This window comes from Ammospiza caudacuta, chromosome 12, assembly GCF_027887145.1.
Source record: "Ammospiza caudacuta isolate bAmmCau1 chromosome 12, bAmmCau1.pri, whole genome shotgun sequence".
NCBI lineage: Eukaryota > Metazoa > Chordata > Aves > Passeriformes > Passerellidae > Ammospiza > Ammospiza caudacuta.
In genome coordinates this window covers 3314902-3383929 of record NC_080604.1, presented here as the reverse complement: position 1 = coordinate 3383929, position 69028 = coordinate 3314902, and the positions used below count along the sequence as shown (strand labels likewise).

Genomic DNA, 69028 nt, shown 5'->3' with positions numbered 1-69028 from the left:
TCTTTTTCCCTTTCCTGCCCTTCAAACTCTGTGGCATTTCTGATGAATCTCTGTGAATAAAGCTCAGTTTAGAGCACAGTATTTCCAGAGCACAGGGCCAGTTCTCTGTGCTGCCTCCATTTCCAGCACTGTGCAGCTGAACAGAGCTTTTAGAAACCTCGGCTTCTGCTCAGTTTGCAGGTCTGGCACATGGGAAAAACACACCCAAATCCCATCAATTCTTCCTTAAGCTTGCTCTGAAATTCAACAGGATGAAAAAGAGTGTTCCACTGTGAATGGAGCTGTGCTGGAGGGTTTCACTGGCACAGGGATTATTTGAGGTGCTCATTTTGGGGATGTTTCTGCCACTAAACTGAGCACAGCTCTCTGAGCACGAGTGTGTTTGGCACTGCACTTTTGAGGTAGGTATAAATCTTGTGGTCTCTGGTATTTCACCCACCAGACTGCTGAAATAAATGCACAGAATATGAGCAGCAACAACATCATCTGTCTGAAAAGCAAACAAAATTAACTCTCCCCCACACTTTGATTTTGGCAATACCTCTGCCAAAAAAAAAAAAAAAAAAAACAAAAAACACCAACCTAAGTTTATCACCCATCTTTTCAGGCAAAATCTGTGACAAGGGCTCATTCCCTTTTGCTGTTTTAAACCATTGGTGCTGATGTTCCAAGCCTCAAGCAAGTTCCTTTCAACTCCTTAAATATCTCACATAATATTGGTTTCAGGCAAGAGGTGATTCTTCTTTATGTGTAAGCAGTAAGGTAAAAAACAAAGGAAATAAAGATATTTTATAATTTCCAGATCCTGGGGTAAAACTGGAGAAAGGAGGAGGAAAATTCGCCTGGAAGAGAATAATATCAAATTATTCTGACACAATAGCCCTGCAGTGCAGACAGTGGGTAAAGAAGGAAAACTGTTTGATCAGATTGTGCTAGCAGGGGAAATAGAAGTGTGTGCTTACTTCTGTCATCTAAAAATTCTCAGGGATCATTTAATGAATCTGTAATTTGTTATTTTTTTCATTGAAAACCAGATTATTTGGGTGAGAAATACAAGACCCTTTCCCATCACCTCTTTTTCCCCCATTACTTTCTTAGTGACCCAAGACTTTGACAATTTTGGTGTTTCTTAGTGCCTTACATTGTGCCTGGCTGAATTTACCTACTTGGCTTTTCCTTTTTGTTCAAGGTACTTAAGAACCACATTCCCAAAGAGCACCCACATTGTTGATGCTTTTTTCTAAAGCCATTTTCAGTAAAGTAGCAGAGAAAATGGGGGGTTTACTCCCTTTTGCTGCTTTGGAGCTGTAGAATATAAATTCTCAAATGTTTCAGCATAGGGATGCTTGTACTGGCATTGGCTGACATCTCTCTCAAAAATAATTCAGAACACTCTTTTCAAAAAGAAAAACTTTTGTGTCTAAAATGAGAAATTCCTACCAGCCCTAATTTGCAGAAAATTCTGCCTGACCCCCCTTTCAACTCAAGGTCAGCTTAAGCTCTCTCTGGGTGAAAATATATTATAAAAAAATATAATTATATATACAAGTATATGTAACTATATAACATTGATTTTGCTTCCTTTGGTTAGAAAGGCAAACTAAAGAGTTTGAATCTCTCATTAACCCTGTGGAAAGTTTCTTAGGTTGATTTTAAATTACAGCTTCTCTGCTACTTTTTTTTTTACTATATATATATATGTTAATATATAAGAATCTATCCAACTTTCTTTGGATCAGAACTGCTGGAGATTTGCATTTATTAAATGAGGTGAAGGTCAATGTTTTTACTGGGAGACTGTATTTAAAGCAAAAGGGAAATACTAAACATTAGGAATTTTTAAATGATTGTAGCATTTATTATAATTCTGTAGGTATGGAGTTCTTGATGAGAAGGAAAAACCTGTCTAAATAAATTGAATTTCTTTATGGATAGCTACTTTGAGGGATGTTTACTGTGCTTTAACCCTGAAGCACCCCATGTAAACCATAGGTAAAAGGAAATCTAAACCAGACTGGCAGTGATGAGTGACAGGTAGAAGTATCTAAAATATCAGAAACAATAGGAAGATAATTTTGACCATCTGATTATTTCAGATTTGAGTTGTTTGATCTGATATAGATCACTTATTCTTTATTCCAAAGCAGCTTTAAAGCTGAGGTGGCCCCATAGGTCAGGGTTTCACCCAGGATGTGGCAGCACTGGCTTTAATTCCATCCAATGCAGTTACTGATGCAGAGTGGAGCAGCTGCAGTGGGGAAGGCTGAAGGGAGCCAGGAGGTGAGCAGTGCAGGGCAGGGAATTTGGGATGGATGGGAGGCCAGAGTCCCTCCTCAGTGCTGCCCAATGTTCCCCTCTGTTGGGGAAGATGAAACAGGAAAGCCTTACAAATATGATTGTCTGGCAAAAGATTTTGAGAATATAGAAACTATAAGCGAGATTGAAATGAAAGCAAGCTTTGAGATACCTCAGTTACTGAACAACTGAAAAACAATGGTGTGGCTGCTGAAGGTAATCCCCTTCTGATGGAACAACACCCTCTGCCTGCAGACAGGCCCAAGGGTCAGAGCAGACCCTACAGCTTGGCATAAGGGGCCAAAGAGGAGTTTTAGGGTTTAAAATGTAACACGGTATGGTAATGTAATGATTCTTATAGGCTGTATGGAAATGCTGTAGGATTTGTATATCGTACTGGATTGGTTAGTGAGAATCAGAATATTCAACACAGAAGATGATTTATGGTACTGGAACGGGAACGTCACACTTCTTACCTCATCTCTTAGTTCTTGCCTTTTACGCTCTTACCCCTCATTTACTCTCTTATGCTTTTACTCTCTCACCCTCTCACCCTCTCTCCCCCTCTCTTCTCTGGGGCCTGCTCTGAGCTGTGGCTGCAGCTCCCAGCAGGGCCCTGCACCCAGGCCCTGTGCAATAAACCCCAAATCCCAGCAGGGCCCTGCACCCAGGCCCTGTGCAATAAACCCCAAATCCCAGCAGGGCCCTGCACCCAGGCCCTTGGCAATAAACCCCAAATCCCAGCAGGGCCCTGCACCCAGGCCCTTGGCAATAAACCCCAAATCCCAGCAGGGCCCTGCACCCAGGCCCTTGGCAATAAACCACAGATTCCATGACCTGGCTGCAGAGATCTCTGCTCTCTGTCCACGGACTGTCCTACCCCCCGACGCTCCTACACCCCTCCTGGGTGAGCCCCAGGCCCTGGGCTGCAGAGCTCCTGGAGCAATTTACAGCAACAAAACAAACTCCACTTTGATTAATTGCACTTTTTTGTGGCCAAAGGGTTTCACTGCAGGAAAATTCCTGTTCTGCTTGCCAAGTTTGTCCCTGCTCCAGCTGCGAGGGGGGATTGATGCATCTCTGCTCTCCTGTGCCCCCAGGACCTGCCCTGCCAGGTCCTTGGCACTGTCCAGAGCCACAGCCCAGGCTCTTACACACCCAGCACTGCTCTTCTACTGCTCTTCTTCTCTGTGCTGCTGCTGCTTTCCTTGGTCTCCATTTCTCCTCTCAAATCAACAAAAATAGCTTCAATAGCAAAAAAAAAAAAAAAAAAAAAAAAAAAAAAAAAAAAAAAAAAAAAATTATATTTATATTTATTTATTTACCTGTGTCAGTGGGTAAATAGCTACCTAAATAACTCTTGCTTTTATCCCTCAGAACCACGGCCAGGCTGCATTTTGGGGGTGCCAGGTGCAAGGGACAGTGTGGCTGGGCTGTCCTGCTCCCACCATGTCCCTGCTGCCTCCTGTGCCCCCTTGCTGTCCCCAGCCATCCCCTGTTTAAGGTCACTCTGCTGGGATCATTCCTTACCCCAGGTTGCACTGATTTCATTGATTTCTCACCTCTTCCAGACTCCCAATTTTCATCACGATGTGCTTAGCAATGGTTCCATGTGCAGGACTCATTTCACACTTTGGGAAGGGCACACTCTCCTGCCAGACTGGATTCCCGTTGGTGTCAGCTCTGTTGGAATGGTGACATCATTTTCTCCTCTATTGTCTGGCATCTTTGGTTTTTTTTCTCTTCTTGATTTGTTTCTTTTTTGTTTTCTTTAAACTTTCTGAACAGAAATAAAATTTTCCCTCCTTAATATTCAAGCCAGATTTTTTTTTTTTTAATTGCAAACAAATCATATTTTTCTTCACACAAGCTGAGGCAACTTTTAGTGTGCCTTGGCTTTCTGCTGGCCCTGGTTTGGGGTGCCCCCAAAGCCCCTGGCCATGTACACACTGTGCACTCACAACCTCCCTGCTCTGAGGTGGGCAGGGATTAATCCCTCTGCACTGAGGTAATTTCTCTTCTCATAATTGTGTAAAATACTTCCAAGCCTTTTTTTGGGGGTTTATTTGGCACCCTTGCACTGTAACATGGTCATAGAGGAGCCATAATGTGACTAATCAGCATTTCTGTGTCCAAACCTGCTGTAACTTGTGTGGAAATTTTTATTTGGCAGTGGCTGGATAAGGAGTGATGGGGAAGAAAGAAAGAAAAATGTGATTTATATTTGCTGTTTGCTTGTGTGACAATTTATGAGTCAGCCATAGCCTAAACTCCAATTCCACTGTCCTTCAGAGATCTCCAACTGTTTATTTTCAGCAGGAGTGAGGACCAGGTCTCCAAAATGTTATCATTCAACAGCAGATGCAGCTTTAAAACTATTCCTGGTGTTTATTCATCTGTGCAGGAATTAAGTGAATCTGCAGTGAGGAATTTCCAGAGATTTCATCCCCATTGCTGGAATTAGTTCTTTCCACTTTTAGTCCCAGTAGTTCCGGACCTGTGTGCTGATTTTTGTCATTAAGTCTGTTTCTGATTATAAGGCAATGTCAAATGTCCTGTAAGATTTGAAAAGCCTTCCTACTTTTTAGTTTTAAGTCCCCTTTTGCTTTAAAAATAGGAGCAGATTAGCAAGTTTGGAGTTGCTGTTTTCTTGCATGAGCAAAGGAATAAAGGAAACCAAGATTTAAAGGCCTCTGCATTATAAACCAGGTTAGATTCTCTTGACATTGGGGGTTTTTCCCACCACACAACAGGATTCAATGGAAGTGGAAGAGTTTAAGTGAACTGAAAGAGATGTTTTGTCAAAGGTGGAGTTTCTGGTGAGGCAGGGATGCAGATTTCTCCTTATTCAGGAGAGTTTTTCCTCTTACAGTTCTTTTCAGTAGAATCTCCTTTCCTGTAGACTCTGAATTGCCAAGTATGATTTATTTTAGTCTCAGCCCCGCTGTTTTCTTCTCTCCTGTCCTTTTCAATGGTTTGTGATCTTGGCCATGCTCAGCTCTCAGGAGATTGGGAATCACTTGTGCAGTTCATGAAAAAATGGCATCATAATGGTAATGGTCTCAATGAATGAGACTCACTCCTTAAATTACATTATTTCCCAAAATGTTTATATTCTTCTGAACTGTGACAATTTCAGACTCTGTCTGGAGAATTGCCGGCTCCTAGACTTGATCCCCCACCCATTTCCAGACTGTAGAACAAAAGAAGAGAAAGAAAAGGCTCAAAGGAATTCTAAAATTCCCAAACTGGCATTTTAGACCCAGTCACCAGCTGGACAGCAAATCCAATTCATGGCCATTTTTACTCCTGCCAATACAACTGTAGTTTTGTCTCATGAAACTCCCAAAACTCCAACAGCAGAGTGTCAGAATCAGGAGGAAAAGGTCTCCTTAAATTCCCACCTCTGCCAGCACAGAACACAGACAGCTGTTTAAGTTCAATAATAAAGAAATAATACGAAAATAGGAAATAAAGAATAGGAGTTGTTGCTGCAGTCCTCATGAAAACCCTTCCTCATGAAAAAACCCTCATGAAAACAGAGCTTTCCCTGCTCTGGCATGTGAAGATGACCAGGGATGGTTTCCATGGCAGTGGGATGTGCTCTGTGCTGCCCATGGCAGGGCAGAAGAAAATGATGCTGAAAACCTGAGCCCATCTGTGAGTGACTTCTTCAAATGCTCTACAAAGCTGGGTGTGGGAACCCAGGACATCCCTCTGGCTACCCTGGAGGACTTGAGACCGTGGCAGAGAGTCAAAAACAGAGAGTCTTAGCCCATGGAAACAATTACCAACTTTGTGTGAGGAGTTAAAAGCCACAGGAGTTTGAGTAGAATGATAGTGAATTTGTCACAGGGTGAAAATGTAGAATTGTAGGGATTTAGAATGGGGGTTCAAGAGGCAAGATGGAGGAATCTGGGCATGGCATGTATTCTCCTTCTCCTTCTCCTTCTCCTTCTCCTTCTCCTTCTCCTTCTCCTTCTCCTTCTCCTTCTCCTTCTTCTTCTCCTCCTTCTTCTTCTTCATCTTCTGCTGTGATGTTGGCACTTCTGGATTGGTTTAGAGTAGAGACAAACTGTCCAACAGAGGTGATAGGTATTGGAAAATTATTGTAAATAAAGTACACATAGTTTTTAGTATAAAAATATAGCACTGGACAGCAATGCCTCAACCCAACCTGCTGGACATACCTCAGCAGGTCAGAAAAAGAATGTAATGGATAAGGGAAAATGAACAACCTTGAGAACCAGAGCTGAGGAATCTCAACTTCTTCTTCAGTTGCTGGGCTAAGAAATTTTTTTTTTAATAATACAATTTTTTGTATTAATTTTTTTTTATTCTTTAATACCTCGGGAGCCATTTCAGCAACAACAAACCTGAGAGCTGGGGACGTTTTTGGGGCCCATCAGTCCCTGGGTGGATGAGTCCTGGTGTGTCTGAGCCCTGGGCACGACAAATGTTGGCTCAGAAGCAATCAGAGCCTGTTGTGGCTCCTGCTGTCCCCTGTGCTGCTGGAGCTGCAGAGCCTGACAGGGCAGCAGCTCCTGCTGCTGTGTGCTGGACTGGCACTGCCCAGGCAATGGATTTAACTCCCACAATCAGCCCAGAAACAAAAAAAAAAAATCCTCCCATGGGTATTGCAGGTTCTTTATTTCAAAATAACATTTTTTAATCTAAATGGTATTTTAAGTCAAATTGTATCAGCCTCCACATATTTTCTCTCTTTTTTTCTTGATCTGTTTTTGGCAACCTTAAGAGGTAGAAAATTCCTCACAAAAGTCTGGACCTTGCCTTTATTAGAGACCATTTTTCCATTTGCCATTGTGAAAAAAAAACACCAATGAGAAGCAATCAGCAAAACCAAGGCTATCAAACAATAAAACCTTGAAGTACAGCAATTATCTCAAACTCTACCACCCAAACCCTCAGCTCTCATGACCTTTCAGCTTTGCAGGGTGCACGTGGGTGAAACCACTTGAATACTGATAATTTTTCAATGTTATCCCACAGCCCTTGTTTACTCCCTGGCAGAGATAAGTTACCTCACAACTCTCTGAGGCAGAATCAGTAATTAAGAATGTAATTTGCTTTGTGCACCCCAGGGAACACAGGGAGCAACATGGGGTTTGACTCCTGCCCACTGTGAGCCAGGGGAAGCTGCCTGGAGGGAGGGACTTGGGCTGCCCATCCCTGCACTGAGGATGAGGAGGAGTTACAGCATGAGGAGGAAGAGTGAGGATGAGGAGGAGTTACACCCTGAGGAGGAGCAGGGAGGATGAGGAGAAGCAGTGAGGATGAGGAGGAGCAGGGAGGATGAGGAGGAGTCACACCCTGAGTAGGAAGAGTGAGGATGAGGTGCAGTTACACCCTGAGGAGGAGCAGCGAGGATGAGGTGGAGTTACACCCTGAGTAAAAGCAGTGAGGCTAAGGAGGAGCAGTGAGGATGAGGAGGAGTCACACCCCAAGTAGGAGCAGTGAGGCTGAGTAGGAGTAGGGAAGATGAGGAGGAGCAGTAAGGAGGATGAAGAGGAGTCACAACCTGAGGAGGAGCAGTGAGGGTGAGGAGTTGCAGTGCTCACAGGAGCAGTGAGGATGAGGAGGAGTCACACCCTGAGGAGGAGCAGTGAGGCTGAGGAGGAGCAGTGAGGATGAAGAGGAGTCACCCTGAGGAGGAGCAGAGCTCACAGGAGCAGTTCAGGACACTTTGTGGGACATTCATGGCATCCCAGGCTGGTTTGGGTTAAGGGCCCTCACAGCTCTCTTCATTCACTCCAGGCCCTGCCATGGCAGGAGCCCCTTCCACTAGGCCAGGCTGCTGCAAGCCTGGCCTGGAACACTCTCAGGGGAATCCACAGCCTGTCCCAGTGTCCCACCACCCTCAGAGTGAAGGATTTCCTCCCATGGTCCCATCCAACCCCACTCTCAGCTTAAAGCCACCCCCTTGCCTCTGAGCCCAAACCTTCATGGAAAGCCTCTCCAGCCTCCCTGTGAGGTCTCAGCTTTCCCCAGACCCTTCTCCTCATGCAGAGTTAATTCTGGTTTATTTCCTATTATTTATTTCCTATTTTCATATTATTTATTTATTATTGAACTTAAACCAAACAGCTGTTGTGCAATACCACACCGTTTGTGTTCTGTGCTGCAGGATTTGGCAGAGGTGGGAATTTTAAGGAGACCTTTTCCTCCTGATTCTGACCCTCTGCTGTTGGATGGAGTTTTGGGAGTTTCATGAGACAAAACTACAGTTGTATTGGCAGGAGTAAAAATGGCCATGAATTGGATTTGCTGTCCAGCTGGTGACTGGGTCTAAAATGCCAGTTTGGGAATTTTAGAATTCCTTTGAGCCTTTTCTTTCTCTTCTTTTGTTCTACAGTCTGGAAATGGGTGGGGGATCAAGTCTAGGAGCAGGCAATTCTCCAGACAGAGTCTGAAATTGTCACAGTTCAGAAGAATATAAACATTTTGGGAAATAATGTCATTTAAGGAGTGAGTCTCATTTCAGGGAAGTTTACTGTAATTCAGACTCCCCTTCTAAGTGAAGAAGTGAGTGAGCTGCATAAAACAAGGAGGTTTTGCTTTGCTAAGCTGAGTTCTTCTGTGGGTACCTCAGTCCAGGTTTGGGCTGTGATGATTTCAGCCTCGAGGTAATCTGAAAGAAGTTGGGGAGGCAAAATGCAGTTGAGCTATTTTGGTATGCTGAGGCAGAAAGAAGAGACAGAAAAGCAGAATGGAAACCCAAGACCTCTGAAAATCCCAGTCCTTTGAAAGTAAAGTGTAATTAAGGACATAAGAATGATTTTAATTTAATTTCACACTAGGAAACACACTCTATAGCTTTTGTATTTTGGGGAATTATACATAAAATTATTAAGAAAATAAGACAGTGTAAATACCAAAGTATTGTGTCTTTAACTCCATGAAATTATAAATCTGAGAGAGGCCCTGTGGCTGGTGATGCCACATGTCACATGCACCCTGTAAAGGTTTAGTGTCACTCTCACACTGAACAATTCCATTTTATTCCATTTTTATGTTAAAAGTGCTCCTTTCCTCCTAGTCCCAGCTCCTTCCATCCCCATGTACAGATTAAGGACAGCATCATGGAAGGGAGGAGTTTGAATTGCAGGGTTTTTTCCTCCCAAAGTGAGCACAGATGCACTGAACCCCTTGGAGCAGCTCTGGCTGGACAAGGCCACTCTGATCTGCTGCAGAAATTCTGTGACTCAGAGTAACATCTGGGATGAGTCCTCACTGCCAAATGAGAGTCCTCACTCCAGAGAGAGCATAAAAAATAAATAGGACAACTATTAAACAATTTTACAGATCAGGTGGGCTTTACTTTACTAATAGTTAATGCCTCCTATAAATAAAAAAATCATGGGAGGAGGAAACTCTTCTTGAAAAATGCCATTTGTGGTAGAAGTGTGAACCCCTCAGAGGTTACCCCAGGGAGAAATTTGCCAAATGGGAACTGAGGAGGGCGTTGGGAGGGGAAGGGACATTGAGGATGAAGTAAAATAATTTGTGGAAAAAACCCAAAAACTTCATGGTGGAGGTCAGGGGAGAAAATACCCAAGCTTCCTTTAAGGGCCAGTTTGCAGGTTTAATAGGAAATTAATAAACTAAAACAGAGTTTGTGGGGATCTAAGGAAATGCAAAGTCTGTGAGAAATAGACTGCCAGGTTTGGGGACGTGGGAACAGGAGAAAGGGTCCAGATGGTGACAAACCCAAATGCTGCAAGAACCCTGCAGTAAATGGGGACCCAGAGCCAGGTGTGTGCCTGCATTAGAATCCTGCTCCTGAACACACAGATCAGGTTCATTTCATCATTTCCTGGCATTTTCCCTCTTTACACCTCTGCCATGTTCCTGGGAAAGTCAGAGAGCTGCGCACAACAAAAGCTGATACTTGTTGGGATTTTTAGCAAATGAAGCCAAGCAGGGATCTGATTTCTGCTCATTTAAACTTTTGCCTGTGGCACAGCTAGAGGCTGTTTCTGTAGGATATAATCCTAGCATGTCCCTCAGTATATACTCACTAACAGTATATTATGCTCTGGTATTTTGTTAGCAATATATTTAGCATTAAGAGATAGTTTTCTTTCTTAGAGGGTGAATATTATTCTATGTATATATGTCCTGTCTAATGTATCTTTAAGAAAAATGTAACTTAACAATATATATCTATTCTTACAATCTTCCTCTGCTAAACCACAAAAAAAACCCAAAATACAAAAAACCCCCAATGAGGTAAAACACGATTGAACAGTTTGTTTCGTTGTTTGCATAACACCTTTTGTTCCCTCCTTTAAAATGAAATTAAAATAATACAAATTTTTGTTCCCAATGTGGCTCAAAGGTGCCACAATTTTCAGTGGAGGTGTGTGTGAGCCACACAATGTGGAAAGGAATGGAAATTTTATTCCCCAGCTTGCATTGTGAACCTTATTCCTGTATGAAAACCTTTTTCCTGGGAAAAATTAATACACATACAGTTGAATGATCTTATTTCATCTCAGGCAAATCACATTCTTCAAAGACCCACAGTGCATCTTTCCAGTAACATAAATTCAGCTGGCTCTTTTAGGAACTCTGCCCCTGTTTGGCAGGTAAATGACACAGCAAAACACCTTGGAAGAAATCTATTTTTTTTTTTTTACTTTTGCCCCGGGAATTATTTTATTGCTGATTAAAACATTCCATAGCACCATGATTAGACCCAGCTCTTTACATTAATTGACCTCCATGTGGGGCCTGATTTTGTGTCTCTGCAGCTGCACTGAGGGAAATTAAAATTTAGAGCTCACTTGTGCACTGCACGAGTTGTTTGCTAACACAGAATGACAGCAAAGTGAATTTTTCAGCCCTTCCTTTCCCTGAGAGCCTGGGAACAAGATTGCTTTGGACCTTTTTCAAGCACTTAAATTTAACTTCTTATGTAAAATCTGACTGTTGTCAGGAAAGGCTGCTGCATATTCCTAAGGCATCTCTATAATTGCAAATATAAAATTCATCAGAGAAATAAAAAAATCTAGCTTCAGAGTTAAATAAGGTGAATAATTGAGTGAGAAACACAGAGCCCTTAAAGCCTGCACTGCTGGCACACACTCCTGGGTGCATTTATCATTCAGTTTGTCACCTGTAGGGGAAGGGATAACAAATCCAGGGAAAATACAGTCTTGGCTTTGGAGTGGGGCTTCCACAAAGGCTGCAAACTGTGCCTAGCACCTGTATAGCCAGGGCTGTAAATCCATGTGGGTCAGGTGAGGGTGATGGGCACAGTCTGGTACCAGTCCAGTCCCATTTTTGCAGAGCTGTAAATCCCTGTGGGTCACATGAAGGTGGTGGGCACAGTCAGGTAACAGTCCAGTCCCAGTTTTCCAGCGCTGTAAATCCCTGTGGGTCAGGTGGTTGTGGCAGGCACAGTTTGGTTTGGTGCCAGTCCAGCCCCTGCATAGCCAGGGCTGTAAATCAGTGTGGGTCAGGTGAAGGTGATGGGCAGAGTTTGGTGCCAGCCCAGTCCCAGTGACCCTGTGGGTCAGGTGGGCACATTTGGGTGCCAGTCCAGTCCCATTTTTGCAGAGCTGTAAATCAGTGTGGGTCAGGTGAAGATGGTGGGAACAGTTTCGTGCCAGTCCAATCCCAGTTTTGCAGAGCTGTAAATCAGTGTGGGTCAGATGAAGGTGGTGGGGCACAGTTTGGTGCCAGTGCAGTTCCAGTTTTGCAGAGCTGTAAATCCCTGTGGGTCAGGTGAGTGTGGTGGGCACAGTTTGGTGCCAGCCCAGTCCCTGCACAGCCAGGGATGTAAATCCCTGTGGGTCAGGTAAGGGTGGTGGGCACATTTTGGTTTGGTGCCAGTCCAATCCCAATTTTGCAGAGCTGTTAATCCCTGTGGGTCAGGTGAGGGTGGTGGGCACAGTTTGGTGCCAGTCCAGTGCCACGGGCACCCCAGGGCTGGGCTCTGCAGCCCAGGTAAGGCAGGGCTGTGCCCAGCCAGGGCTGCTGCTCCTCCCTTGGGTCACTGCTCGCTCCTGGCCTGTGCAGGCGTGGCTGAGCTGGACAAATGTCCCTCATTCCTCCTTCCAGCTGGCCAAATGTCCCTCATTCCTCCTTCCACTGTCCTGGGGCTGCCTGGGCTCAGCAGGAGATCACCAGGGGGTTGGACAGGGACCGTGGGCTCTGTGCCTGCTCCAAGGGCTGCTTGTGCAAGAGTTCACAGGCTGCCAGCTCCTGCTGAAGAGTGTCCAGCACTTCCAACAGCTGGGCTTTGCCTTGGGAAAGCAAATGGCAAACATGAGCATTTGAACAAAGTCAGCAAGTTGCAGTTTCACAATTATAACAAGCTCTTTTCTTCATAGGTGCCCTTTCAAGTGGTTATCATTAAATGTCTAAATTTTGTGAACAAATTATGAATTCCTGTCCAAGAAAACTGAGTAAATCTGGGTTCAGCTGTCTTCTCTGGTTTCCTCTTGCTTCATCCCCTGCCCACTGAGGTCTCATGTACTTGTGTGAACAAAGACTATTTGATATCACCATTGCCAACCCAACCACCCACTTTGGCTTGTCAGAGAAAAAAGGTTTGATTACCAAGACCTGGGAAAGAAAAATGTTTGATTGCAAAGACTTGGAAAAGCTGCTGAAGCCTCCCCAGGTGCACAGGCAGACAGTGGGAAGCAGAGAAGGTGAGCTGTGCATGGCAGTGGTGATGCAGAATGCACAAAAAGCAGTACTTGGAGTTTAGGGGAGCTGAGCTGTGCTGCTCATACAAAGGGAGGAGCTTTGAGCAGCATTCCTTGGTATTATTGTCACTGCTAGTAATGAAGGGATGGGTCTTCTTTCAGGCTAAATTATTTATAGCTCAGACAAACATCAGTCTCAGGGGCTATGAGGTTTCAGAGGAGCAAGTATTTGGCCATAGCTCAAGAGCAGTCACAAGTTCTTTGTTACAAGGCAATACAGGACTTTCTAACCCAATGACAGCTGCCACAGGGTTTATTTTGCTTTTCTAACCCATCACCTTTACTCACTTCTGCTGCACTGTGGATACTTTTGTCCAATGGCTTCTGTCTCACATGCACACAAATGCTTCTGTTATAATTCTGAACTCTCAGCTCACTCCACACAACCCCAGCCCTACACTGCAAACCCTTCACCATCTCAGCAGTACAGCTGCTCACTAACTTAAGGCACATTCTTACAACTATAGAACCCTAAGTTTATGATTTTTCTGCTTAATATCTGTATATTGTATTTTTACATTAATCCAAGCTTTTTCCAAGGTTGCAACTCAAACCCTTCAGCATCTGTGGAAGTTTCAATTTTTCCAATTCCCACACCCTGGAGTCCCTGTTCCTGTGCTGGATAATTGACAGATAATTCTGGACACTGTGCTGTGGATCCAAAAAGTCTCTTCTTCTGTTCTCCCAGGAGAACATCACACCCATGGCTCAGCTGTGGTTTCTCTCTGTATTGGTGTTCTGGAGCCTACAAAAGTCTGTCTTTGCCCTCTTTTCTCTGCTTCCTCTGGAGCTGAAGAGCAGAGCTTGGCTCTGGGCTGCCTGTGCCCTGGATTGCTGGGCACAAGGGAAAACAGCCTTTGAAACTGCAAACCCCAAAGGGTTCCCATGCTGTTCTCCCTAAATCTCTGTAAATAATATTCTCCAAAACCCAGCCCCCAGGCCACATCTGGTCTTTTCTAATCTAGTCTTTGCTGCCTGCCTATTAAAGCCCCTCCAAGCCATATTCCTGGGACAGGATGTCCATTCCTTGGAGGGAAGTACAAATGCTCTGCTAATAGGAACAAAGTAATCAAAGCAAAGCCCGGGGGCTGTGATCCCTGCACAGCTCCTGCAAAGGCAGCTCCACACCACAGGCAAGGACAGGAGCTTGCAAGTTTAATTTTCACACCAGGATCATGAAGTGCTGTTATTAGAGGAGTGCAGGTTTGAGCTGGTTTCTGCACAGAACTGCTCTGGTGGGTCAATCATGAGTTGTAGAGAGGAACCCAACACACTGGGGTAGCAAACCTGAAAACAGCTGCATTACATACTTGGTCATTTCTCCACTTTCTCGTATCAATGAAACCCTAAAAATATTTGTAGGACACTGAATTATCCCCCTAAGGCCAAATTTTAATTAAATTTTCACTAAAAAAGCACCCTGACTGTGGTTTTGATGCATCACAGACTAGAAAGCATCACTCTCCATAGGTATTCGTCTTGCAAGCTACCTCCTTCTCCCCAGCCTGTACCCTAGGATTTGAAATATCCTTTTCCTACCCAGTGTTTGTCCCCAAAGGACTCTTTTCATGGTTCTTTAGATGTGATTTCTTTTCTTACCAGGCTGAGGGTCACAACAGGATTCCAAAGTGCTCAGCAGGATTTTCCCCAGGGCTCGCTTCGATATGTTCTGTAAAAAACAAAACAAAATTATAGCACCAATGTGTCCTTCAGCAGCTTACAGATATGCAACAGAACCTGTGTGCAGGGTATTTGCATATGGAAACTAAACCAAAATGCCACTGAATCCTGATTAACACAAGATTTGATATCTGCTTTATTTTCAAGCATTTGATCTAAGACCCTGCTCAGACAGTTTGTAGGGGGTTGTAATTCCTTAATATGGCTGTGGAAAGAGAAATAACAATTATTCAGCAGGAAATACAGAACTTTCTAGAGCTTGTGCTTGAACAACTGTAGGTGGCAAGGAGGGTAAGCAGAGCAAAAGCTCTTTGAGTCCTCTGCCAGGTCTGTGGGAAGGTGAGCTGGACCTGGTGGTGTTATTTTAGGAAGGGTCTTCTCAGACCCAGCTGAAGGACAGAACAAATGTCCTGTGGCAGGGCTGGATGTGAGATGTAATAAACATTAGCCAAAGTGAGAGCACTGTAAAAATTACTCAGGATCTGGATGGGCTCTCTCAGTGGTGGTTTTACATATGAAAACTGGTGGGACATTACATAATGAGCCTGGGAAAGCAAACTGTCCTCATTTGCTGTCAAGACACTGGTGTGCTTTCTGGGAGATGGTCTGGCAATCAGTTTAATTAGCACTTAGAGAGCCCTGAGTAGCTGCAGGCACAGGTTGTTCTTGCTTAAAACTTCAAGAAGTGCAAATGGAAGGGAGCAATTCTGGGAAGAAGATGCTGCTACCTCCAGGCACAGCTGTCCCTGCTCCCTGCCTGGAGCCCCCAGTGGGGACTGGGGCAGAGTGGGAAGCAGTGGGAGGATTTCACATGGCCTCAGCAGCACTGTGTGAGGTTTTATTAGCCCTGTCAGGATGTGTGTGTGCCTTTGGGCAGTCACTGTTTGGTGGCAGGTTCTGTTGGGAATGAGATTTCAGACATGAAGGTGAATGTGCTGGGGAAGTGACACCTAAACCCACAGGTTCTGATGGGTCTCTTTTGTTTTGGGTATATCCCATCAGGGATTATGGGGATTCTTGTAAACTCCCCTGGCAGTTTTATCTCTTTAATGCTGACTCAGAGTTACATTAGCATGCAATTAAACAAAGGTCCTGTCCTAGAAGGAAAAATACATATTCTGGAATCTTCCTGATTGCTCACTCCTCTGTTTTCCTTGTTTGCCCTCAATTTTGGTTTAGAGGGTAATGAGCTTGAAGATTCAGCTCCAAGGAGACCTTTAGGCTTTTGGAAAGCAAGCAAAGAGGTCTGAAAGCTTTCTGCAACCACCAGGCAGCTCCCAGGGCACACACCTCTAAAATCCTGTCCTGCTGTAAAGGATTTTTTACTTCCTAGAAGGGATGAACATATTCTCAGTTTGGAAGGGACTCCAAAGCCCAGTTTTCAGTCCCAGGACTGCTTTCTCACCATACCAAGCCTCGGAGCTGTTGGAGAAGCTGCAGAACATCCAGGAGCTTCTCTTCCACCAGGGACAGCCGAACCCTCTCTGTCTCCAGCATCTGCAGCTCCATCTTCAGCACTTCTGTCTCCTCCACCTTCTGCTGCAGCTCCCCGAGCCACGGGCCCTTCATCTGCACAAAACACAGCAAACTGAAGGCACTGGAGCTTTTCCCTTCTTGCCCAAGCATTGCAAAGCTGAGGTTTTCCCCTTTTGTGGTAAATGGGGCTCACTCCAGAAGATTCCCTTGAAGTGAAGTCCATTTCTTTAATGTGCTACATAAAGTGAGATATCAGGGGTTGTTAGGAAATCAGGGCTTTGCTCTTGTGCACAATGGGAGTTCATTCATCACTGGGTGCAAGCAGCTCATTCAGGAATTTTAAATATTACATTTATTAAATATTTTATACTTAAATACTAACATTGCTATGTCAGCCTTCTCTCCTTTTGCATTCCCATTGTCCTCTATAGAGCAAAACTAATTTGTGTGCCCTCAGCACAATCATTCTTTGTCATGCAGCTCCTTCCTAGCAACCATCTGTACACTCAGTGAGACAGGAAGATGTCTCTGTCCCTGGTGAAGTGGGGACCAGGTGAGGAACACCAAGAGTAATAACGTCTCCCCTGTTTCTCCTTGCTTTTCTCCGTATGTTGGGATGAACTTCTCCTTTGACCCTGCATGGCAGTTCATAAACTAATTGCCTTTTTAATTAAGCTGGCAGCTTGCATGTGAGCTCATATAGAAAATAATTGACATTTCTTTGTAACACTACACTTGGCAGCATAACTCTTTATTTTTAGACTTTAGAACTCATGTTCTCCTCATCTATCACCCCCAGGTCACCACCCTGTCTTCAGGAGGAGCTATTTATAAGTTTTTGCCTGTTGGAAAGTAGAACTTTCTAGACATGACAAATCTCAGAACTCTCTCAAGCTCTGGTTTTACAAGCCTCAGGTGGAGCAATTATTAATCACTATTTGAGAGTGCTGCCCTTCACTTGCCTGCTAAGGCTCTTGCTTGTTAGCCATATTGTTATTTTCTGATTTTCCACACTGAGCAGGTACAAACAGAAGCAAATACAGCCATGTGTAAGGCACTTTTGTCAGCCTCAGAGAAGGTGTTGGTGGTTTATTTATTATGCTAATATATTTATTTGCAAGATGCTTGCGAGAGAGCATTTCTCAGTCTTCCTATTTGCTTTCTGTTGATTGCAAGGAGAGTCACATTTTTCACAGGAATTTTTTATTACTTGTCTGTTTTGTAGCAGCAAATTTCTCCCCTATAACTGCTGGCTAACATAAAAGGGCTTAAGAATAAATTTCCTAACAGGCTCAACATGATTCATCCTACTGCAATTTAATTCATGTCACATTGAGCTGGCACTGTGTCTTCTTCACCTCCCTGCTTGCCTCTAAATCAAGAACAACAGATTCCATTTTTCTTCTAGAATTTTGTATTAATCTGTTGATAATGGTGCTTTTCCAGACAAGCTGCACAGAACTAATATCCATCAGCAGAGATGAAAAAGAGGGTGGTATGATGCTGCAGAAGAGGATGAGCATCTCAGAATGGGGAAGAAAGGAGAAGAAAACTGGCACTACCTGCAGGTACTTTTTTTTCCTGTGGACTGATGCTAAGCAGTAGAGAAGGAACTTTTGTGTTTCTCTAAAGAATATTGCAAGGATAAATTGTCACTGAATAATACAAATTGTGTAAGGCAGAAACAGGATTTTATTCTGGTTTTATTTTTTTTCCTTAACAAGTAAACTCTTTCATTTAAGTTAGTCAAGGGAGAAAATTATATGAAACACTGTTAAAACACAAAGGATGGCAACATGTATAGAAGCTGAATACTTTACCCTCACTTTAAATATTTCACTGATTCACATAATCCTTTCAGAACTACTGGAAGCTTTCTGCTTTGTTAAGGATGGGGTATAAAATACTGAACAAGCACAGGAGAAAGCAGACCAGGGCAATGCACTATTTTTGTTCCACAGACAGATTGCTGGCACTTCTGTGCCCATCAGGGGCTGAAGTCTGCAGAATTTAAATAGTGAGATCACACATGACCGCTCTGCTCAAGGGGAGCTGGACATGCTGCAGAACTAACTTTATTCATATTTTATTCTATTAGATTTATATATTATATGTATGACATAAATATGCCAGTCTAAGCCAAATAAAAAGAGTAAATAGGATAATTTACTCCAAAACAAGGAGTCACAGCCAGCCTGAGGGATTTATTGAAAAGTTATCCTGCTCCCAGAGGCGTTGGATGCCTGAGCATATGGGGAGTGCATCATCCACAGCTGGAGAACATCAGTAAATCAAGGACAGTATTTGAAGGGCCTGGGGTACCTCTCATCCTCTAAAGGCTCTAAAGGCAGTTTTAGGTAGGAACCAGAGTAGAAATGCAGGTGTTGTAAGAGAGCAGGAGATGTCTGAGCTGACAAACTATAGCACAATGAGAAACATCAGCAACACAGAGCAGAATGGCCAGAATAAAACACAAACACACACAGATGCAGCTCCCCAAAGATGCAAAAACAGCTCTTTCACACTGCTTGGCACCTGTTACCTCTTCCGTGCTTGTTTCCAGTTTTTGCTCTTGGTGGCCCTTGAGTTCTGGCTGCTCTGTGAGGGGGGAGATTGTCCCCAGGAGCTCTACAGGGTCCTTCCCCTCAGTGCTGCTGGTCTCCAGGTAGGACAGCAGCTTTCTCCACGTCTTTTCATCACATCTACATGCATCATTAAGAGAAAAGAGTTAGTGAGACCTCACAATAGAGGTCTGTGTTTGTTAAAACCAGTTTTCCTGTGGCATTCTTGGCAGCACAGGTCACAAATGAGTGTCTGACACTGGCCGAATACCATCTGTTTAGGAGATAATGTTTGGGTTTTTGATGGAGAGGCATAGCATATGATGTGGACTATCCTACATTTCATGGACTGTCTGATGGGGCAGAGAGTGTGATGCATTACTATATACACCCTAAAAGCACGAAGAAAACATGCTGGGGGCGGGAAGGGTAGAGTTAGGTGTTCCTGTAGTTAAATTTCATAACAATAGTTTTTCGGGCCATAGATCTTAGAGAGAGGCCAAGTAGGAATTTATGATAGAATTTGTTTTATTTTTAGGGTTGTGCTTTGTTTTAGGGCGTTGGCAGTTGCGTCTAACCCCTCCCCTTATTACAGGGTGCTGGGGCTGGTTGTAGTGGCGGTTGCAGGGGGTGGCTGGCTGGTAAGCTTGGGGGTTTCCTTTGTGTCTTTGGTGCTTGTTATGGTTTATTTAGGAGGGATGTTGGTAGTGTTTGTTTATTCAGTGTCATTGGTGGCGGATCATTACCCAGAAGCCTGGGCCAATTGGGGTTTTCCTGGTTATGGCCTTGGGATGGGGTTGGTTGTGGTGGTGGGGCTTGCTGTGGGGGGTGTGTTGGGGTTATTAGTGGACGAAGGGACAGTGAATAGTGGGGGGTCTGTTGTCGGTCTGATCAGATTTTAGTGGGGTGGCTATGCTTTATTCAGAGGGGGTGGGATTGCTTTTGACTGGAGGGTGAGGATTGTTGTTGACTTTGTGCTGTTGGAGCTCATGCAGGGGCTGTCTTGGGGGGCGATTCGGGCTGTTTAGTCAAAGGGTCAGGGAGTAGTTTAGTTAAAAATGCCAGCTTTGGGAGTTGGAGATGAGGGTTTGAATCCTTTCTTCCTGAGATAGGGTGATGGGGTAACTCTAAGAAGGGGTTTAGTCTTCAATCTTTGGCTCACAAGACCAATGTTTTTATAAACTATTAGAGTTCATTAGTGTTTGAGTAGTTTATTTTCTATGGCGGCTGCAAGGGGGAATAAAACCAGGATGACTGTGAAGTAAGTGAATGAGGCTAGTTGGCCAGTGATGATGAATGGGTGTTCTGCTGGTTGGCTGCCTACTCAGGTTAGAATGAGGACATTAGTAACCAGGGTTCAGAAGAAGATTTGAGATAGAGGGCAGAAGGTTATCGATCACAGTTTTGATGTGTGCAGTAATGGAGTGAGGAACAGGACAAGGATTGAGGCAGCTAGGGCTAGTACGCCTCCTGGTTTGTTTGGGATGGATCGGAGAATGGCATAGGTGAATAGGAAGTATCATTTGGGTCTGATGTGGGGAGGGAGGACTAGTGGGTTACTCAGTGTAAAGTTTTCTGGGTCTCCTAGGAGACTGGGGGAGAATAGGGCCAGGGAGACGAGTAGGGAAAGTATTAGTACAAATCCTAGAATGCCTTTGATAGTGTGGTATGGGTGGAAGGGGATTTTGACGCAGTCTGAGGGGATGCCTAGTGGGTTATTTGATCCTGTTTCATGGAGGAAGGGGGCTAATTAGGGCTTGGGGGCAATCTCTAGCCAGCTGCTCCCCATGTGCCACACAGGATGGGCACAAGGCTCCTGACTGCAGCCACAGGCTGTGAAATGACCTTTGCAAAGGGCTCAAATGGCATTAATTAAGGAATTAAACTTACCCACTGCCACAGCAAGGGAGCTTGGCCAGCATCCTCCTCCTGTGGCCCAGCTGGGGAGTGTGGTGCCCTGGCCATTGCTCCTCCTCCTCCTCGTCCGAGGCGGCCTGGCCCTCCACAGAGCGACAGAGCTGCTCCTCTGCTGGGAGACAGGCAGCCCTCAGCAGCACCCCAACAACCCAGTGTGATCTCATGATTTGCCTCAGATACCTCGGGTTTCTCTCTGTAGATTTCCCCAGGTGTGCCAATCACCTCTCTTTTCCCCACCCTGACCCCTGCTGAGTGCTGTCTGTCAATCCTGGCATTCCAGAAGGGCATCGAGTGATTGGCAAAGCACAAAAGATGCCTTTCAGCCCTGGGTGTCATTTGTCCCCCGACACTCTCCCTGGTGGGATCCCAACCCTTTCCCTGCCCCTCTCCTCGGGGTTAAAAGGAACAGCAACCACTCTTCTCACTGGTTACAGCTGTGGCCTCTTAAAGTCAGGCCTGTTCCCAATCTTTGATAATTGGCCCAGCTGCAACTTCTTAGCGGTAAGGTTACTTTCTACACTATCTTTATATTCGTGGTTGGAGGAGTTCTGTTGGAGCAGTTGCTGGATTCAGTGGCCTGTGTGCCAGGAATAAAGCTCTGGATCAAAACCCTCCATCAGAACCGACTCCTTTCCTTCACCTCACCTTGAAGCTTCTCCAGCAGAGGAAAACCTGAGTTCCTGCTTGCCTGGACTTGTCCCAAGTGCCCAGCTGCAGCATCCAGCCAGCCAAAGGTGTCTCTGAGGTGAAACCACCACACATCCAGCCAGCCAAAGGTGTCTCTGAGGTGAAACCACCACACATCCAGCCAGCCAAAGGTGTCTCTGAGGTGAAACCACCACACATCCAGCCAGCCAAAGGTGTCTCTGAGGTGAAACCACCACACATCCAGCCAGCCAAAGGTGTCTCTGAGGTGAAGCCACCACAGCTGCCGCCTTTGGCCAAGCAGCAAGGGCAGGACAAGCCCAGGCACAACCCATCTGGCTATATTGGTAAATAATTCCATTACCCAGCTACACCCCCAGCCTGAGGCAGAACAAAGTGAGAGCCTGAAGCCCCAGAGAAACCCCTGGGCAGGTGCCCAGCAGCCTGGGAAGGGGCTGAGGCAGTGTACGGTGTACTGGCTCTGCATGGGAGGTGTTTACAGAAGTGACACAAAACCACCACAGGCAGCTGCAGCCAAGATCCTTATTTTAAGAGTTCTGAACATTTCAGACTCTTAAAACAACATTTCTCTTGTGGGTAACTTGGAGCTGTTTATCTCAACTCTTTTCTTTTCTTGAGGTAAGGTAAGGATAAGTGTGAAGGATCAGTTGTGGGGGACAATTACTGTTCAAGGGCACAGGTTTTTTTACTTGTTCATCTCTCTGGATTAGTTTTTCTGCCTAACTAATCTTATTTTGCTTGATGGAGCATTTCCCCCTATTTTAGAATCTATGACCCCATGATTTATTTGTATGAAAGCATTTTGCTAAAAAGCTGCTTGTTCTTGAAATACAGGTCCTGTAATTTTATGTGGAAACTCTGAACTGGTAAAGTGTGTGATTTGATAAAAACATTTGTAAAAGCAGGTTTGGTTTTTAAGTCTAGCCAGGTGAAGAACATGCTACAATGTTAATTGTATTTACTTGTCACTGTTTTTAACATTCCCAAGCAGCTGCTTGCCAGCTCCACTTAACACACACCTAAAATCCAATTTTTTGTGACAACAAACAGCTCTCCAGCCTGCACTAAACGTGCCTTGAAATTCAGAATTATTGTCAGACAAGTGCTTTTGTGGTCTTTGAACTGGATGTGCCCAAAAAAATCAATCACTGCAGGGAAGCCAAAATGTGCAGTGTTATGGCAGCTGTTGGGGCTACATGTGCTAAGCAGTTTGGGCTTGTCCAGAGTCACTGGAGCAGCCAGGATGTTTCCAAGGAACGTGGCTGTACAGAATATTAACTGCAAATTGTTTCCTTGGAAATTATTTTCGCTGAGGTTCTGCATTTTTATTTACAAAGAAATGAAATCTGTATACTTTTTAAGCCAGGAAAAAAAGTTTTGGTGGGATGACTCATGTGGAAAAAAGCAGTTTTAAATCATAGCTCTAAGTGATAAGTTCAGTCTTTCATTAAACACAGAATTATGTGGGGAGCGAGGAGCGGAAATCTGGGCCATGAGGTTTTGCCTAGGTCTGGGATTTCAAGACTCTCTAGGACTGGTTAGTGGTGTGGTGCCTTGACCTCTCTGGTGGTTTTGCTGCTGCTGGCACCAGAGATGAGAGAGGCCAGGCAGTGTTTGGGGCTGGGGTTGGTACCGTGGTCGGTGGTGCCCGGCGGTGCCACGGACGCTCCGCGGGTGCCCCCGGGCACGGCTGCTGCCTCCTGCTCCTGCTCCTGATGCTTCTGCTGCTGCTCAGGGCTGCTCTGCTGCTCCTGCTGCTGCTGCTGGGGGCTGCTCTGCTGGGCCAGCTGGCATCGCTCCAGTTCCGACCTGCAAAAGAGGCCAGAGGGTCAAAGCTGAGATGGAGACAGACAAAGCAACACACTCGGCTTCCAGAAGGCTTCACACCCTGTTTTTAGTCTAGCATGCATGCCTGTTCTACATTCTTACAAAGCTCATAACTTTACTGAGAGAAGAAGCAAAGTGCTTCTTGGAATAGGCAGTTAATAGGCAGTCTATGGGAATAGGCAGTTGCAAGTTTCACTTATTTATCCTTCTTTCTTACTTGGTTTCTATGTCAACAACCTTGGTAGGGAATTCTTTCAGGGGTAAACATGGATCCTCTTAGCAAACTTCTCAATGGCTCACAGAAGTTGCTGTAAAACCTCTTCCACACCAGAGTGAGGTTGGTGTGCAGGAAATTTGGAAAACCAAGATGTGCCCAGCATGGCTTTGGTGGGATGCAGCTGCTGAGGCTCACTGAAGAACAGGGCCGTCAACCCCAAGGGCTGCCTGAGGTGACTTCCCTGACAGCCAAAGGAAGGTGGGTTTCAGCTGTCCTGTGATAAGAAGAGCTGAACAGTGCCTGTAACTTTTAGGTCAGGTGCAAGACCTCTAGGGAACATCTGAGGAGTGGTCACTGTGGCCACAGGGACCTGCACGCAGTCCCATGGGCTCAGACATGGCAGAGAGTTGGATCCAGGTCTTGTGAGTGATGGGATGAAGCAGAGTTAGAGCCTGAGCAGTCAAAAGGAATGATCCAGGAATGATGGCACACCTGGAAACCAGGGGCTTGCAGGTGAGGAGTGTCTCTAATGGGTGTCATTGCTGACAGCCTCCTTTGGGATTGTCTTTGAGGTCAATGGCAGGACATCACACTTATGAGTTTTAAGGGAAAGGCTTCCAAGGGACGGGACACAGATCAAATAATATCACTGAGGAAAAGGAGTCCTCAAAGGCGCCAAATTCCCTCCAGATTCTTCTGTAGGTTAGTTTTGGTCTGGCGAATATTGAATATTTCCTTTATTTAACACGTTAAATAGCAAAAATGAGAGCTAAACCGCTTAGCAGGTGGGTCCTGCTGACACAAGTTGTATCATGTAAGCTTTCTGTACAAATCCTGTGCTTCCTGCCTGGAGCTCCAGCTGCAGCTGGGAGGGGACTTTGGCTGCAGGGACAGAGCAGCTGAGGCCATGACCAGAATTGCAGAGCTTTTGTTTAACTCAGCTGCTCCTGAGGAGCCACACCAATGGTAGCTCCCTTATTGCCTGTGAAACTGTAAGGAGTAAACAAGATGATGAATTTAACCACAGAAGTCACTATTTGAAAACATCTGTAGGGGGGAAGCTGAGCTCAGCCTTGCTGAGAAGCCAGCACTTGCTTTACCCCCTTGAGTAGGGCTGACTGCATTAAAAACTAATGACTTACTTCATTTGCAATTTATGGAGCTGTTCAGCTCAGCAACAACTGGATTTCCTGAAAGCCAAGGGAAACAGCAATCCCCATCATCAGTTCTGGAAAAAATAATTCTGGAGTGGTGCACAAATAAAATGCACTGTAAAGCCTGGACGTTCAGAGTGGGGGCTCTGAGAATCATCACAGAGCTTCAGTTCTGGAGAGCAGCTGGGGGATATTCCCCTGCACAGGGATACTGCATTTTACCTTCCTGCAATGTGCTGATTTTCTGGTACTCTACAGGAATCCTTTACAACTTCTTGAGCACCACAGTTGGTGTCTGAGCAGATTGCTCTCAGTTTTGAGCTGCAGTATAATTCAGATTGCTTGGGTTTCAGATTCTAGAGTTAGTTCACATAACACATGCTGATATTTCAGTGAATATTTATTGCAGTGGTTAAGATTTTAATGGAGAATTTTAAAGTATCGTGGAGATCTTTTCCAGCAGGTGTGGAGGAGGAGCTGGAAGCAGGGATCGTCACTGCTTCTCAAACACAGGTTTAATTCTCTCCTCATTGCCATTCATACAGCATCAAATGGGTCTCCATAAATGAGAAGCAGAGTGAATAAACAGCACATTTGTTTGGGGCAAAGATCAGAGGGGGAAGGTTTGTGTGGGGTGAGCGTGGCAAGGCTTCCATGGAGACAGGGAAACAGCCCCCATTCATGGCAGAGCCTTTGTCCCCAGCACAATGGGCAGCAGCACTGCCGAGGGGAGAGTTTGCAAAGCACTGGACCTCAAAGTAATGTCCATGACTAATTGGCTTTTAATTGGCTCTGCTGTATTGTTATGGAAACATGGAGCTGCAGGAAAACCCACCTGCTTCTGGTGCTGAGCAAATCTTGGGCTCGAATAATTTCTGACTAGTCAGAAAATAACTCTGAGGAATTATTAACTTGTCATTCACAGACCTTTAACTGGTCTTTTTTAGAGACTTCCTTGGAGCAGATCAAACAGCTGTGTGTGTACATTGCCCTGAGTGTAGTTATACTCAGAGCTATGCTTTATTTTCAAAGTGTAGGATTTGTGTTTTTTAACCAAAATGAGGTGTGATTTTTATTTTTGTACTATTTTACCTAAGCTGTCAGAGTTCAGTGAACTCAGAATGGTTTCAGATTTGGCTTACTCCCTGTGGGAATTAGAGACTTCAGGTGTGCACATTTTGGAATTATTTATGACTATTCATTTACAGCTGAGATTTTGTTTTCATGCTGGAGCTGAGTGTCTGTGTGGGTTTTCTGAATTCATCCCTCTCTGGCTGGAGCTGTGAGCTCCTCCCCAACAGAAATCCAATGAATGAACGTTCTGTGATCAGTCCAGATGCTTTATCTCAGCTTTTAAATAGCTTTAAATATCTGTCAGGTATTAAAGATAAATGTTTAAAAACATTAATTTTTAGTGGCTATAATAAAGATCACTAAATATCCTGGCTTTATATGGGCAGTTCTAAAGCACAGTTGTAACTTCAACTCTAATGGTTACAGTTCTGGGAGGTTTCCAGTTTCTTGGCTGACTATTTTCATTTTCTTGCCAAAATCACCAGCCTCTAGAAAAAATCATTGATGTTTTCTTGCAAACCTTTCCATCTCCCTGCATGTTGGGGTGGTGCTGTCACACACAGCAGGGCAGTGCCTTGCTGTCCCTCCTGTGGTGGCTTTGAGCACTCTGGAAGGCAGCCCCAACCTTTGCGCACCCAGGATGGAATTGAGGGTGCACAATGATTGTTTGAGGTGTGCTTTGAGCCCACCCACAAGGAACAGCAACAGAGGCATGTGGGAGCAAACACAGCCTCACCCCACACGCCCGTGCCAGAACTGCCTGGATACATTCTGTTTGTCCTCCCTGCTTTTCAAACTCACATTTCGAGAATTCCGTCTTTCCTGACTTGGATTTTACAGAAAGATGCTTGAAAGCCTACAATGAAAAAAATTAATAACTAAAATCCTGTGGTGGTCTGAGCACTGACAGCTCTAACCAAGGCACTTGACATAAATCATTGAGGCCAGGGGAAGCAGAGCTGTGATCCTGTGAGCATTTCCTTGTGTAACAGCCCTCACCTCGTGTGTTCCTTCACGTAGACCTGTGCTGTTTAATCCCCAGGAATCCTTCCCTTATCTCCTGGGTGCTGCAGTGTAGGGCAGTAAGAATCAAATGTCCAGGGAGCCTTTTAAGGTCTTCAGAAGTGTTCTTCCTAACAGACTATTTAACAGCTGGGTGAAGATCCTGCAGAATTCCACTCAGAGCTCTTTCTGATGTCTGTAAAACTGCAGCTATGCCTGAGTGTGGCACAGACCGAGAGCTCCTGCTTACTGGCACGTAAATTCCTTCAGGATTTATTTCAGCACCTCCCAGATTTAGAGCCTCGTGGATCTGGAGTGACAGGAGAGAAGATGGCTCATTTAACAGCAAACACTGTGCCCTCAGCTGGCTGTGAGTTATTTCTGACAGGGTCTTCCTGAGTTTGGGAAAACCCGACAGGAATGTGTGAGGGAGGGGCTGTGAGCAGCTCTGCATCCAAGCTGGGTATTTCTTAGGAGCTGTGCAAAGGGGTTTTGGTGCCTGCAGCTTCCCCAGGAGAGCTGAGCTGAGGTGTCAGAGCCAGCAGCTTCCACTCCTCAGATCCTGCATCAGGAAGCAACAACAATTACCTCACCCTGTTTGCTGCTTTGCAAAAACATCCTCAGAGCTTCAGAGAGCTGCTCTCCACCAGAGACTCTGGAATTCTGCATGTTCCTTCAATCCCACCTCCGTGCCTGCTAGCTTGATGCCTTTAGAAAGTTTTAAAGTTTTCTGAGAGCAGCCTGTCCCTTGCTTTCTTGAAATATTGTTCTGGTAGGTGACTGAAAAGTAACTCCTGAATTGATTCACAGAACTCAGAAAGTTCTGAACTCTCAAGGCACAATCGTAAGTGAATGGCCCATGGCTGGATCAAATCCACAATCTTGCCATTGCCAACACCCTGCTCTGAGCAACTGAGCCAATCTCAGGGTCAAATATTTATAAGTTATTTGCCAGTTCCTAAAGACCAGAAAATGCTGTCTAGTGATTCTGCATTTATTAGGATTCTGCATTAGGATCCTGTGCTTTGGCAGCAGTTATAGCAGCTTCTATTTTGTCTTTTGTTGCTGATATGGTTGAATAAGAAACATTATTGGGAGGTCAAAAGCCACTGGCAGGAGTGTAATGTGACCATTTTAGCTGCTCCCTGGGTGTAAGAACTGATTTCTGCCAGTGCTCAGCACTCTGGCTCATTTCCCTTCTCCATGCTGCACCTCTGCCTGTCTCAGCAGCACCTCCCATTTCTTTGATGAGCCCCAGCCCAAGCAGGTTTGCACTGCATTAATCAACAAAGTCACTTAAACTTAGATCTGAGTTTAAATTTACATAGACTCTTTCCTAGCAGAACACTTAGGTGCATCATTTTAGCCAATTATGACATCTCATTGACATAAACTCAGTTTAATTAGAGTTTAGCTCTAATTATGCGGCCACCACAGGCTGCAGTGCAGAGCTCTGAAATGAGGTGAAGGAGAGAGCTGGTCATAGTACAGGAAAATTCCTCATGGGGAAGTTGGGCAAACAGGATTCCTGTTTTCAAAGTCAATAATATTTTAACAAAAGGCTTTGGTTCTTTGCTTCTCCCTCTTAAAAAAAATTAAAAATTAAGCCAATGCTTAATTGCAGTTTTCCCCTCATTATTGGAGCCTCTCCATGGGGGATCTCAGCTGTGTGTGAGGGGTTGGAGCTTTTTTGGGGGGACACATCGTGCTCCCCATCACGAGCAGCCCCAGGAGCCCCACAGGGGGCAACGACCCTTCCCTTGGACACTCTCACAGGTATTTAGAAACAGATACTTCCTCTTGTTTTCAGAGAGCTTCCTCAATAGATTTCCACAGGAAGAGAGGGAAATCTGTGTGAAAAACAGGAAGCAGTCCTCAGAAGCTTTCTGTGATCAGCACTAGGAGGAAGACTTAAAATAAATGTGGTTGTTTGAAGCAGTAGGTGATACCAGTGGTGTTATCTTATGTAAAAACAGTGATTAATAACATCACAGGGCTGCAGCAGGATTAAAAACCTCAGGTATTTATATATTTAGCTTTTCATTGTAGTTGACAGTAGGTGACCAGCACTTGAAACTTCTGTAACCTGTTTTTTACACCATATTTTCTATTTTCTATTACACCATATTTTCTATTTTCACTTTACTGCCCTGGGCAACCCTTTTGGAAAACCTCCCATCTCTCTTAGTCTTGGATGGGATCCCAAACTTTCTCATGCTGATTCTGTTCCTCTTGCCCCCAGTATGAGACTTCATCTTTTCCCTTGGCTTTTTGACCTTCTATAATTCAGTTTCAAATCCTGAGATTTATGCATTAGAAGGGAAGACAGCTCAGGATAAAATCTGACAAAATCTGACATACAGAAATAGTTGTTAATTAAAACCTTCTAGAGGTTTTGCAATGATCCTTTCTGATCCATCTTCAAACTGCCACAAAGTTCTAGATGTGATGGAATTGTTATAGAATTTATTGTGAGCACTGAAAAGGGAGGGGGAATTTGTAACTCTCCACCTTAAGAGCAACTCTAGTCACACGAGGAAAATGTTCCAGTTTTCTCCCAAATTTGCCTTAAACCATAACATGGCTGCATTGGGAATTTTGGGCTGTGGAGTGTAAGGAAGGTGACAGAGGCCCATCAAAAATGGGGATATAGCATGTGCAATGACAATTCTGAGGGGAGAAACTCTTACATTTGTAAATGCTTCAAAGGAAATTTGACTTGCTTTTACTGTCACTTGCTTAATTTCATAAAGCCAAACTATCAGAAAGGAGAAGATGGATTTGGCCTTCACAGTGTGTTGTTTGCATTTGAGAACTTAGTGATAATACATTCTGTGCTCATTTCTGATACAGAAAATGGCAAAAAATGAAAGCAGAGGATGTCTCTGAGTTCCACAGCTAGGCTTTAGTAATTAGACACATTGTATTTCAAGAGATACATGAAATAAAAGCTCAAAATCCTCACAATGCAAAAGCATCTGAAACAAAATCTGTTTTATCCACTCCACTCAGCTGGCAAATGCTGCTGGTTGGATTTTTAAAGGCAACACCCCAGAACAGGGGAACATTTCATATTGTACTTTTTGAAGTTTGCATCAGAGCGAGCACAGAAGGCTTTGGAGATGTGAGAGGGTCCCTTTGAGGCCAGAGCACAACCAGCAGGGATGTGCTGCTCAGTTCTGGGCTCCTTTCAGCTCAGTGCCACAAGAAAGCCCTGCTGGCTTTGCTTTGCTGCTCCAGCTGGAACTGCTGGAAGCACTGGTGTTTGCCAAGAGACTGTTTCGTATGAGAGAGACTTAAAAAAACAGCAGCAGGGCTTTGGAATGTAGATATTTCTTGGTTTTGGTTTCTGTAGATGCCCCTAAATGGGGGAAAAAAATCAATATAGAATGTGCAAAGTGCAATATTGTTCAGCCTGAGATTTATCAGCAGAGCACCCATCTCCCTCCAAACCATCACTGATGGTTCTTCAAAGTGCTCCTGATTGCTGTGGGTGCACTCAGTGCAGTTTTTCACTGCAGGAATGAATGGCTGCTCCCTGTGATGTGCCCTGGGGTTCAGGATCTGAGAGGGGCCCTGGGAGAGCATTTTCAGAGCTGCATTTTCAAACCAGCCTGGCAAGAACAGCTGAAGGTGGCACTGACCATGCCCTGCCTGCCTTTTGGGCTGGACATTCCTCCAGCAGGGCAGAGTACATGAAACATGGTATTTCTGGAGGGTTGTTAAGGAAAGCTGCTGGCAGTAAAGGCAGCCAGCTGTAGGTTTGTGTCCTCCAAGGATTAATGACTGCATCCCTGGAGCCTGCACGAGGCTGCTTTGCATTAGCAAAGGCTCATTGAACTGCATGATCCTGCTCAGAGCTGGGCAAGTCAGGAAAAATCCTGCTTGTTTTCAGGGCTCTCACCCCTCTGGGAGCAGAAAGAACCTTACTTTCAGATGTGAGGGCCACTATTAATGCTGCTTTGAGAAGTAACAGGCTCCAGATCTGATGAAGGACCAAAGCCAGGGAAAAAACCCAACTGGTGCATAAATTTGATTTTCTAGCAGAAACATTTGTTTAAAATCTGAGATCATTCCCAGATCTCCAGTTAAAACCCAAACACATCATTAGGAACAGAAATCAAAGCTATTCCACATGCAGCCTGTTTGAGATGACTTTCACCACTCACGGCCCAGGCAGCCTCCAGGTGTGAGCACCTCGTGGTGACAGTGCTGGCACCTGCTTCAGGAATTGTCATTCAAACACATTTATCAGAATCAGGGGAATTCAGCCCTTGGATCCATGGCAGAGCAGGAGAGACACGATGTATGTTCCCAATATTCCAAAACAGTTCCCTTCAAACTCCTGTTTATTCAGTTCCTGGAAAGGCCATGCAGGATCAAAGGTGGCTCTGGAGTGTATCACTGATGTTTGGGAGAGGGTTGAACAAAACCCTGGCCTGCAGCAGAGCTTCCAGGCCTGCCTTTTATTCCAAAGGAGGTCCTTGTATCCAGCCCTTTGTCAGCCCCAGACAATGGGATTCTGTGGAGATCTTTCAGTGGCTGTGCTTTCCCACCAAGACTGAGCATGATTCTAGGAAATTCTTTTTTCTGGCCTTGTGCAATTTGCCGCGGACAGTCTGCTCTTATTCAGTTGAATATTCTAAATTTCCTGATGCAATTGCTGTTAAACAAGAGCTGCTTCTCTCCTGTGTCTGCTCTGTGCTGCTAACCCATGGCTGCAGATGGAGACAAATGCAGGATTGTTCCCTGAGCCTTCCCTCCCTTGGTACCCCAGCAGAGCAGTCACATCTGGGGCCTGTTACTTCTGCAAGGACTGCATTTGTTTCCAAAACCAGGGAAGAGAGTCCACAGTGCTGGTGCTGCTCTCGTTGACTCCTCATGTCCCTACATTACTGCAGAAGAAAATGTAGAAAAATCTCAACATCCCTGAGATGCCAGCTCCAAAGACATTTACTAGGTAATCACTGCAAGCTTTCCAAGGGTCTGCAACTCTTCACAGTTGTTAGGTTTTGCCTGTATAGTTTTAAATAATAATTGCAATTATTGTAATCATTGTAATTATTATTTAATTGCCTCTGGCAGGTGCATCTTCCATGGACCCTCTGGATTTCTTCACCTTCCAAGGCTGATGGAGATCTGAGACCTCCTTGTTCTTGTGCCCAAGGCTGCAGGAGCCAGCAGGAACTGAGGATGGTGGACACCTCTCCAAACTACCCCTGATGCTCCCCAGAGATTCCCTCAACTCTATAAAAGCTGCTGAAATCAGAGTAACATCATTTCGAGGCAACACATTGGACTTTCCCTCTACAAGATGAATAAAACCCAAATGAAACGTTGCAGTGCAGACCCCAGCCTGCCTTCAGACCCATCTCAGCTGGTGCAGGGGGTCATTTCCTGAGCAATCACTCTGGAATCCACATTTAGGCTGCCTTAATCAAATTATTTTTCATTCTCTGTGGGTCTGTGACCACTTGGAAAGTGCTCTAAGGATTGATACAAAAAATACAAAAAACACATAAATTTTACTAGAGCAGCATGTGCAGTTATGTATTTGTACTTATTTGCCAACATAGCATCAATAACAATGGAAAAAAGTTCCTTAAATTAAAATCTCAAAACAGCCCATAAAGAAAAAATTTCTCCTGTCCCCTGGTGAGGATTAGACTTGCAACTTTGAAATCTGATAGAATGTGGTTTATTTTTATAAAATGAATTTCCTGAAGAGGAAAACTACAATGCCATGTTTAAAAACCTGATGAATTCTTCTTGTAGAATGGAACAGTTCAGTGGGAAGGGACTGACAGCCATCAGCTAGTCCAAGTGTAGCTCTTCTAAATCAGTGTTTGCTTTTTAAATTATCTTATTTGATATTCATGGTGGAGTTCTCTAGAATTCACAGCACTCAGCCTTCCCCAAGTCATGCATTGATGCGAAGAGATTTTAAATGAGATTTTCCTGAATAATCTAACCAGATAATTTCATCATGCTCCTTTATCATACAGGAATTTCTCTAGCACTAAAATATTCAGGATACAGCGTGTATTTTATATCTCTAGTTCTGGCAAGGACAGTGTAACCTCTACAAAAACAGATTTCTGAAATAACAAATGTGGATGTCAGATTCAAAATATTCCTAAATCCCTGGTCTGGGTAGGACAGTACAAAGTAATAAGATCTATTACACATACAAAGTAATAAGATCTATTACACAAAGTTACTTTCTCATTTTGCCACTTAAACCAGCAGTTATTTTTCTGGTGACATGAGCTGTTACAATAACTGAAATAATCTGATAGTGTAGTTTGAGTGGTGATCAATATGTATCAATAAAAGCCATGCTGCTGAAAATCCAGCTGCTTGTGTTCCTCAGCAGTGCTGGTGCGGGATGAGTTTGGGATGAGTTTGGGATGATTTGCTCTGTTGAAGTGAATAATGCAGAGTGTGCCCTGCAGTGATAACTCCTTCTGTGCCATCTGCTTAACCTTTGTGTTTTACAGCACAGCTGCCCTGTCTGTTCTTCCCCATTTGTGGAGTCAGGTTATTCTTATATCCTCAGAGGGGTTTTAAAGGAAGAGAGGGCTCACCGTTAATCCTTCATTCCTTTTTCCAATGAGATAAAATGTTGTATTTCTATCTCAGGACTACCTGGACTGGAAATAAGAAAAATCCCTCTTTCCAGGGTTATAAAACACCATTTTCTCTCCCTTACAGTCCCAACAGAGTGTGAGAAATCATGTTAGAGCTGCCTTTATGGGCAGAGAGAGGTGAGGCACTTGGATGTGAATGATATCACACAGAATATTGAACAGAAGCTTTAATATTGGTTATACATGCACATACCAAGCAGCTTGGAGTGAAGTGAGCAAATGTGCACAGAGAAATACCAGTGCATGTCTGTGTCAGCCAGCTGCAAACAGCACTAAGGCCAAGTGAATGGAAATATTAGAAATATTATAAGATAGCAATAAATATATTGATTAATATATTTATTGTAAATATATAAATATTTATTATAAATATATAATATAAATATTAATATAGTTATAGTATAATTATAATATAACTACTATATAATAGTTATAAATTAATAATTATAATATGTAATATAGTTAATATAAAAATAGTTATTATAAATTATTAATGTATTTATTATAAATATAAATATTAATTAATATATTATTAATATATTTATTCTATTTTATAATACATAAATATATATTTAAATATAAAATTATACTATATAAATATATATTTATAATATAAATTTAAAAATATTTTAATTTAAATTTATTTAATTTTCTTACATTTTAGAATTTTTATTTAAAATGAAATATAAAATGTTAATATTATCTATTTCTGATAAACACAGAGTATTCTGAGAATGCTCTGCTTGCCCCCAGATCTCAGCCTGTGTTGAGAACCCCTGGGCCAACACTCTTACAAATGATGTTTTTCAATTATGTGGGGAAATATTTGCTGTGCCAGCATGTCAGAAACACTAAGCCTGGCTTTTCAGATGAGATTTTGCTGTTGGCACGAAGGGCTGAAAAGGCTCCTTGCAATATTGGTGTGGCAGTCTGTCACACAAAGGCTGACATCTCCATTGAATGGCCCGTGCTGGTTCCCAGCCCAGCAGGAGCTCCTGGGCTCTGAAAGGAGATTAAACCAGTGATTGCAGCCAGGACAATGCCAGAAAGGGAAAGCCTGACCTAAAGGCAGGGACTTGTGCAGGGTTTTGTCACACCAGATTTGGGCTGGGCTCTTCAGCCACCTAATCCTGTATCCTACTCATTATGTCCCACAAGGAGAAGCTTGGGAGGGGTGTGCAAGAAATCTGACAGAGATTGCTAACGGGGAAGTTTGGGCTAAAGCTGCGAGTCAGAGATTTTCCCAAACTGGAGCTAATATTTATCACTGTAGCTCAGAAATTCTCCTCGCCAGAGGAACGGTTAATCCATTTTAAATCCTGCTAATCTCCTGCTATCAGAGATATTTGTGCACCTGAATGAGAGGAGGGTGTTACAGAAGAATGAGACAGCATCTCTAAGCTGGAGGTCATCTTAAAGGTGATGGTGGGAGCAGGGGCTGCTGTGGGTAATAGCTGCCTTTTCCTGTGGATTAAAATCACTTTTTAGAAGGGGAAATTGATGTGAAGGGACAACATCCAAAGCTGTGGTCTGGGGTGAGTCAGGGCTCAGAGCATGGGAGCTCTGAGGTGACAGATGGAGATGAGCTTCACTCCCAGAGCTGTGACCTTGGACTCCTGCAGATGAAGCCAAGGTGATGTCAGAAACCCAAACTCTTATTTTGTCATTTCATGTGCATTAAAGGCTCAAAGACAATACTAGAGATGCACTTCCCCTGCTCTTCATGGATCTGGGGCATCCTTAGTCCTCCCCTGGCCTTCCACTGCAGTATTTCAGTCATTCCCACAGTGACTCAGGTGGAGTCATCTTTCTATTTAACACCTGCTAAGTAGTTGGGTTTTTTTTAAATTGATATTTTAGTTGCTTGTTTAATCTGTGTAACATTTCCTCAAGCTCAGCACTGTTCAGGAAGGTGCTCCAAGCTTGTGGCACCCACTGGGTGAGAAGAATTTTGTTTTCTGTCTGCTTTGAACCTTCCTCTGCTTTCATGAGCTGACTCACAGCTCCTGTGCTGAGACTGAATAATTCTCCCTATTCATCTTCTGGATGCAAATCTCCAAAGCTACCTCTCTTCCGCATCTGCATGTGGCTAAAATAATTTCCATGCCTTTTTTTCACACTCTTTGCCTTTTCTAGGCCTCTTCCAGTTTAATTGGTTTTGGTGGAAGATCATGAATTTCCTTGTTCTGATACAGGTGTTCTGTGAATGTGCATAATTATTTTCTTTGTACTGTTCTCTGTTCCCTTTGTAATACATTTTAATATCTTATTTGCTTTCCTTCCTGCAGCTTAATAACTGAACAGATACATTCCTAGAGTTATAAAGCTCAAAGCTGTAATTTTTCAGCATCTGTAATAAACTCTCATTACTGTGTCTGTTTCACTGAAGCTGAGAGTATTGTTTGGGGTTGGTTTTGTTTTTTAGCCCCCCAAATGAATTTAATTTCATTTATTTGGTACCTGCCACCGTCCCTCACTCAGTGTCCCAGGATCATCCTGCAATTCTTCAGAGTTGATCCTGGTTTTTCATATCTTGACTAACTGAGCAATTTAAAAATCTTTATTTCCAGTATTATTTCACTTAAAAATCAAATGATAATCACAATATTATAGCTTTCCTTACCATGGGATATAAAGCAGATTTTTCCAACTAAAATACAGAAATCTCCAAACTAAACACATGTCCAGACTGCCAGCTGTGGTTGAAATTAGGATAAAGCCAAAGTTAGGTATCCATCTCCCTCCCAGTGGATATTCTGATCTGAATCCAAGCTTTGTCATTCAAATGCACTTTTAGTGGAGACTTGAATCAAATTACTGAGCTGGAACTTCACTGCTTTTAGCTGCAGAGATAGGTGCAGACTCATCTCTGAAGGATGCTCTCTTCTGCAGGGTTTAATGAGAGAGAAGCAATCTGAAATATCCTGGGGTTTAACAACAGACAGGATACACCTTTTAGAACACAAAATAATCTTCTAAAATATAAAATATGGAATGCATTTACAGTACACAAATTCATCCACTAAGTGCATTGCCAGTGTGTGCAGATGAATTTGTTTAGTCAAGGAAGGAGGGGAAGTCCTTTAAATTTAAGGATACACAATCTAAGCCACATAAGCTTTTTTACACCTGTTTTATAGCACTCACCTCTGACCTGGCACTTTTTATATTATATCTGGGCCAGATCATGGGTTTACAGTTTCACTTATAAAGTAATGGAAAAAATAAAGCATTTTTGTAAAGCTTGGCATGGCAGCATATGTTCCCAGAGTCCTGGGAGCACTTTTGTCACTGAAAACTTCCTTCATTCTAAGCTTGGTTAAAATGCAAACCAAAATCCAAAAGCATTGGATTGCTTAACTTCACTAAAAATAATAAACCACTGAAAGTGAACTCGGGTCTCGGCATGTTGAGCTGATGGATGGTTCATAAACCTGCCCTAAAAACAATGCAGTTCCTGGTTTTCTTCTGTACTTCAGCAGCTCTCCCAGCCCACATTCATCTTGCCCATTGTGAGCTGTTATAACACAGAACTCAATTCGAACGAGCCATTTAAATTTTATTTTGAGCCTTTCTGCAGGCTGTCTGAGGAGATTCAGGTGCCCATGACAAGGATAGCTGGAGCACAGGTGACATGCACACCTGGCTGGTGGTGCTCTCCACGCAGGAGCCTCCCCTCCTGGAAAAAGGGGATTTTCCCCCCCTGGAAAAAGGGGATTTCTCTGCCCACCGTGCAGCAGCCTGTGCCCCATGAAGTGGAGGAGCCCAGAGAGGAGCTGTGCTGCCTGCCCTGCCCATCCCTACTTGTGGGAATTGGAGAAACAGAAACTTCCACAGACACTGAAGGGTTTGAGCTGCAGCCTTGGAAGAAGCTTGGATTGATGTAAAAATACAATACACAGATATTAGACAGAAAAATCGTAAACTTATGGTTCTATACTTGTAAGAATGTGCTTTAACTAAGTGAGCAGCTGTACTGCTGAGATGGTGAAGGGTTTGTAGTGTAGGGCTGGGGTTGTGTGGAGTGAGCTGAGAGTTCAGAATTATAACAGAAGCATTTGTGTGCATGTGAGACAGAAGCCATTGGACAAAAGTATCCACAGTGCAGCAGAAGTGAGTAAAGGTGATGGGTTAGAAAAGCAAAATAAACCCTGTGGCAGCTGTCATTGGGTTAGAAAGTCCTGTATTGCCTTGTAACAAAGAACTTGTGACTGCTCTTGAGCTATGGCCAAATACTTGCTCCTCTCCTGGCCTCTGAGACTGATGTTTGTCTGAGCAATGAATCCTTCTTAGCTTGAAAATAGTCCCACCCCTTCACATCTAAGGGTGCCAATGACACCCCAGCCCACTGTGTCCCTGCAGCTCAGTCCCTCACCCCAGGCTCTGATTCCAGCTCCATTTGGGTCAGAAAAAGGCTGTGGAGGGAGGGAGGGAGGATGAAAGAAGGAGATGCTTTGACAGCTCCTTTCTCATGGTAATGAGCAGAGCTGCTCCTTCTCCCCCCTGTGCTCTCTTTTCTTTCTGTAGAGAAGGAAGAATCCAGCTCTGCCTTCCAGGCACTGGGCAGACAAACTGGAAGGCTCAGGATGCTTTGTGGGCTCTGCCCATGGAGTCACTGCTCTGTTTAGGGGTTATTTGTGTTTGTTTCCTGCATATAATGACAGGTAAATGTGGATTAATAGAATTAAAGGCTTGGCTGGAGGACATGAGGTAGCAAAGCATCAATTACTTCCTGGTGATTTCTGCTCTGTGAGTCACATTCCCTCAGGAAACAGAGATCCATTAATTTAGCTGCTCCATGGGAACCTGCCACAGGAAAGCTCCCTCTGCTTGGAAGGGGAAGCAATGAATGCTGCCTTTCCAGCATTAATAATTTTCTGCTCTAAAAACAACATCATTTGATACAGAGGTAATTTGGATTATAAACAAGGATTATAAGCAAGCACTGGATATTAAGCAGAGCCATGTACATTCACTAATGGAAACACAGACCTTTCAAACTAAGGACCAGCTTCTCTCCCAACTTTTCCTTGTAACAGTCTGAATATTTTTCTTTATTTTTTTGTTTGGTTAGATTAGAAATCTGAGGAAAAAATATTTTGCAACTAACGAAACTGCCTCTTCAACATGAAACCAAAGTGAAGTAGTCAAGCAAGGTGCACCCTATCTAGGAGAAAACACTTGTTTGATGTAAGATATTGCTTCTTGCAGAAGCAGGGCCTTAACTGGTAAGGCTGGAGAACTGCAATTTAAGCATAAATGACTTTGAATACTTCAGAACGAGTGCCAAGACTTAGGGATTGACAGTTCCTCAATTTTATAAACAGTACAGGTCTAAACTCTAAGGATCTTAGATCCTTAATGATGGGGTTTTGATGTGAAATCAAAGCTTAGGTCATTCACATCCTGCACAGTATTTACCTCAAAAGCTTTATACTTATTTAATTTTCAAGTTTCCTATTTTTAAATGCATTTGAAGCATCCTTTGGAAACTGTAAATCATGATGAACAAAAACCCCCAAACCAAAGAGAGCAAAGCAGACAGGAACAAGGGGAGAGGGAGGAAAGCAGCACAGTGTAAGATTGCCAGCACAGGAATAAACCTGGTGTATAATTCTACTGTAGAGAGATTAATCACAGCTTTTCTGAGAGATCCCAACCCCTGGCTACACTGAAAGGTCTTTTGTTCCAAGTCAGTGCATTTACCCAGGAACATCCTGCCAGTGGTGGGAATATTTCACAGCTGGAAAGTTTCTGAAAAACCTGTCACATCCCAGCCAGGGCTCCAGAAGCACAGACACAGTTTTACTGACCAAACAAACAGACAACATCCTTATTCTTGGTTTTCTTGTTCTTTTTTCCCTGCTGAAGGAATTGTCCCTGGGCAGCAGCACTGGAAGTTAAGCAGACCCATGTACATTCATTAATGGAAACAAAGACCTTTCAGACTGAGGACCAGCCTCTCTCGCAACTTTTGCTTGTAACAGTTTGAATATTTTCTTTTTTTTTTTTTTTAATTTGGCTGAGTTAGAAGTCTGAGCAAAAAGTATTTTGCAGTCAAGGAAATTCTCTCTTCAACATGAAACCAAAGTGAATTATTTAATTTTATTCCTTCTTTGTATCTTAAAGTGGTACTTTGAAATTTGATTTATTAATGTCATTCACATAGTGACAGGGCTGCTCATGGGTGACACCAGTGGTGCCCCACAAACCACACGTGTACTCTTGTAGGAAATGCCACCCTTGCCTGTTTGCTGGCACAGAAATGGGTAGCAAACCGACCTCCTCTGCAATTTTCACAAGCATTGGCTTTGCTCTGACTGCTCCTATTTCCGCCTTGTGTAATTCTGTGCCAAGCAGTGCTCTTTAGGTCTAGCAGCTCCAGCAGACTGAAAATGCTGCGCTCAGAGCTTGGCTTAAACCTGCCAAAGCTGTGCTTTAATCTTGGCTGAGCTGAGCCTGTGCAGCCCCAGGTGCTTTGGTGCTGGGTGAGCTCACGCCAGGGACAGGGATGGGGTCAGGACAGGGAGTGAAAGCAGAGCAGACGTGCAGGGAGCACCAGATCTGTCAGTGCTGTGATTAATGGGACACCATGAACCCTCCCTGAAACGTTCTGCACAGAACAAAGCACAGGCCCTGATTTTGATTCTGGAGATTTATTGAAAGGTTTGGGGTCTTTCACTGAAATGTGACTCCCAACACTTGGCTCCTGCAAGGGGTGATGGCTGCTGTGATGGCAATCAGCACTCCAGGCTCAGGCAGCCTTCAGGGAGTAGTCTTCTCCTCAAACAAGGAGGGACTGCAACACACAGTCAGTCACAGCCTCTGCAGCTCCTTTTTCAAGTGGTTTAGGAACGATGCTGTGAAGTTGTTCCACAGAAGTAACTTCCTAATGTGTCACTGTGATATTTTCTGAAAAATCCCTTCGCCAGGATTTCTTCTCCTGGCAAGATGAGAAGCCTCAGCTTCTCCATGTTCTGCTGCTTTGGAATGTGATTTGCAGAATTGTTTACCCAGCATGTGAATTGTTTTTAATTAATGGCCAATCACAGCCAGCTGTGTTGGACTCTCTGAGTCTATAATGGGTTTTTATTATTCCTTCTTTTCCAGCCTTCTGTCTGTATCCTTTCTTTTTCTTTAGTATAGTTTTAGTAAATATAATATAATATAATATAATATAATATAATATAATATAATATAATATAATATAATATAATATAATATAATATATCAACCTTCTAAAAACCTTGAGTCAAATTCTCATCTCTCACCTCGTCCTGGGGACCCCCCAACACCACCACAACACTCATGCTCAAATATTACATTTGGCATTTATTGGCCAACCAATTCTTTTTTTATGAAGTACATTCCTCTGTGGAATGGTGCAGAGAACACAGGCAAATCCTGGATTACAGATATCTGCAATAATGCTTGAGCTTCAGCCCATGCTTTATGTTTTCAGTCTCTGACGTTGAGCATTATCTTTGTGATCCCTTAAGGCCACACATACCTATTCATTTTTATCAGAATCTGCCAAATTTTCAGATGGATATTATAAAAAGCTATAAAAATGTATAAAAATTCCCTTTTTCAGAGACCAGGAATGGTCTCTGAGCTAAAGCCAGCCTCTTGATGCATTTTACAACTTTCAGGTTGCTTGACTTGAGCACACAGATCAGGTTTCACATCTGGAATTGTGAAAATAGCATAGAATTAGAGAGTGGTCTGGGTTGGAAGGGACCTTAAAGTTAATCTTTAGATCTTTAGGTGGTCTTAAAGATTCCCCGCCAGAAGGGAGGAGGAATTAGGTATACCTGGATATCTCTTTTCTGTAATAAAGGACTGAAGCAGATACACTAACCAGCTCCTTCTCCCCACTGCAACCTCAGTCTTTGAATTGCCAGTCTGGGATTATCTCAGGACACGAATCTGTAAGATCCATTTAACCCAAGTTTTACTTATAATGCAGGACATCCTTTTCTATCTTTTTTTTCTGGTTTTGGTTTGTTTTTTTTTTTGGGTTTTTTTTTTTTTTTTTTTTTTTTTTTTCCACTTTCCTTGGGATGTGACTGCAGTTTTCCCTAGGTTTTTTCACGGGCTGCAGTTCTGAATAGCTGAGGTTCAGATTCTCAGGCAGGTCCAGGGAAACGTGCTGAGTACCACAAAGAGGATAACCCCAGCAAGGCATGAGAGGCAAATATCAGTCTGGATTTTAATCATGCTGCTAAGCAGGCAGATGAGACACTGACAAAGTTGAAAGGACACCCAGGAGGGTGAAGGGAAGGGGACAGCACAGCAAACATGGGCAGTGATTGAGCAGGAGTCCCAAACAGAACAAATATTTGCAGGGCTGCTGAGTAACTGCTTTGTGTCACTGGAGTGCAGGAGCTGCCTGCCCTGTATTTCCTCACATCAGTGACATTTATTAGCTCAGCCCCAGCCTCCTGGGAGTCCAGGCAGGTTTAAATGCTGCTTGACAGGCCACCCCTGGGTGCCTCTGCTCCTGGCAGTGTGCTGAGGAACACAGGGGGATTTACAGGGGGGCTGGGGGCTGGTTAGGATCCAGGACATGGCTGGTGCTGGTTCTTGCTGTAACCCCAAACCAGTGACTCTGGACTGGGAGCTCTGCTTTCTGAGGGTCACAGCCTCTCATGGGGACTCCAGGGGTTGGGTTTGAAAGGGGTAGGGGAGGAAGGTTTTTCTTTAAAGTGATGATTCTGTGTGAAATCAGTCCTTTTTCTGGGAGGGGATAGGACAAGATGGGTAATCTGTTGATCACCCAGAAAGTTGGTGCTGTGAGCGGAGCACTGGGGAGACTGGACAAAGTCAGGGTGGCAGGTGAAGGAGGGATATGCATACCTGTCACCAAACTCTGCCTGAACTTCCAGGCACTAATTCAGGGAAGAAAAGCTGCAGAAACACTGACTGCTCATCCCCTTGGCAAAAACAAATCCCTCTGGTGTGGGAGGGGTGAGCATGATGCAAATCACGCACAGAAGGGTGGGAAGGGGAGGCAGCTGTGCAAGGCAGCTGGGGACAGGTGACAAAACCAGCTAGGCTGTGGCTCTGTCCCTGTGCTGCAGCAGGGCTGGCAGGGCACTGCCACCCCTCCATCCCCAGAAAGGGATGAGCTGGGGGACAGCTCCAGCTCCAGCAGACCCAGCAAACAGAGCCAGGAGGGGATGTCGCCGACATCTTTTATGAAAAATCCTTTCCTTAGGTTTTTTTTTTTCCTGAGAAGCTGGGAGGCCTCAGGAACAAAATGTAAACATTGATTATCTGCTGCTGTGGAATGCAACAGGTGCATCTGTGATTGGTCTCGTGGTTGTTTCTAATTAATGGCCAATCATAGTCAGATGGCTTGGACAGAGAGACTGAGACAGAAGCCTTTGTTATCATTCTTTTTCTATTCTTAGCCAGCCTTCTGATGAAATCCTTTCTTCTATTCTTTTAGTATAGTTTTAAGATAATATATATCATAAAATAATAAATCAGCCTTCTGAAACATGGAGTCAGATGCTCGTCTCTTCCCTCATCCTGGCACCCCTGTGTGCACCATCACAAGGGGACAGGCGGGTGTCCCTGTGTGGCACTGCCACTGAGCTGCCACCCATTCACTGCCACACAGAAACACGGCCAGGCAGATAAAAGGAGGATTTAGGGAGAAGCCAGGGAAAGCCTCCCCAGAATAAACACTGTAAACAAGAACCCAGCATGGAAAAAGGCAGGGAAGTGGCTGCACTTCCAGTGTTTCAGCACACTGGGGGTAAATGTTGCAGCTCCTTCGGGATAAATCAACTTGCAATTATGTGACTGGATCTGAAGTCAAGGCTTTGCTGTTATTATTGTGGAAAGCTTTGAAAGACTCTTGCATTTGAAATAAAAGTAGCCCTTCCACAGAAAGAGATGTTATACATTTTCTACACTGCCAAATTAATCTATTTAAATTGCTCTGCACAGTTCTCTCTACCATAAATAACAATACCTTCCATTATCCTCTTTTGTGAAATCAAAATGCTGCTTTAAAGTGTCCCCAATGAGAGTAATCTGGTTTGTTTACTTAGCTTATGATTCTTTGATGACAAGTAGTCTAAGCTTTGTGTGATGGGAATATATTCACCTGCTACAGCTAATTTCTTCCAAACCTTGAAGCTCTGTGGTTTTTGGCAGACTTCTCTGAAATACAAAACTTCTTACACTCTTTAGTAGAAAACAATATCAGCTCCAGGAAAAGTTAGAAAATAAAATTGCATCAGTTCATCCAGAAGAATCTGAGTGTTTTCACAGATGAGGCTCTGCAAATTTAACATTTCATTTCACTCTCTGAGCTCACTTCCTGAGTGCCACCAGTCCCTGCTCCCTGCTCCTGTCCAAGGATTTCTTTCTCACCTGCACATCTGTCCAGCACATGCACACCACAGCCTCCTCTCAAATTTGGTGCCACCTGGAACAAATTGCCAAGATGTCCCTCACCTGCCAACAGCAAGGAGCTGGTATTGATGACAATAGTCAATCAAAAATTGTCCTAATTTTCTTTACTGTCTATTTTTTTTAACTAGAAGAACAGTTCTAGGCTGCCTAAATAGAAACCATTATCATTCTGACTGGAAATAACCTACTATAGACAGCTTTTATTGTGTATGAATGTTTCCTTCCTATGGCTTTTTTTTTCCCTACACTTAATTGAGCTGATCCTGTATGGAATATGTCCCTATTTCTCTCCTGTTCTTGGATTATTGATTTGGACTTGTTTGGTCCATCTTGTTATATTTTACAGAGTGAAATTATTGAAAAGATCAAGGCATTGCCTCCTGAAAGAGAACAAAAACTGAACTGCTTCCAGTATAAAATAACCTAAAGCATAACTTTTTTGAAAAATTGACACCGATGAAATAAATGGAGAAAATTATACTAGAGGCCTCAGTCATCATATTTACAGGAAAATATGAGAGGCTGAGACAAACTTCTCTGCATTCCATGCCAAAAGGATTCCTACTCATTAACACATAGAAATGCTGATGGATAATTAAGTAATTTGGGAGACAGACCATGCATATGGGAAGCATTTTTGGTATTTTATGACCTCTTTCACTGACCTATGTAATTACTGTGCTGCTGACAAATGCAGCAACATAAACCATCTGTCAACATCTATATTATGAAGTTTATTTCAATTCTAAATGACCTTTCCTTTTATTCCTTACACTGGGATCAAAACAATGTTTGTTAAATCATTCTATTCCCTCCAGTGCTCCTAAAGAGAAAAAAGAATATGAACACTTTATTAGGTAATCAATTTCTAAGCCACCTCCAATCTAGTAGAGAAAACAAAGCCAACTCATATTTGGCAGGAACAATTCATGTCAAACCAATCCAATTTCCTTTTCTAACAGGGCAAATGGCTCAATGAGTGAAAGAAGCTGCAGATGTGATTTTTTTAACTGTAGTAATATTTTAATGTGTGGTATTTTTAGAAATAATGCTTAGAAATAATGAGATTTTATTACAATACATGGATGGTGTCACCTTGTGCTGCAGCAGAACTTAGTGGGGGACAAAAAGGGAGTTTAGGGAATAGTGGTTAATGATTTGTCCTCTGGGAATAACTCCCTGGGCACTGCATAAAAATGGGAGTTGCCTGACTTCCTAAACTCTCCTGTCATCAGGCACTGGCAATTACACCCTTTTGATACAATACCCATGGTAAGTATACAATTTCTTGTGGTGTCTTTTTCCTCTGAAATGAACTGAACTCAAGCTCTTCAGGAAGGAATTTATTGAGATCTACCTTTAAAGTTGAGCTAACTCACTAACTTGACAGGGCTTCGAAAAGAAAAGCTGAAAGATAGTCCAGACAGAAACCTGAGACATTCATCAGAGTAGGAAGATCAGGATGGGCACCTGAAGAAAAGAATTTGGCCAACTAGGCTGGTTTAGGAAGGCAGTGATGTGACAGGGGCAGTTCAAACCCTGGCACAAGAACCTGTGCACTCAGAAAACGTTCATGTTTAAGTCATACAGATCGCAGGAATATGAATCTGGAATATGAAATCAAGAATAGGTGATTATAATTACACACTCCAGTTTAGGACAACATTTAATCACTTGCAGGTACTTAACACTTTCTTGACTAAGTACAAACTGTTGTTTCCTGCATTAGGGATTATAACTTAAGGTCACGGTTGGGATTTCAGATCTAAGTGATTGCAAGTAGGTCTCAGATGAAGGTCTAGAAGAGGGATTTAGATGCTAAAAGAGCTTTTAAAATCTGAACCTAAAAGAAGAAAGCATTTCCTTGATCAATATGAATCTATAAACAGGAGCAGTGTGTAAAGCTCATAGATTGGACTCATTCTTGAATATGATCCTCTCTGGAAGAAATTGGACTTGAGCTGGAGGAAACCTGTGGCTCAGCAAGCCAGTAAAGGTGAATTCTCAGGAGAGATATCTGCAATTGTCAGTGCCTTCTGCAGAACACCCAAATCCCCCCCATTCCTCTCCAGCCCTACCTTGTAGCATTAGCTCTTGCCAAATCCAGACCCTGCTCACAAACTCTGTGGCAGCTGGCAGGGGAGAAAACTGCTCACTGGAAAGGTGACTGAAACACAGGCAGACTTTAACAGTACAGGTAACAGCAACTGAAACACAACCTGACTTAACCAACAGGACAAGTGACACAAACTGAAACACAACCTGACTTAAACAGGACAAGTGACACTCTTGCCAAGTGACAGACAGAACCCTGTGGATTCCCAGCTGTCCCTCCCTCTCCACGCCTCAGCCAACCCATCTCTTCCCCTCACCAAGCACTCCCAGCAGCTCACCCGAGCCACACCCATGGATGTGGACTCCTGCACGTCAGGAGAAGGTGAATCTCTCGGAGCAGGAGGTGTTTGGGCTGCCTGAGCACCAGTGTGAGTGAGCAGAGGGAGTGGGACAAGCTGGGACAGCCAAGGCTGTGTGGGGCAGAGCTGCTGCTGAACCCTTTCCCCAGCCTAACACACAGCTCTGCACTGCTTATTCATCACCTCTGTGCCACTCTGGGAACACGGGGAGTGAGGGGATTCCATGGGTTATGGAATATGAGCCCAGGCATGCAAGTCCCAATTATCATGATGCACCTCTAAGTTAAACTGTTTACACCGAGAGCTGTTTCACTGGATGGGGAGGTGCAGGTGCTTTGTGGCCAACAGAGAATCTCAAAGGGTGGAAGCTGGCCTGGGCCTCTGCTAGATGTGCTACAGGGCTAAAAAAGGGGTGTAGTTCCCAAATGGTCAGTCCAGCACCATTCCTGAGCTTGACACTCACTTTAAATTAGCATGCAATTTAAAAATAAGTATTACAAATGAATGTTATGTTACAAGGAACATATAATTTACATTTCTAAACTCACAGTCTTTGTTTTGATGTAACCCATGCAGTTCCTGCTCTGCAAGGCCAGTGGACATTGTTTATTGCCTTTCATCTGTTTCAAGGTGATCTTTTTTATCCTTCATTGTACTTTGGAAAAGCAATTCCACAGGACAAGAACTCATCTTAAAACTTTGGTGCTCATGCCAAGGAGAAGGTGAGAGCCCTGACAAGCTGTGATCCCTTTTAGCACCAGGAGTTGTGTCATTCATCCAGAGACCCCTGACAGTCACCTTGAATGTTACATGCCCTCGCAGTGGTTTTTAAATCCTATAGATGTTTAAAGAAATGCTTCTATTTTCTTTGATCTTCTGCAACCATGCCTGTATTACTATACACAATGCTGACAGAAAGACACTGGGTAAAAATGGTTATTTTTAGAATTTCCTCACTTCATAAAACACTACAATATCTAGGATGCCACAAATAGCTCATGATGAATTCTTCTTATAAGCAAACAGAGGAAGTGTGAGTTTAGGAAGAGGCAAGGACTTCAGAAGATGCAATTTATTAAAATACTAGCTTTAGTAGTGTAAATAAAAATATGTCTAGAAATACTGGTTTTGCTTTGGGTCAGTGAAAATATAAACTAGATTTTATTCCATAGGTCAATCTGAAACTCGGGCAGAAATGACTAACACTTAATACCCACCCAAGTTTGGTCTGAGATAAAAAGCAACAGAAGCAGTGGACTATTAAATTTGTGACCAACTTTCTGACTTCTGGAAGGGTTTGTTTATGCTATTACAAAAGTGGGGTTCAGTTGGCTGGTGTTTTTTGTTTGAGACTCCCACTCTGTTATTTTGTGGGTTTAGGAACGTTTCAGCTTCTCTCCTCTATTACCTGTTCTCTCAGTGGAGAAGCAATGAAGTCACAGCAAGTTTCAAACTACTGGCCAGAAGTTGTCCTGGTGTGCTTTTCCCCAGTTCCTAGGACAGGCTGAAGAGCTTTTATACAGAATGGAGAGTCAGCCATCTGATTACAGCTGGCTTGGGATGGCACCTAAGGACCAGGAAAGGCAGCAAGAAAAGTAAGTGTGTTGGAAATGGTTTCTGAAGGACTGTCAGCAGTTTGTGTTGGGGCTTTCCTGAAGCACTACCATGCTGAGTTCTGTTGTTGTGTGTCTGAGGAGTAACTTCAGCTCTCTGTAGATCCGCACCCTGACTTTGGCATGGAAGACTCCCAGATCTCCTAAAGACCCCCATAAGGAAAATGGATGAGCAGCTTTAATTTCCCTCTGGCCAGATTTTACAAGGTGTTTTGGAGACATCTAATAAGCCCCCACCAGAGATTCTCCAACTCACTTGTGCCCCAACACTGTGATTTTATAGGCACTTTTTGTCAGACTCCAACCTACCTGTAGTGCTGCAGTTGTGATTCCAGCTGCTGGACATGTATTTGCAGATGTGGCACCTCCTTAGCTCTCACTTCCAGCTCCTTCACTTTGCCAAGACTGTTGAGGACAGCGTGTCTGGCCTCTTCCACCTTCCTCCTCATCTCTGTCTGCTCCCTCCTCAGGTTACGGTTGCAATCTTCCAGGCTGACCAGAGCTTCCTGAGAGCTCTTCAGCTCCTTCTCCAGCTCCTGACTGAACCTGATGGCTTCTTCAATCTGCCCATCCCTGGAGCTCCGCATGAGCTCCATTTCCTCCAGGACATTTTGGAGGCACTTGGTCTGGGAGTGCTTCTGTGTTAATGGTCTATTCCTCCCTATGAAGCAGGGTCCTTCTCCTGTATGGCTGGCATGGCTCTTCCGCAGTCCCACCTGTAATGACCAGGAGCACAAAGCAGGGAGAAATTGATGTGTTTTAATGAAGACTGAAAGTGGCTGGAGTGTGCTTTGTTGGTTTGGTTTTTTTCAATCACACAGAGTTGATCAGCAACTAAAGCTACTTGACCTTTGCCAAATACAGAGACAAGGAAACAATCTCTGGAAAGTAATTTTTAATACCTAGCTATGCATTTAATTTTCAAACTACACACTTATCATGTTATTGCACAAGTTTCTGTGTAGCTTTCATGTCGTTACTGTGTCTATACTCAGGAGTGAGGCAGTCTGCTGAAAAAGATATTTCCAATGAAGTTTTGTGCAGAAGAAGAGAGCAGGGAGAAGCTGGGGGTGTTCTGGAGCTCTCCTCTTTGTCATTTTCATTCTTCCTGGGACTACTGACTGGTGACTTCGTGTTTGCTGCTGATTTCCTTTCCCTTTTTTAGATGAAAATGGTAAAAGTGTCTCTGACCTGCCTTGCTGGACATTGTGAAGACAACAGTCATCTACTGCAAGTGGAAGTGTCACAGGTGGAGCAGAGTTCTGGGAGTGCTGTGTTAGTATCAAATCACACCTGGTGAGACCTGCCAGAACAATGGGTCTCTGCTGCCCTTCCCTGCTCTGCCTGCTCCAAGCTATTTCATGTCAGAGGAATTTAACTGCTGTTAAGCATGTATGTGTGTCACTCAAGCCAGTCCAGCAGAACCAGCAGAATCCAGCCCTGGAATTAATGGGGCTGTGCAGAGGAGCCCCAGACTATTCATCAGCCTGCCTGCAGCACTGGCTCAAACTCTGAACCCTCGTGACCACACTCTGAGGAAAACATCCTTCTAATATTTCTTATAGGCACTTCTGACCGAGACACTGCTTGTGCTTGTGCAAGGGGGAATCCAAAAGTTCTTTCTCACTTCAGGGAAAACCCTGCACTAGCGCACATCCAGCATATGGTATCAGCACATCCTGACTGCACGTGCAGTAGAAGAAGCAGCAGCATTGTACGCGTGGGTTTGTTAAGCTGAACTGCGCTACACTTTTAACAAGAGTGCTCCTCACAGCTATATTTAATGGTACACCGGTGCCATATATTTCTCCTTAAGGCCTCTCTGTAACTGAACTTTGCTAAAAAGGTAATGCCGAGGACGAAGGAGCAGCTTCGGTCTCAGTGCGGCAGTGGAGGGGTTATAAACTGACTCTCCGGGAGCGGCATCTCTCCTGAAGCACTCGGGGCAGCCGAGCCGCCCCCGGGAGGCCGGTGCAGAGGCCGGCCCGGACTCACCTGCAGCGCCAGGCACCGCGCATCGCTGCTCTGCAGGGCGGCGCGCATGTCCTCCACCAGCTCCCGCAGGCTGCCGTTCTCCTCCTCCAGCCTGGCGATGCGGTCCTCGGCCTGCTCCAGCGCCGCGATCTCCTCGCAGCACTCTCGGGAGCAGGGCCCCGGCGGCCGCCGCTCGGCGCTGCCCGCGGCTCCGCGCCCGGCGGGGTCGGTGCGGCGGCGGCGGCGGGGGCTGCGCAGGCGGATCTGGGTCTCGATGTGCTCGCTCTCCCGGCCCAGCGGCAGCCGCGGCCCCGCGCGGGTGCTGAAGTGGCCGCAGAGCCGCGCGTGGAACTGGCGGAAGGTGAGCTCGGCCGAGAGCCCGTCCCACAGCCCCGCGCACTCCTCGGGCTCCGCCGCCTCCTCCAGCCCCAGCACCTGGCACAGCGTGCGGAAGTCCTCGCCGGGGATGCGGCCCGAACCGTCGCAGTCCAAGTGGTGGAAAATCTCCTGCAGGTACTGGTCCAGGCCGGTGGCCAGCACGACGATCTCGTTCTCCACGCCGCGGTCCAGCCCGTAGTGGTAGGCGAGGGCGCTGACCAGCCACTGGGTGCGCCGGGCCGGCCGCCCGTAGGGGTCCCAGCCCTCAGGCGGCTCCATCGCGCCCGCCCGGCCCGCGGCGCTGCCCGAGCATCCTGAGCTCCCGCCCGGCCGAGCGCTCGGCCCCGGCCCGCGGCGGGGCGGGACGGGCGGGGCGGGGCCGCCGCCGCTCCAGCGCCGCTCGCCGAGCGCCCGGCTCGCCTCGCAGCGGAGCCGCGTCCGCCTTTGTCCCGCACGAACAGGGATTCCGGCAAAGCGGCCGGGTGCTACCCTGCTCCATTTATCTGCCAAGCCTGCGCCCCAAGAGTGTTTCCCATTTCATAACTAATTTCTCCCTTCCGGTTTCTCTTTAACACAAGCAACACAATAGCATCGCACAATCCGCTTTGAGAAGTCAGGTTTGTGAACGGAGTGAGTGCTTCCACTAAATTAAAACCCCAATGTGCGTGAAAGCCGACCTTCTGTTCGTTCAGACCTGCTCATCTCCGTAGGTGAGGTGACTTTATGATCTTGCTGGGTGGGTTTTAAGAGGTCTGGGATAGAGGTGAGTAAGCGTTAAACTCGTTCACACGAGCTGCCCAAAGCAGTGACTTTAGCCTGTCTTTGGCTGGGGGTAGGATCGGCGTTGTTGAACGCAGGCAGCAGCACCAGCAGGGCTCCTCCAGCAGCAGGGACATGCCATGAGCCAGGAGGGGACCGTGGCACCAGAGGGGACCGTGGCACCAGCCGTGCCTAAGGGCTGAACAGGGTGGTAAAGTCAGGTGCTGCTAACATGCTGCATTAAGAGCCCAGGCAAGGCATTGTGAGCAGCCACCAGTTTGGGAGCCATACAAGGAGTTCTGTCAAGAGCAAATTGTTCTAATGTTCTCTCTAGGACAAAAAAGGAACAAACCAATCCGGCTGATAGGTGAAGAAAGAGAATTCAAGTTCATTTAAAGCACTGCTCAATTCAGGGTTGGCTTTCTTTTGAGTGAATTGATGCAAAGAACTATTTTCTCACATATGGTGGCATTTCTCTGCAAACAGGCTTTGATGCAAAATTTCTGACCACATTTACTTTTGCTCTTTAAGATAAGTCAAGAACACGAGTAGCTTTGTTAAGGAATGGAGAATTGTTTGTAGCTCAGGAGGAGCCTTACATTTTAGCACAGGAGGAAGGTAAGGCACAGGTTTAAATGCTTTCTCCTCCTGGAGTGACACACTTTCAGAGGAGTCTGTGACGAGAAGTCCCCTCAGCCTCTGCCTCCTCTGCAGGCTCAGTATTCTGGGAGTTCAATGAGCCTCAGCTGCCAGTGAATATTCTTCTGAATATTTCTTGTTGTGCAGTACACAGGGAGAATGTTTGGTGCTAGATTCCCAATCTGGGCTTTGAGGTAAATCTCAGTAATGCTGGTGATTTTTATGTCCAGATGTACTTTTTATATATAGTAAGGAAAAAGGAAGCAGTACAATGGAAAATTAATTGCTCAAAATGTGAGCAGCCCAACCACACTAAAAATGAAATCAAAACTGAAATTTTTTTTTTATTTTTTTCCCTTGACAGGTAAGGCAAAACATGCAGTGCTAATAAAGTCTTTAAGAGATGCAACCAGCTCCCAACTGTATAAAAATCAAAGAGGTAAAGGATGAGAAAGGGCATGGGAAGAATCTTCAGCCCTTCCTGTTGAAGGTCCAAGAGTGTGAAAACTGACTCTGGCTGTTGCCTGTAGGTAACACGTGCTCATTGTAGAGGAGGGCAGGTGGCCAAGCTGTTGGTGGCCCAAGCCCTGCGTGGCTGGCCCAGTTGCAGTCCTAGTTGGACCAGGGCGGTGGGCTCGGGAGGGGAGGAGGTGGGGGGATCTCGGGAGGCTTCCGCTTCAAGGCCGGGCTGGGGGGCCGTGGGGGAGGCACGGAGGGCTGGTGCTCTGCTTTCTTGGGCAACTGCTGCTGCCAAGGCCTCGTGTGAGAGCTGTCAAAGGTGACGGTCTCTGGGCTCTCTGGGGGCGAGGGAGAGGCACGCCTTCTCGGCCGGGATGCTGGAGCGGCGGCAGCGCGACTGTGGAGAGAGGAGGTGGCTGAGGCCCCAGCTGCCAGTGGCACACAGGGAGCCTCCTGCACAGCAGGGCCCAGAGCTGGCAAGGCTCCCCAGCACGGCTGGAGCTGCTGGCACAGCTTGGCCCAGCTGCACAGCTGTCCCTCAAGGCCCCGGCCAGCAGGGCACGGCTCTGGGCAGGCTCCCTGGGCAGGAGCAGGCCCCAGAGCGCCTCTGCCTTTCAAGGGCAATCTCGTCCCTGCCCTTTCTCCTCCACACCTTGCTCTGCCTCTGCCCTGTGCCCCTGGGGCTGCTCTTGGCCAGGCAGCCTCAGTGGGAGCCAGCACTGGCTGCAGCCCCAGCGGGCCCCCCAAGACAAGGCCCAGCAATGAGGAGGGCAATGAAAGCTCTGGGCAGCAGCAGAACCCTCCCCAGAGCTCTTTGGACAGCCATGGACTGGCCACACCTACACTGCAGCCTCTCTGTTCCCTGAATGTTCTCTGACTGTGTGCGGCCTTTAAAGAAGCTGGTGGGTAGAGATGAGCAACAACTTACCGTTTCTTTCCCTTCCACCACCGGAACCCAACATAGCACAGCACCATGGAAATTGGCACAGTGAACAGTGTCACTACCGTGCCTATCATGCAGGACCTGCGCACGTCCTGGGGGCAGATAATTCTTGGGGTTTTCCGTGGATTCTGGGCGTCAGTGTCTGACTTGCCAAGCACTTCTGTGGGAGCAATGGGGAGCGTCAGCCCGTGCTGTGCTGCACTGCTGAGCTGGCAGCTCGGTGGATGCGGGCAGGACGTTCTCCGTTTCCCCCAGAGCTGGGGCCTGCAGGCACCTTGCCGCCCCTTGGCACAGGCTGTGCCACCCAACAAAGCCCAGCAGGCCGGGAGGAGAGCCCGGGGGCAGCGCAGCTGCTTGGGCAGTGGCTGCTTGGAGGGACACGGGCCAAAGCCATCCCTGAGCAGCCACTGCCAGCCCTGGCCCTCCCTGCCCCGTGACAGCTCCCCCAGCCCCAGGGCACAGAGTCAGGCCCTGTCAGGACCCAGTGCAGCCACTGCCCAGTTGGGAGCCAAGGCTGGCTCTGGCCCTGGGCTCGCACCAGGGCTCCCGCTCGGGGCTGCTCCTGTGCCTTGCGCCTCTGGGCACTCAGGGCCAGCTCCGGAGCAGCTGCAGCGGGAGGGACGTTGGTGCACGGGTCCCCTTTCCCCGGGGCTGTGAACGAGCTCCAGAGGCCTCCAAGCCTCCAGAGGCTCCTCCAGCTTTGGCTGCTGCTGGGCCGGGCAAGGGCAGGCCCTGGGGGAAGAGCTGCTGCCACACAGCCCCGCCAAGGGCTGAGCCTAGCGGAGCCATTATCTCCTGTACCTGTGCCCATGTCTGGCATCTCCTCCTTTCCTGCATCACTGGCTGGCACAAAGCCATTGCTTCCTACAGGATATGGCCCCATCTTCATGGACTTTTGCTCCATCGCTTGAGAAAGGAAAAAGCACAGCTGGATCCAATGGAATCATTGCAGGAGGTGGACTTGTCAAGTCATGGATAAGGATCAGGAAAATAGCCAGGTTATTGGGGCTGGGCCAGGGCCCTCCCTGACAAAAAAAAAACCCCTACACCTGATTTGACTGGAGATTAGGAAATTTCAGGGGATCTCAGGGCATGTATGGCCCGTGGTGCAGTTTGGGCTGCCTGTGAACTGATGCCAAATGCCTTCCTGCAGAGGCTGGGGAGAAGCTGCAGCCAGGCCAGGCTGGCAAACAGCCCTGCAGGGCGTGGAAGCAGCAGAGGGGCAGCGAGGCTGCCATGGATCCCTTCCCACTGTGCCGGGCATGGCGTGTCCAGATGTGCAGCCAAAGCCCCCGGCTGCTGAGCCCCAGGACAAGGCTGAGGGAAATGCACCCACCACGGCGTCTCTCCAGGTCATTCAGCATCTGGTCCAGATGTTTGGCTGCCTCCAAGGATTTTGTGTCTCCTATGTCTCGGTTCTTCCATTTAGGAGGACCTTAATGGAAAGTTCCATTTCTCCTTTAGGCCCAAGTGGCAGTGAGGGCACCTGGGTGATTGATGCCCTCCAAGGCACTCCCTCAGCTCTGCCTTCCACTCAGGAACAGGGCCAGGGGGAGCTCGTGCCTGCAGTGGCCCCACAGTGGGATGGAAGGAGCCCCTTGTGGGGCAGTCGGGGCAGAAAGGACTCCCTGGAGCTGCTGCAGCTCCAAACCGAGCCACAGGCAGGGCCAGGGCTTGGCAGTGGCAGCAGGAGCAGCTCAGGCTCCCTGGGGCCGGCAAAGGAGCTGAGAAAGGCTCAGCCCCGGGGCACAGCCCTGGGCCCTGCCCCTTCCCTCTCTGCTCTTCTCTGTGGCTGCACAGAGCACACAAAAGGACACACTGGCATTGCACACGGGAGGGAGATGGACAGCTAAATGCTCCTTCCTCCCACTGACAGCGATCCTGTGGGATCACAGAAGGGAGCAGGGCAAGATTTCCAGCTTCTTTAAACCCTGAGATTATGTTCAGGGACAGGGCTCATGACTGAGCCGTTGCCAGATGGATACTGATTATTTTTCAGGAAAGGCACACAGAGAACTTGCCTGCACGATGCCCTAGATTCTTCATACTGTCGTTCACCAGCTTTTCCATATAAGCCATCTTTTCGTTCCAGTCTAGAAGAGAGCAAAGACCAGGACATTTCCATGGTGTGCTGGGATCCCCCACTGCCTATAGTAAATTGGCACTGCAAGGGGGTCATGTATGTCTGTGGGAGCCAGATGTGAATGGACAAGGCCAAAGCTGCACAGGGGCCTGGGGAGCTCTGGGCTGGCTCCTGGTCACTCTCCACCCTCTTTGCAGGCCCTGTGACACATCCCTGGAGAGGAAACAGGGCCAGCCCAGGGCCCTGGGGGCTCTCTCCCTACCCCAGAGGAAACCCTCCCTAAAGGCCTGGGGAAAACCATCCCCAGCGCTTCCCGGGGAGCAGGGAGCGCTGTCCCGGGAAAGGGGAGCCAGGCTGCCGGCTCACCTGCTCGCCGCGCTTGCAGCGGAGCAGCCTGGGCAGCCCTGGCAGGCAGGGCCTCGGCCAGGAGGAGCAGGAGGAAGAGGCGCAGAGCAAGGGCCATGCTGCCTTGCCCTCTGCCAGTCCCGCAGCTCTTGCTGCCACCGCTGTCCTGACACCGCTGTCCCAATGTCAGCACCACTGCTGCCACCGCCGCTGCTGCTGCCGCAACAGTTGTGCTCAAGCACTGACTGCTCGCTCCTTGTGCTGCTGTGCAACCATGGGGCTCTGGCACCTCTGTGACCTCAGAGCCTGCTGTGACCTCATGGCCAGGGTGGAGGTGTGTGGGGAGTGGGTCTGCTTTCTTTGCCAGGGAGCTCGTCCTGCCCACCTGCTCTGTCCAAGGGCTGTGACACAGTCCCAGCCCAGCTGATCTCACAGGCTGGGCCATGAAGGGATGGAGAGCAGCTCTGACAAGAAGGACTTGGGGGTGCTGCAAGATGAGAGGCTGCACATGAGCCAGCCATGTGCATCCAAAGGAGAGTGCCCAGCAGCTTGAAGGAGGTGATTCCACCCCTCTGCTCTGGTGAGACCCCACCTGGAGTACAGTGGAAGAGGTTTTACAGTGACCTCTGTGAGCCACTGAGAACTTTGATTAGAGGATCCATGCTTACCCCTGAAAGAATTTCCTACAAAGGTTGTTGACACAGAAACCAAGAAAGAAAGAAGGATAAATAAGATAAATCTGCAACTGCCTGCTACAAGAAGTATTTTGCTTGTCTCTCGTGACCAGTGAGTAAAATGTAAATTATGAGCTTTGTAAGAATGTAGAACAAGCATGCATGCTAGAATAAAAACAGGGTTTGAAGCCTTTTGGAAACGGAATGTGTTACTTTGTGCTGTCCTTGTCTGTACCACGACAGAGTACTGCATCCATCTCTGTGCTCCCCACACAGGAAGGCCACGGTCCTGTTGGATCTAGTCCAGAGGAGGGACAAATTGCTCTGAGGGCTGGAGCCCTTCTGCTTTGGAGACAGGCTGGGAGAGCTGGTGGCGTTCAGCCTGGAAGGGAGCAGACTCCAGGGAGACTTGATTGCTGCCTTTCTGTACCTTAAGGAGGCTTGTAAAAGAGATGGGACAGCACTTTTAGTAGAGCCTTTTGTGAGCAGACCGAGAGGGAATGCTTTTAATCTAAAAGATGGTCAATTCAGACTGGACAAAAGAAACCCATTTTTTACACTAGGTCTGGAAGGCCTGGCACAGGTTGCCCAGAGAGGTGGACATCCATCCCTGCAGACATTCAAGCTCATGCTCTCAGCAACCTGACCTACTTAAAGGTGTCCCTGCTCACTGCAGGGCATTGGACTAGATGGCCTTTAAATGTCCCTTCCAACCCAAGCCATTCTGTGCTCCTGGGCACCATCAAAGCAGTGCTGGATTAGTGCTGGGGTGATTATGTGGCACCTGCATTTTGGTAGTTGTGTCCTTTAGCAATTGGCCCTGAGAGCATTCATGGGCTGGGCAGTGATGTCTGCAAATAACAGACAGTGTGCTCAAGGAGAAACAGGGGAGGAACACTGCTTCCATTTCAGATAAATGCCAGCGTTTTGCTGCCCATTCCTAGTTAAGAAATAAAGGAATGTCCTGAAGATGCCCTCATGTAGGCGCATTTTTGGCTGCATCAGTATTTATGTTCTGTAAAACAAGTAAGTTTTTAATGCTTCTTGCCCCATTTATCACTGGATGAAACCCAAATACTGCATTGCTCCTTGTCTACTTTCTTCCAAGTCAAGGCAAATTTTGGTCATGATTGAGTGGGACATATTCATCTGTTCACAAACAAGTTCTTCCTGCCATTCACACAGTGGCAAGATTGCTTTGTGGGTTTGCTAATTGGAATGGAATTAAGGTCTACCTCGCACTAGAATTAAAGCTGATGCATTAGGATGTAAAGTTTTGAGTAATTTGTCCTGGTGTCTGGCACTGTAGAGAGTTGTTCTGGAATTAAATGACACTTGAAGACACGTGTAGTCTACCATACTTCTGGCACACTAGAAGTGAAAAAACAGCCTTTGTAACACAATTTTATCCTTTCTTCCTCCTCCTTCTTGTCCCAGGAATTTCAATGTCTGAGGTCTAAGCTCTTCAGCTGCCTCACAAACATTGTTTTAATTCAGACAGGCATCCATGCCTTCAGCCACAAATCTGGCCTGTGGCTGTGAAGCTTGAAGCAATGTAGGTTTATAGCATTAAAAGTAATAATCCATTCCCAGGTTAAGCCAAGCATTTCCCAAGTAAGCCTACCTATGCTCAGGGATGTTTCAAAAAGGATCATTGTAAAAGCTAGGAATGGGGAGAAAGTGTGTCATCAAAATTAAAAAGACAGCTTTCTGAGATTTTTATATTCCGATAGAAAGAGATTCAAAATTATTCATATATGGAGCATTGACTAAGAAGTGAATTACAGGTTGTCAAAGTAATTGGGGAACAATATAATATAAATAATAATAAGTTTACGTGTATATAATAAGTAAACCACCTTGCTAAGAAAAAAAACAGACCTGCCAATACTAAAACCAATAAGGATGTTTCATCTTTCTCAATACAAAGAAAAAAAAAACACTGAAAAGAATCAGAGGTCATTAAGACGATTAGAATATACAGGAAATTCCAGGTATTGGGAAAAAATGAAGTAAACTGTATGGTGCAATTCCCAGAGGTAACCTGGAATTTATTGGTGGATTTGTTGCAAAATTTCTGCGAGCAGACTGGAAAAGCATAGGGGCTGGTCAGCCCATGTGTGTGCATTTAGAGCAGTGTGAGGGATGTTTCTGGGACCAACTGGAGGGAAGAAGAGCAGCAGACAATTACTGGGACAATCTCTTTGCTGGCTGTGGAGTTTTTGTCAGTCAGTTCCCTGGGCTGGGGGAGCTGTCACGGGGCAGGGAGGGCCAGGGCTGGCAGTGGCTGCTCAGGGATGGCTTTGGCCCGTGTCCCTCCAAGCAGCCACTGCCCAAGCAGCTGCGCTGCCCCCGGGCTCTCCTCCCGGCCTGCTGCGCTTTGTTGGGTGGCACAGCCTGTGCCAAGGGGCGGCAAGGTGCCTGCAGGCCCCAGCTCTGGGGCAAACGGAGAACGTCCTGCCCGCATCCACCGTGCTGCCAGCTCAGCAGTGCAGCACAGCACGGGCTGACGCTCCCCATTGCTCCCACAGGTGCAGCCGGCCACACCACACATGTTCCTGATTCCAAGAAGAGGTGTGAAAAATGTTAATCACTCGTTTTTAAAATTTTAAAATTTTATTACTAATAAAATGTTTATAAAAATAGCAATATCATTAGAGTGATAAAAATTTTGGACAGTTTGGATAAGGAGAATAGGAGACAATAGAAACAAAGAGTTATGGACATCTAGGTACCTATTTTCTGGGCAATATAAGTCAAAAAATAACACATGTTAACAGAGGATTAACCCTTGGAAACAATAACCTGTTGCATATTCATGCATCTCATACATGATGCATAAATTCCATTCAAGCACAGGATTTTGTCTGGTCATCGCCAACCTCTCCCTCTTACTCCTAACCTGCTTTCTGAGGGCTGAGCGAGGCAGGAAGAATTTAGTTTCTTCTGATAGGAGAGCAATAAATTCTTTTTCTCTGGCAAATTGCAGTGTTCTATGGCTGCTACCTCCCTATGAGCCCTTGCTTTCAAACAAGTATCTTACTTAGTGTCGTTTATATTTTAACATTCTGTTATAACCTAAAATTATATTTATAAGACTACTTGAGAAAACTAATACAGCATTAGTTTCTAAGATAACACATATAAATTTCATTTTAATATTTGCAAAAAGCCAATCATAAAACAATCATGGTTCACAGGGGTTTGGAAGAGGTTACTGTTGGGGAACACTCTGTTTGCTTGTGATAAGGGCAAGTTTGGCCTTCTATTGATGCCAGGAAAGTGTTTGGAAGTGCTCAACAGAGCCCTGACTGAGAGCTTCCCTGTTGCGGTGCATGTTTTTGATTGTATTTCGGTTCTAGTAGTCAGTTTTAAGACATCCCCTTATTTGGTATTGTTATCACATATTTTATTGCCAATGGGTTGTTCCTTTCCCCTCTGTGTTGTTGGCTTTGCCCTAGTTGTCCATCTCCCCAAAGTCCTGCGCTTTTGTTCCCTGTTCTTGCTCCCATCCAATGTCAATCCCTCCCCAAGCCTAGAAACTTCCCTGTCCATTTGGTGTCCTTTCAAACCCTATTGGTTTGTTCAAGTTGTCCTCCTCCCCTGTAATCCCCTATTGGTTTAAACATTGTATTCCCCGCCTTGTGTTCCACCCTCAGTTTCTCCCAATTGGACTGCGTCCTGCCCAGGGACCTCCCCAGTTTGGAAATCGGTGTATGGCTTTAATTCAGTGTATTTCTGTCGCTGACTCTGCGGGGAATAAACATACAGAAGAGCTCTCCCTGTTCCTTGTCCCTACCCCAGCGCAGTCCACCTGTGCTGTAAAGCAGCTGTGCCCTACAGCCAAACCCCAGAGTTGACAGTTTTCTGGGGGCGGCCCACTCTGGGTGGTGGTGTTGGCAGCTAGTCGGGCTGAAGAAATTGGGCACTGCAGCACTTCCCAAATGAGCTCTTCTCTTGCAATAAAGAGATGGAGCTGCCAGCCCAGTGTCCGGGTGGCAGCAGCAGCAGCAAAGCCCACCTGGCAGCAGCACGGGCTGAGCTCCATGGCCAGGAGCAGCCGTGGATGCCCCCGGTGTGGGCAGGCAGGAGCCAGGCAGGGGCTGCTGTGACCAGCGGCGGGGCCCCGAGGGCTGGGGGAGCCCATGCTGAGCGTCCCTGGGCTGAGGGCACATTTCCTTCCCTGGCATCAGCTGGGCCTGGAGCTCCTCCAGTGGCATGCCCAGGGAAAGAGGGAAGCCATCAGGAGGTGCTTTCATTGAGAACAATGGAAAGAGGCTGGACTCTGAAGGAAGTCCTTCATAGCCTGAGGGATGAGCTCAGAGCCTGACAGACACTGGGCCTGTGGCAGCCCCGGATCTCTTATGAGCAGAGTGGGGATTTGTCCCCCAGGCCTCATCTGTTCACCCAGGGACACATGGTGAACACACACACACAGAAGATGGCTCAGCACTGGTGCTGCTCCCTGAGTGTTATGTTTGGGTCCCTCTAAAGGCATGCAGGGGCTTTGGGTCACCTCTGTGCTGTGCAGGGGACTGGGGACACTAAGAAATTGTGCACGGAATTTAATGAATGTCCCAAATTGTGCAGGGGCATCTGTAAATTGAGCAAGACTTGGGGGTCTCCTGTGAAGCACACAGGGTGAGTTTAGGGTGGCTGAGGACACCTATAAGTTGTGCTGTGGGTTTGGGTGTCCCCTGAAGTGTGCAACTACCATGATGTCCTGTGCTGCATTATTTTTGTAAGCTTTCACATCAAGTTCTTCACTTTTTAAATATGGGCCAAATGGCCGCACAGCGCAGAGCAGGGACTCGGTGTTAGCATGGCAGGGCTGCTGCTGCCTGCAGTAGTGGGAATCACCAACACGAGTTGAATTTTGGACTTGGCATTGCTGTTGTATGTAGAGCCATGAAATGTTCCACTTTTCCAATATCATATGTCTCACTTCTTTTAAAGAAAATCTAGATTACAAATAGACACAAGGCGGGACAGGCTCTCCTCCCTGGAAGGGTACCTCTTGAGATCCATTCCAATGCAATCCTGCCCCAGCCATGAGGTCACAGCAGGCTCTGAGGTAAGAGAGGTGCCAGAGCCCCATGGTTGCACCGCAGCACAAGGAGCGAGCAGTCAGTGCTTGAGCACAACTGTTGCGGCAGCAGCAGCGGCGGTGGCAGCAGTGGTGCTGACATTGGGACAGCGGTGTCAGGACAGCGGTGGCAGCAAGAGCTGCGGGACTGGCAGAGGGCAAGGCAGCATGGCCCTTGCTCTGCGCCTCTTCCTCCTGCTCCTCCTGGCCGAGGCCCTGCCTGCCAGGGCTGCCCAGGCTGCTCCGCTGCAAGCGCGGCGAGCAGGTGAGCCGGCAGCCTGGCTCCCCTTTCCCGGGACAGCGCTCCCTGCTCCCCGGGAAGCGCTGGGGATGGTTTTCCCCAGGCCTTTAGGGAGGGTTTCCTCTGGGGTAGGGAGAGAGCCCCCAGGGCCCTGGGCTGGCCCTGTTTCCTCTCCCGGGATGTGTCACAGGGCCTGCAAAGAGGGTGGAGAGGGACCAGGAGCCAGCCCAGAGCTCCCCAGGCCCCTGTGCAGCTTTGGCCTTGTCCATTGACATCTGGTCCCCACAGCCTTACCCGACCACCTTGCAGTGCCCATTTCCCGGGGGGATAAGGGGATGCCAGCGCATCATGTTAATGGGTCTGGTCTTTGCTCCCTTCTAGATTTGGATCGCAACTTCGATGATTTGGAATTGTTGTTGAATGGTATTTCGAATGTCTTGAAGAATGCTGGAGGCAAGTTCTGAATTTCCCTTTCTAGTGACATATTAATCAGTATCCAAGTGGCAAGAGCTCGTTCATCTGCCATTTTCATTATAGCTTAAGTCAGGGCAGAAGGGTTCTGAAAACCTTGCCCTGCTCTTTTTTGGAGCCCTGAGTGATCCCACAGGATGACTGTCAGTAGGAGGAAGGAGCATTTAGCTGTCCAACCTCCTCCCATGTGCAATGCCACTGTGTCCTTCCGTGCGGTCTGTGCAGTCACAGAGAAAAGCAGAGAGGGAAGGTGCTGGGCCCAGGGCTGTGCCCCGGGGCTGAGCCTTTCCTGGAGCCTGAGGATCTCCTGCAGTGACACAGGAGCTGTTCTGTCCTCCCTTTCTTTGCAGCTGAACCTGTTGGTGAAGGTGATCTGGCTTCCCCACCCACGTTCAGGATTGAGCCTCTGGGACATGGTGAGGGTAGGTCAAGGCCTTTCCCCTGGAGAGCTGCCAGCTCAGAGCCCAAAGCTCGGCCAAGGGGGCATCGCTGCAGGTGCCAGGACAGAGCCATGCACGTGTGTGCCCTCGCCCTGCGCAATCCCCTCACACCTTCTGCTCAGGCCTGGCAGGCAGCTATTTGGAGGAAGGTGGGCCCTGGCCCAGCCCCAAAAGGCCAGATGGTTTTGAATCTTATCCCCATTTTTGATAAGCATGATGTCCTGAAGATGCCACCAAAAGAAATCAGAAATTGTTCCATCTGATCCAGCTGAACTTTTTCCTTTTTCAAGTGATGCAGCAAAAGGCAGGACAGAAGGGAGTGTTTCGCCAAGCAAGCAGAGGCCGACTGGCAGCCCCTGCTGCAGGAAAGGAGGAGATGCCAGACATGGGCACTGGCGCAGGAGGTAATTGCTCTGCCAAGGTCAGCCCTTGGAGGGTCTGTGTGGTGGCAGCTCTTTCCACCAGAGCCTACCCTTGCATGGCCCAGCAGCAGCGAAAGCTGGAGGAGCCTCTGGGGGCTTGGAGGCCTCTGGAGCCTTGGAGGCCTCTGGAGCTCGTTCACAGCCCCGGGGAAAGGGGACCCGTGCACCAACGTCTCTCCCGCTGCAGCTGCTCCGGAGCTGGCCCTGAGTGCCCAGAGGCCCAAGGCACAGGAGCAGCCCCGAGCGGGAGCCCTGCCGCGAGCCCAGGGCCAGAGCCAGCCTTGGCTCCCGACTGGGCAGGGGCTGCACTGGGTCCTGACAGGGCCTGACTCTGTGCCCTGGGGCTGGGGGAGCTGTCACGGGGCAGGGAGGGCCAGGGTTGGCAGTGGCTGCTCAGGGATGGGTTTGGCCCGTGTCCCTCCAAGCAGCCACTGCCCAAGCAGCTGCGCTGCCCCCGGGCTCTCCTCCCGGCCTGCTGGGCTTTGTTGGGTGGCACAGCCTGTGCCAAGGGGCGGCAAGGTGCCTGCAGGCCCCAGCTCTGGGGGGAACGGAGAACGTCCTGCCCGCATCCACCGTGCTGCCAGCTCAGCAGTGCAGCACAGCACGGGCTCACGCTCCCCATTGCACCCACAGGTGCAGCCGTCCCCACCACGCGTGTTCCTGATTCCCAGAAGAGGTGTGAAAAATGTTAATCACTTGTTTTTAAAAATTTAAAATTTGATTAATAATAAAATGTTTATAAAAATAGCAATATCATTAGAGTGATAATAATTTTGGACAATCTGGATTAGGAGAATAGGAGACAATAGAAAGATAGAGTTACAGACATCTGGGTACCTATTTTCTGGGCAGCATAAGCCCGATAAAGGACAGACTTGAACGGAGGATTAACCCTTGGAAACAATAACCTGTTGCATTTTCATGCATCTCATACATGATGCATAAATTCCATTCAAACACAGGATTCTGTCTGGTCATCGTCAACTTCTCCCTCTTAGTCATAACCGGCTTCTTGTGGGCTGAGCGAGGCAGAAGAAGTTAGTTTCTTCTTATAGGGGAGCAATAAATTCTTTCTCTGTGAAAGATTTCAGTGTCCCGTGGCTGCTATATTTGCAAAAAGCCAATCATAAAATACACATTTCTCAGAGGACCTCAGAATGGGTTGCTGTTGGGGAACACTCTGTTTTCTTGGGATAAGGGCAAGTTTGACCTTCTGTTGATGCTGGAAAGGATTTGGAAGCACTCAACAGAGCACTGACTGAGAGCTTCCCTATTGCAGTGCATGTTTTTGATTGTAATTCGGTCCTAGTAGTCAGTTTTATCACACCCTCTTATTTGGTATTGTTATACCATATTTTATTGCCAATGAGTTGCTCGATTCCCCCCTGTATTGCTGGTTTTTCCCTAGTTTGTCCATCTCCCCAAAGACCTGCCCTTTTGTTTCCGGTACCTCCTCCCATTCAATGTCAATCCCTCCCCAAGCCTGCCCCTTTCTCTAGATACTTCCCTATCAATTTGTTATCCTTTGAAACCTTATTGGTTTGTTCAAGTTGTCCTCCTCTCCTGTAATCCCCTATTGGTTTAAACATTGTATTCCCCGCCTTGTGTTCCACCCTCAGTTTCTCCCAATTGGACTGTGTCCTGCCCAGGGACCTCCCCAGATTGGAAATCGGTGTATGGCTTTAATTCAGTGTATTTCTGTCGCTGACTCTGCGGGGAATAAACATACAGAAGAGCTCTCCCTGTTCCTTGTCCCTACCCCAGCGCAGTCCACCTGTGCTGTAAAGCAGCTGTGCCCTACAGCCAAACCCCAGAGTTGACAGTTTTCTGGGGGCGGCCCACTCTGGGTGGTGGTGTTGTCAGCTAGTCGGGCTGAAGAAATTGGGCACTGCAGCACTTCCCAAATGAGCTCTTCTCTTGCAATAAAGAGATGGAGCTGCCAGCCCAGTGTCCGGGTGGCAGCAGCAGCAGCAAAGCCCACCTGGCAGCAGCACGGGCTGAGCTCCATGGCCAGGAGCAGCCGTGGATGCCCCCGGTGTGGGCAGGCAGGAGCCAGGCAGGGGCTGCTGTGACCAGCGGCGGGGCCCCGAGGGCTGGGGGAGCCCATGCTGAGCGTCCCTGGGCTGAGGGCACATTTCCTTCCCTGGCATCAGCTGGGCCTGGAGCTCCTCCAGTGGCATGCCCAGGGAAAGAGGGAAGCCATCAGGAGGTGCTTTCATTGAGAACAATGGAAAGAGGCTGGACTCTGAAGGAAGTCCTTCATAGCCTGAGGGATGAGCTCAGAGCCTGACAGACACTGGGCCTGTGGCAGCCCCGGATCTCTTATGAGCAGAGTGGGGATTTGCCCCCCAGGCCTCATCTGTTCACCCAGGGACACATGGTGAACACACACACACAGAAGATGGCTCAGCACTGGTGCTGCTCCCTGAGTGTTATGTTTGGGTCCCTCTAAAGGCATGCAGGGGCTTTGGGTCACCTCTGTGCTGTGCAGGGGACTGGGGACACTAAGAAATTGTGCACGGAATTTAATGAATGTCCCAAATTGTGCAGGGGCATCTGTAAATTGAGCAAGACTTGGGGGTCTCCTGTGAAGCACACAGGGTGAGTTTAGGGTGGCTGAGGACACCTATAAGTTGTGCTGTGGGTTTGGGTGTCCCCTGAAGTGTGCAACTACCATGATGTCCTGTGCTGCATTATTTTTGTAAGCTTTCACATCAAGTTCTTCACTTTTTAAATATGGGCCAAATGGCCGCACAGCGCAGAGCAGGGACTCGGTGTTAGCATGGCAGGGCTGCTGCTGCCTGCAGTAGTGGGAATCACCAACACGAGTTGAATTTTGGACTTGGCATTGCTGTTGTATGTAGAGCCACGAAATGTTCCACTTTTCCAATATCATATGTCTCACTTCTTTTAAAGAAAATCTAGATTACAAATAGACACAAGGCGGGACAGGCTCTCCTCCCTGGAAGAGTACCTCTTGAGATCCATTCCAATGCAATCCTGCCCCAGCCATGAGGTCACACTTGGCTCTGAGGTAAGAGAGGTGCCAGAGCCCCGTGGTTGCACAGCAGCACAAGGAGCGAGCAGTCAGTGCTTGAGCACAACTGTTGCAGCAGCAGCAGCGGCGGTGGCAGCAGTGGTGCTGACATTGGGACAGCGGTGTCAGGACAGCGGTGGCAGCAAGAGCTGCGGGACTGGCAGAGGGCAAGGCAGCATGGCCCTTCCTCTGCGCCTCTTCCTCCTGCTCCTCCTGGCCGTGGCCCTGCCTGCCAGGGCTGCCCAGGCTGCTCCGCTGCAAGCGCGGCGAGCAGGTGAGCCGGCAGCCTGGCTCCCCTTTCCCGGGACAGCGCTCCCTGCTCCCCGGGAAGCGCTGGGGATGGTTTTCCCCAGGCCTTGAGGGAGGGTTTCCTCTGGGGGAGGGAGAGAGCCCCCAGGGCCCTGGGCTGGCCCTGTTTCCTCTCCCGGGATGTGTCACAGGGCCTGCAAAGAGGGTGGAGAGGGACCAGGAGCCAGCCCAGAGGGCCCCAGGCCCCTGTGCAGCTCTGGCCTTGTCCATTCTTATGTGGCTCCCACAGCCTTACCCTCTGAAAAGCAGAGGGGGGATCCCAGGACACCATGGAAATGGGTTTGGGTTATTGCTTCCCTGTAGATGAGCTTGCTAGGAAGGTTTCTTCAGCAGCTTGGCTCCATGAGGATTTCCAACCTCATAAGCCTCCTGCAGTGTGTTGTCAATGTTCCCCTCAGAGCATAATCAGTGACAACCTGGCTGGAACCAGGTGACAGAAGCTTCTGTGGCTCTTGTGTTACAGGAGTGTCTGCAGGGAGGACTTTTCAGGCTCCTTTCTGGGTTGCTGCTCACAAGCCCAGCTCCCATCACAGGGGTGAGTAGTGTGTCCCTGCTGACCCCACAAGCTGAGCCCTGCTTCTGTGGGGTCCACTCTTCTGACATGCAAACACTTCACTTAAGGTCCTATGAGAGGGAAGAACAAGCCTGGAGGAGACAGAAAGTCTCTAGAGGTGTCCAGACCCATGGCCAGGATCCTGAGTGACCTGGAGAGACGCCGTGGTGGGTGCATTTCCCTCAGCCTTGTCCTGGGGCTCAGCAGCCGGGGGCTTTGGCTGCACATCTGGACACGCCGTGCCCGGCACAGCGGGAAGGGATCCATGGCAGCCTCGCAGGGCTGTTTGCCAGACTGGCCTGGCTGCAGCTTCTCCCCAGCCTCTGCAGGAAGGCATTGGGCATCAGTTCACAGGGAGCCCAAACTGCATCACAGGCCTGAGATCCCCTGCGATTTCCCAGTCTCTTGGTAGATGCAGAGAGCAGCTGTTTGCAGGAGGGAGGGCCCTGGTGCCGCTCCAAAACCCTGGGCAATACTTGTCTTTTTCCATGCCTTTGAGAAGTATTGCCTGGGGCAGAAGGGCACAGCACAGAGGAATTATGGCATGCAGGCTCAGGGGTTCGGGTACTGAGCAGTCGTGTGCCAAGGGGCAGCAAGGTGCCTGCAGGCCCCAGCTCAGGGGGAAACAGGGAGTGAGAAAGTCCTGGCCGTATCCACCGTGCTGCCAGCTCAGCAGTGCAGCACAGCACTGGCTCACACTCCCCATTGCTCCCACAGATGCAGCCGGCACCTCAACATGTGCTGACAACATCTGGAGCAGAGTTTTCTGCTGGGAAAAACCTTGTTTGGTGAAGTTGATAGCCATTGTGTCTGGTGCACCACTTTGCCTGTTGATTTGCCATGGAGCAATCTAGTATTGCTGGAAGAGAAAATCGTGAGTGTTTTGTGATTCTCTACCTCAAACAGCTTCCTTTAAATGCTTCTCATAGGCAGGGAACATTCCCAGTGAGGCTGTAGTGTAGGTGTGGCCAGTCCATGGTTGTCCAAAGAACTCTGTTGAGGGTTCTGCTGCTGCCCAGAGCTTTCATTGGCCTCCTCATTGCTGGGCCTTGTCCTGGTGGGCCCGCTGGGGCTGCAGCCAGTGCTGGCTCCCACTGAGGCTGCCTGGCCAAGAGCAGCCCCAGGGGCACAGGGAAGAGGCAAAGCACGGTGGGGAGGAGAAAGAGCAGGGACGAGATTGCCCTTGAAAGGCAGAGGCGCTCTGGGGCCCGCTCCTGGCCAGGGAGCCTGCCCAGAGCCGTGCCCTGCTGGCCGGGGCCTTGAGGGACAGCTGTGCAGCTGGGCCAAGCTGTGCCAGCAGCTCCAGCCGTGCTGGGGGAGCCTTGCCAGCTCTGGGCCCTGCTGTGCAGGAGGCTCCCTGTGTGCCACTGGCAGCTGGGGCCACAGCCACCTCCTCTCTCCGCAGGTGCTCCTGTTCATGGTCAGAAGAGGAGCCTAACAACTCAGGCAAAGTTCTTCCAACCTCTTATCCCAATTCTCCACGTCTGCCCCTCTCTGCTCTTCCACGGCTGTAGCACCGTCATGAACCCTTCCGAAAACCCACCCCTCCCAAACGAGACCCTCTTCCCCTGAGCCCCCTGGTCCTGTTCCCTGGCCAGCACTGAAGTTGGCCAGCCCCTGTCTGCCAGGGCAGGGCTTGGCCCACATTTGATGTTTTAATAAAGAAATGGAGTTGTTACAGCTCTGTCCAGGTGGTAGCATGTGCAAAGCCCATGCAGCGGAAGCATAGGCTGAGCTCCATGGCCAGGAGCAGCCGCGGATGCCCACGGTGTGGGCAGGCAGGAGCCAGGCAGGGGCTGCTGTGACCAGTGGCGGGGCCCCGAGGGCTGGGGGAGCCCATGCTGAGCGTTTCTTGGCTGAGGGCACATTGCCTTCTGGGCGATGATCTGGGCCTGAACCTCATGAGACACAATGTGATATTTTGGGGTCTGTGCTTAGAGGTGAAGGGGTCCCTCATGAGCCAGAAAGTGATATTTTGGGGTCCCTGCTGAAGGGTGAAGGGATCCCTCATGAGACACACAGTGATATTTTCGGGTCCCTACTGAGGGGTGCAGGGATCCCTCATGAATCACAAAGGAGTATTGATGGCCACTCCTAAGGTGTGCAGGGATCCCTCATGAGGTGTGCAGTGGGGTTACATTTGAGGGGGTTCTTTACTCTTCTCAGCACAGCAAAGGGTCACTTGGCTGAGGTTTTGCAATGCTGGGAGAAAGCCTCTTGCAAAGCCTTGGGCCCGGCCTGCGGGCACAGCGGGCGGACAGAGCCCAACCCCTGGGGCCAGGCCGGGCTGCTCAGGCCAGGCTGGGCCGGGCCAGGCTCGGGCCCCGGCAGGGAAGGGCCGCGGCCCCGGGCTCTGATGAGGCTGCTGAGCTCCGCCCTGGCCCTGTGCTGCAGCCCAACACATTTACAGCCAGGGCCGTGCCCTGGCCCACAGGAGGCACCCGGGGCTGCAACTGAGGCCGCACCTTCTCCCACTCAAGGGCGCTGGCTCTGTTCCTT

At 47.1% G+C, this 69028-nt stretch overlaps 1 protein-coding gene across 1 annotated transcript; it reads right to left on the bottom strand.

Annotated features, from left to right (window-relative positions):
* Positions 1-8952: 8952 nt before the first annotated feature.
* Positions 8953-50347, bottom strand: EFCC1 (EF-hand and coiled-coil domain containing 1). The gene is made up of 8 exons (XM_058813024.1): positions 49712-50347; positions 48026-48432; positions 22968-23143; positions 20642-20777; positions 18733-18892; positions 16125-16283; positions 14634-14703; positions 8953-12566 (listed from the first exon to the last, which is right to left on the bottom strand). Exons 1-8 carry the CDS (start codon positions 50345-50347, stop codon positions 12433-12435), a joined length of 1878 nt encoding a protein of 625 aa, XP_058669007.1. The 3' UTR covers positions 8953-12432.
* Positions 50348-69028: the final 18681 nt, after the last annotated feature.

Coding starts and splice junctions, on each gene's coding strand:
- EFCC1 (XM_058813024.1), bottom strand. CDS start 50,347: ATGGAGCCGCCTGAGGGCTGGGACCCCTACGGGCGGCCGGCCCGGCGC. Junction 16,284..18,732: donor TGGAAACAAGCACGGAAGAG/GTAACAGGTGCC, acceptor TGTTTTGTGCAG/ATGAAGGGCCCGTGGCTCGG. Junction 12,567..14,633: donor CTGTTGTGACCCTCAGCCTG/GTAAGAAAAGAA, acceptor TGCTTTCCCAAG/GCAAAGCCCAGCTGTTGGAA.